At 30.5% G+C, this 72,089-nt stretch overlaps 4 protein-coding genes across 4 annotated transcripts; 2 read left to right on the forward strand and 2 right to left on the reverse strand.

Annotated features, from left to right (window-relative positions):
- Positions 1-1,306: 1,306 nt before the first annotated feature.
- LOC114402812 (CASP-like protein 6) lies at positions 1,307-3,424 on the reverse strand. The gene is made up of 4 exons (XM_028365494.1): positions 3,142-3,424; positions 2,699-2,822; positions 1,783-2,004; positions 1,307-1,683 (listed from the first exon to the last, which is right to left on the reverse strand). The coding sequence occupies exons 1-3, from the start codon at positions 3,360-3,362 to the stop codon at positions 1,789-1,791; spliced, it is 561 nt and encodes a 186-aa protein (XP_028221295.1). The 5' UTR covers positions 3,363-3,424; the 3' UTR covers positions 1,307-1,683; positions 1,783-1,788.
- A 6,208-nt stretch (positions 3,425-9,632) lies between these two features.
- LOC114402811 (CASP-like protein 6) lies at positions 9,633-11,817 on the reverse strand. The gene is made up of 4 exons (XM_028365493.1): positions 11,552-11,817; positions 11,083-11,206; positions 10,179-10,400; positions 9,633-10,079 (listed from the first exon to the last, which is right to left on the reverse strand). Exons 1-3 carry the CDS (start codon positions 11,770-11,772, stop codon positions 10,185-10,187), a joined length of 561 nt encoding a protein of 186 aa, XP_028221294.1. The 5' UTR covers positions 11,773-11,817; the 3' UTR covers positions 9,633-10,079; positions 10,179-10,184.
- A 3,583-nt stretch (positions 11,818-15,400) lies between these two features.
- Positions 15,401-16,245, forward strand: LOC114403065 (serine/threonine-protein phosphatase 7 long form homolog; the record flags this gene model as incomplete). The annotated part of the gene is made up of 1 exon (XM_028365783.1): positions 15,401-16,245. A coding segment is annotated over exon 1 (840 nt), but the record flags the coding sequence as incomplete, so codon positions are not given.
- Positions 16,246-16,720: 475 nt separating this feature from the next.
- LOC114403066 lies at positions 16,721-17,722 on the forward strand. The gene is made up of 2 exons (XM_028365784.1): positions 16,721-16,910; positions 16,992-17,722. Exons 1-2 carry the CDS (start codon positions 16,845-16,847, stop codon positions 17,673-17,675), a joined length of 750 nt encoding a protein of 249 aa, XP_028221585.1. The 5' UTR covers positions 16,721-16,844; the 3' UTR covers positions 17,676-17,722.
- The last annotated feature ends 54,367 nt before the right edge of the window (positions 17,723-72,089 follow it).

Below are 72,089 nucleotides of genomic sequence, written 5' to 3' on the forward strand. Positions count from 1 at the left end.
AGTGGTGAAGTGACGTAGATTATATTAAGTTGAACAATGTGATAAATATTTTCATAATGTATTTTGCTTATGTCTTTGTTTATCTCTAATTTATTTAAAAATGTGATAGCTCACTCCCGATTTGTGTTTGTGTTTAGGTTGAATGCTATTTTATTTCAGGTGAGTCAGTCTATAATGATGATCATGCTGGAGATGGAGAGACTTAGCCTTTCTTAGGAAAATTCTCTTATAGATGTGACATCGGGGAATGAGGCTTTGAATTCACATGTTATAATTTCATGAACAATATGGTTGTTTTATGATTTTCATTATTAGTTGAATTCATTTTCATAAACTTGGACGATCGTGTTTTGAGCAAAGACATTTTAATTTCCCTATTTGGACTAGTTCTATTTTGATACTTGAGAAGTGAATATGAACCTTGATGAACTTTTAATTAGTTCCACATTTATATTTCATTTATTACATATATGTGTGCATAATAAAGGGTGTCACAATAATCATGTGTAACTCATGATCAGTTGAAATAAATTAGTAAGTTCAAATAACAAGGTTAATATTATTAAGTCAATCCAAGTATAAGTTGGCCATGATGAAGTTTTGGAATGGGCTGAGGTTGGCAAGATAAATGGAAAGAGCGATATAAAATTAATAGTCTACCTTACAAAATTGACTTGTGTAATGATAGCAAGAGTGGAGATTGATCTATAATAATTTGGGTATTGAATAAAATTTGATTTATTAGACTTTTCAAATTTATAAATTCTTCTTATCGGTTGTTTTTATTTGAAGTCACCTAATAAATTAAGAATTTTAATCAGAGATGAATTATTATTTATCAAAAGATTAGGATTTGAATAAATTTATAAATTTAATATGTGAATTAAAAATCAAATTGAATTAATTTCAATTTAAAATTTACAGGTGAAGTAAAATGAAATTCAAGCCAATACTTTGATCAGCAGACTCACTAAGTTACTAAAGTTAGTTCCTTCATGCATGTTCTAAATTCTTAAATCTTGATCAACAAAGTTTTCATAAACAAATCTATTTTTGTTTTTGCCTTCTTCAATTTTAATTATTGTTTCTCTTAACGAGAAAATTCCTTACCCTCTGAAAGTTCTTATTATAAGTTATCTTTGTGAATTGAGAACTAACCTTCATTTTCTATGAACAATATTCAATTCTTACCATTTTATATAATTTATATCATATTATTACTTACAATAATACATACAAATCAGATACAGTTTATGTAAAAGTAAAAAAAAAATGCATAAAGAGGCCATGAGTCGTGAGTCTCGTGTCTATTGAACGTGAACATTGAACAAAGAAGAACAAAGAGCTACAGTACATGTAACAAAATATTCGCAACTCAAAGCTCGCAATTATTATAAGATACTACCTCAGATCCATTTTATAAAAAACAAGTTACAGGATAATTAGACACGGATTTTGCACTAAGAGAGTCTTTGGACTGCTTTATATTGAAAGGTTGAAGCTACTAGGATTGCAGGAAAGGCTAGACAAACACATTCAGATTCAGAGCTATTTACACCACAACTTTTCCATGGAAATCATCTTTTTTTATTTTAGTTTACCAAAACCAAACTGTACTAAACAAATTCAGAAATATTGTGATATCACAGTGTGTCTGCATAAGGCTGCGACGAGTCGAAACCACTGAAATTTATGAAAAATGTAGAAGGGTCAACACCAATTTTATTAAAAAGGAAAAATTAGGAAAAAATAATGTGTTCACATGAATATAACAATAGGTACCAATTATTAATGCTTGCTTATTGATATTGCTGACATGAGAATAAGTATGATGAAGAGAACTACTGCAATAAAAGAGCCAATGAGTGAACCAGAAATTTGTTTACAGAAGCGGTTGTATTGTCTGCAGAATGGAAACCAATTGGTATTTGAGTTGCCATAGTGTGCTTCATAGACTATTGCTGTTGCTGCTGAGGCTCCAGTTGTGAGAAGACCATACATAACCTTCAAAAGTTAGTTCAAACTGGACTTCATTAGAAACATTTGGCAGTAACATCTAACAAGTTAAAGAGTTCAATGTTTCTGAAGCTCTGTCTTTGCGGGTAATCTTGCTTCAGGAAAAAGAAAATAGTACTACTGACATGATAGTTTAAAGGCTTAGTTGCATTTTTGCACTCAAAATATACAATCTTGCAAATTTTTGCTCCCAAAATTTGTTTTGGCGAATTTGTCTCCTAATTTATAAAATGTGGTGGTTCGAAACTATTGTAGAGTAATGGTCATATCATCATATGGTTTAGGAGGGTTAGGTTCCGAATTCGGATCCTCCCGTTAATAAAAAAACTAATAAATTAATAATTAACATTTACTTATGAAAAGAAAAAAAATCATATCGTTTAGGACTTTATGAATACTTGATATCATGATATAATTTGTGACATCTTATAAATTGGAGGATAAAATTTTTAAATTAAAATAAAATTAGAGGATAAAATTTGCAAAATTATATAACTTGGAAGGCAAAAGGTGTAACTAAGCCTAATTTAAAAGAATAAATTTAACATAGCTAAATAGCCAACAAATAAAGAGGAAGAAAGGTTAACACATTCAATAAAACCTTCCCAAGTAACCAAATTGGTGCCTAAATTTGGAACAATATTCTATGGCTTGAAAATTCAAGAAGAATCAGTGTGTTTACCGTGTCAAGAAAGACCTGGAGAACCCTGCTTTTCACTGCAGCACTCCTTACTATGTGGAAGAATGACAGAACAAGTGAAAGAACTAGGTAGCCACATACAATGGAATTGGAGGTCACAAAAAACCTGCAATTACATATTTCACACTCTCATTGTACACTTTTTCTTCTTAATAAAAAGCATTATTTTAAGGCATATATACCAAAATCTCTAATAAAAAGGTGGTTAAATTAGATTTTTTTTCCTTAGATCAATTTAATCTTTTATTTATTTTTGTTTAATTTTATCTTCTAGATCTTTTTAGGTTTAATTTGTTCATTTAATTTTCAAGATCGATTTGAAAAATTAGTTGATTATATTGTACGTGAGAAAAACTAACCAAATTGAATCTAAAAATAAATTAGAGAGTTAAAAAATTAATTCAACCTAAAGAATGACCACTTACACAAATGTGGGAAGATCACTAAATACAGCTCTGAATTTTACAAACTGGGTGGAAAATGGAAGTGTTTGCCTAGTTGTTCCCATACCCAATGCACTTCCGAGTGTGGCAATGGCTGCAACAATTCTCAAAATAAAGTCCATTATTGAGAGCCCTCTAATCAACCCCTTTCTGGGTGGTGCTCCTTTTGAAATTTCACTAGACTCAACTGCACTAGCCTTCATTTTTGTTTCAAATTAGATTCTCTTCTCTAGGGTGAACAAGTATCAGAAACGGTACTCTCTTATATATACTTGAATGGCAGCATGTAACACTGATTTTACTATAAATATATTCGAATTAAAGAGAAAATGGTTCTACAGTGGATTAGGTTTGTAAGGATTAAAGTGGCTTGACCTAAGCATGAGGCATGCAACTTTATGATCGTAATGCAACTTATGCTTAGTCTTAATTCTCTAAAATGTTTAATTAGTGTCACATGACGACGAGGGTGGGGCAGAATATACAACAGAATATGCAAAAGTATCTGTGAGATTCTTAGTATTATTAATTTTATAATGCATGTAACAATATAAATTTTCTAGTTAGTGACCATTTTCTTTGATAAGATTTAATTGAATTTTTCTCAGTTTATCCCAAAACCTGCAGAGAGGTTATATAAATAACATATTTTTATTATTCGGTAATAGTATATATTTAATGATAAACATAATATGATAAGATATGATTGACAGATAATTTTAATCTTTAAATATGTGTTAGTTCTAGAGTTCAATCTCATGTGCTTGCATGTAGAAATATTTTTTTGAACTTGGGAAATGTCAACTCTTTATTTGATTCTCATTATTTGAAGAAATTAATTTTTGAGTCTTATGCGGAGTAATTTAACACAAGGGAAGCATAATGCGTACATAGAAAAGTACTTAGACATGGGTTATGAAAAGAGATTCTGTGACACGAAGTAGTACAGATACGAGTAGCAAAATAAGTTTTAGTGGTTTTGGTAAAGGCTTTACTATATTTTTTTATTATTATTCTGAGGCCTGTTACGTGGACTAGATAGCTCTTTGCCTGCTACAAGACAATTACATGATATCACACTTCAGGAGATTGGAATTCCAGTGTTGGCATTTGATTAAAGAAATGGAACACAGTACTATATGAAAATTTACTCGTTTAATTTAATCAATTAAAGAAATGGATTTTGTACAACAAAATTGTACAAAATGTATACAGTTATCATAGATATATGAAGAGAAAGAGAAAATTACTACAAAAGATTAACAGAGTGATGAACAGAATTTGAGGAAAAAATTAATGATAAAAAGTGTTATAAAATTAAAAATTACGCTGTATAAATAATATAACTCATACTAGTTCTATTTGAGTCAAACAGATTTGTCTCAAGTAGAGATACATATGATAGTCTAACCAAAAAAAAAAAATATTACTTGTTGAGTTAAATTAAAGGGATACACCATTCTGTTGACAGTTACTACAAGAAAATTACCATGTGCCTATGGACACTTAGTGTGAGTTTGTGACGCTCGTACAAACCGAAACATGATTCACGCATTAATGAAAAGTGCATATTGATAAGTAGTATATTTTAAATGATGTTTCTATTTATATTGTTTGTGAAAGATTTCTATTTTTATTGGTAGTGAAAGTTACGCTCTTAATGTTGTGCATATCAAGTAAATATATAACTAACAACAATTTGATATAAGTGATAATCACATATATTTTTTAACTAGGTAATTCAGTGTTTAAATTTTGATTGATTGAGATATGAAAAATTAAAAACTACTTTAAAAGTAAATCTCTGGCTTATAAGTTTTATTGATCGAAAGACAAAATATATAGAAATAAATACATTGTTAGTTATATAATATTAGGAGAGAAATAAGCTAAATCTCTAGAAACTAGACAACTATCTTTCTTATATTAAGTAGGTATTCTTATTTAAGTTAATTATAATATTTGACAATAATTACACTCATATCAGAGAGTTGACTGAATGATTAAAATATATGTCTTTGATTGTGTAACATATTTCATATCAATATCATGATTAAAAAAACAACACGTAAAAATAGACGCTTTCATTTAATTAGGACATAAATTAAGTTCTACGTGTATCTTTACTTTTGAATAAATTTTTTTTAGTTACTATTTTCAACCCACTTGTTACTATTTTTGCCCTATACTTTTTGAAATTCATGTGAAATCTCTCTTTTACTCACTCACTAAATCTCTTCACCACTCTCCTTCACATGTTGTTTTGTATTACTTGAAGCACACTTGCTTCAGATCTCTTGTTGCATCATGCAGTGCCACAAGTGTTACACAGACATCGAGTTCTTAATGTTCACTCCACCACCATTTGGCAATTTAACACCTGGATAACTATAGGTCCCATTAGAGGACATGTGGCTCCGAAATTGCGGGTAATGATTAGTTCCACATGTTCCTAGCAAATTCCAGAAGTTTTATTTTGTAGAGTAGATTCAAGTCCCATGGAAGTCAAACTAAAGCCATTGATTGACTCTACTTTGGAGGGTTGCTACCCATTTGAATCCACTATGTATCCTTCTATGCGAAATCATATTTCCCTTTTAATAAATAGGGTGAAAGAAATTAAACAACAAAAATATAATTTCATTATATAATAGTTCAACAAAATTATATTTTTGTTGTTAATTAAGGGGGTTAGAAAAATTAAACGGCGGAAACGTGATTTTGATATATAATAATTCAACAAAATCATTTTTTAGTTTTATAATTTTTTTATACCCTTTTAGTAAACAACAAAAATATGATTTCATATTTCTCTTGTATAATAGTTCAACAGAATTATATTTCTATCAAAATATTATTTGCAGAATTTTGAAAAACTGACATCACATGGGTGGTAAAACTTTCCAAATCTTTCACCCCTAACCTGCCTCTCTCCTTTTCTAGGCAAATGTTGTCCCATTTTACCAAACATATATTTTTCCCTCAAAGAAATCCCTTTTTTTTCTTTACAATCTTCTTGTGAATACCAATTGGCATTTTAAAGAACGATAAAAATAACAAAGGAATAGAAGTAAGGATTAAGTTGATGAGGCATACCCTACCCCCCAATGATATAATTTTGTTCTTCCATTTTGCTAGACATTAAAGTATTTTTAAGCCAACCATAGTAACTAAACGACAATATATTTGATTCACAATTGTCGAGTTCTAAAGAAAATTAACATGAGTATTAATATTATTGATATCTCACGTCTATTATAGATGTCAATGTAATTCTTGTAATGTTTATAGTTTTCACTTTAGAAGTTAGTTTTGTATTGTAGTATTAAGTTTGGAATGTTGACTCTATGGGCTATGGCCCATGAACCAAATTGTGATGCTACTGCACATGAGTTGCACGCCACGTGTCTTTATACAATACATTTTGTAAGTGTTGGACACCCATAACCTAGTGTTCAATGCCCTGATTGAGGGTAGGAAATTACTTTCTATGTTCCCTGTATTGCTTTCTGCACTTCTCATATTGCTTCCAGAATTATTATTCTGGAAGTAATATAGAAAGTGCATGAAATAATTCTAGAAGTGCAAAAAAAAATACTCTTAGAATAAAAACATGCACTATGTTTTTTTGGGATCTTTGGAGCATTTTCATTCATAACCAACCAGACTTTTCTCTTCAAAATCTCTAGAAGTTTTGTGGATAAATGATGGAAGTTCTCATCTTTTCAATGATTTAATGAATTTTTTCTTCTTTTTTCTATCCCTTTTGTTATTTTCTTTTATTATTTTCATGTTTAGTTAATTTTTTATTGTTGAAGTTGATAAATGCTATGCATACTTAATTTGTATATTTAAATTGCATAGCAATTATCTAGTTTCTTCTCTTTTAATGCTTCTTTTGATTTAAAAAGATAAGAATTTAGCTTCTTTTGAATTTTTACCCGAAGAATATTAAAGTTAGTGAATTCATAGTATTTTTTATCTATGTTTTGTAGAGTTTGACACAACAATAAAGGTCTCGAAGATGTTGATAAATTAGAGTAGTGCACTCAGCGTGTCAGTGCATTCTCAACGCGAGAAGTCAAGTCGAAAGTCAGTTGTATCGTGCATGTGTACTCAGTGTGCACATTCAGGCTTAGCACACAGTCATTTTCAAAAAACATAATTGTGTAGTGTTTTGAAGAATATAAAAAGCTGGCACTTTGATTTTGGAGGGAGTTAGTCAGCAAGGGCAGGAAAGAGAGTTAACTTCACTCACTTAGAGCTCTTCTTCTTTCATTTCCTTTGTTTCATCTTTTATTTTTTAGCCTCTCATGAGTATGTGAATCTAAATTACCCATTGTCAAGGCTTGGATACCAAACACTCTTCGATGTAATGATCTTTACTATCCATTTAATGTTATTGCTTCCTTTCTAAGTTTATTGTCTTGTTTATGGTTTGATCATTCATTCACATGTATGTTATAGGGTTTTAATCATTGGAAAATGTTTTTACCCTAAGAACTTGAAGGAGCTTCTAGGTAATCCATGTCTAGGAATAGAATGGTATTATTTAGCCTTATTTGTGCATCCTTATTCTTAAAGAAAATTATTTGATTTAGCTCTTAAGGGATTAGAAGTGAAATTAGGTGATTTAGGCTCTTTCAGATGGGGAATCATGGTTAGAGTAGTTTAGTTGATGAATTTAATAGTTGAAATAACTTTAAATGGTAAAGAAACTTTAACATTACATCAAGAGTAATTTTGGTAGGCCAAACACCCAACACATCTACAAAAATTTGCACCAAACATAAATTTTCACCTCCAAGTGTTTGTTTTCTTATCTCTTGCATCTTGCTATCCTCTTTTATCTTTCATTATGGTTGAAGTTTATATTTCTTCAATATCACTTTGAAAAAATATTTAGTTCATTCATTCATCCACTTAAGATTAGATATATACAAACTCTTAACACAATCAAAATCCTTATGAATTCGACACTCAGACTTACCGTTTTAATACTACTTTCACAAATTGGTATACTTACGAAGGACTTAACAAAATTAGTTGAGTGAAATTTTATAGATCTTATGAATATTTGATTTGTGTCTAATGAGAGAACTAAAGGTAGAGTTCAAATTGGTATGACAATGAGGGAAATTCGGTGTAACCACTTGTAAAGACTATAACGCTCAAGTCAATGAAAGTACGAGAAAAGTGTAATAGTGAGGTTAGATCATATATGATAAGAGATGCCCTTATGTAGTGATGAGAGTGTAAAAGTGAGGTTAGATCATATATGATTATAGATGTCCTTATGTAGTGATGTTCTTACAGTTAGATGTTAACAGCAACTCTAATGGAAGTCTCTCCTCCAACTACAACGGTAAATACAAACTCATGAGTTAGCTTTGTGTCATTGGAGAGAAATTGTGTGGGACCAACTTATTGTTTGGGTTACTATCCATAACAAATGATTCTCTCCCAAAAATGTGTCATCTTTTATTTATTAATAATATAGTATGCTTTCTCTCGTTAAAAATATAACACTATTTTTATTTACTTAGGGTTCATTTGAAAAGGTTTAATAAATTTTTTGGTTGGAGAAAAAATTTGGACAACTTAAAATAAAACATGTGATGTGACATTATAGGAAAATATAAAATATCATTAAAAATGTAATAGATAAACTTCAGGAGATTTTCACATTAGAGTTGTTCTTAAGGTGCCTATGGTCTACGTGTCAATTAGTTATAATCATGTGTGACTCATGACCAGTTGAAATAACTTAGTAAGTTCACATAACAAGGTCAACATTATTTAGTCAATCTAAGTATAGATTGACCATGATGAAGTTTTGGAATGGGCTCGGGTTGACAAGATAATTGGCAAGAGTCATATAAAATTATTATTCCACCTTACAAAATTGACTTGTTTAAAGGTGACAAGAGCATAGTTGGTCTATAATAATTTTGGTATTGAATAAAATTTGATTTATTGGACATTTCAAATTCATAGATTGTTCTTCTCAGTTGTTTTTATTTGAAGTCACGTGAGAAATTAAGAATTTTAATCAAAGATCAAATATTATTTATCAAAAGAATTAGGATCTAAATAAATTTATAAATTTAATATGTGAATTAAAAATCAATTTGATTTAATTTCAATTTAGAACGTAGGTGAAGTAGAATGAAATTCAACCCAATACTTTGATCAAACTCAATTAGTAAAGTTAGTTCCTTCAAGCATGTTCTTAATTCTTAAATCTTGATCTACAAAGTTTTCCTAAACAAATCTATTTTTCTTTTTGCCTTCTTCAATTTTAATTATTATTTCTCTTAACCAAACAAATCCTTACTCTCTGAAAATTCTTATTCAAGTGTATTAAGAACAAACCTTCAATTTCTATGAACAATATTCAATTCTTACCATTTTATATAATTTATATCATATTATTACTTACAATAATACATGCAAATCAGATACAGTTAATGTAAAAGTAAATAAAAAACATGTATAAAGTATTTCTTTTACACCTTCAGGAGCAAAAGAGGCCATGAGCCGTGAATATTGAACGAGAACATTGAACAAAGAAGAACAAAGAGCTACAATACATGTAACAAAATATTCGCCACTCAAAGCTCACAATTATTATAAGATACTACCTCTCGTCCTTTTTATAAAAAACAAGTTATAGGATAATTAGACACGGATTTTGTACTAAAGAGAGTCCTTGGACTGCTTTATATTGAAAGGTTGAAGCTACTAGGATTGCAGGAAAGGCTAGACAAACACATTCAGATTCAGAGCTATTTACACCACAACTTTTCCATGGCAATCATCTTCTTTTTTTTTTTTTTACCAAAACCAAACTGTACTAAAATTCAGAAATATTGTGATGTCACAGTGTGTCTGCATAAGGCCGCGACGAGTCAAGACCCCTGAAATTTATGAAAAATGTAGAAGGGTCATCACCAATTTTATTAAAAAGGAAAAATTAGGAAAAAATAATGTGTTCACATGAATATAACAATAGGTACCAATTATTAATGCTTGCTTATTGATATTGCTGACATGAGAATAAGTATGATGAAGAGAACTACTGCAATGAAAGAGCCAATGAGTGAACCAGAAATTTGTTTACAGAAATGGTTGTATTGTCTGCAGAATGGAAACCAATTGGTATTTGAGTTGCCATAGTGTGCTTCATAGACTATTGCTGTTGCTGCTGAGGCTCCAGTTGTGAGAAGACCATACATAACCTTCAAAAGTTAGTTCAAACTGGACTTCATTAGAAACATTTGGCAGTAACATCTAACAAGTTAAGGAGTTCAATGTTTCTGAAGCTCTGTCTTTGCGGGTAATCTTGCTTCAGGAAAAAGAAAATAGTACTACTGACATGATAGTTTAAAGGCTTAGTTGCATTTTTGCACTCAAAGTTATACAATCTTGTGCAAATTTTCGCTCCCAAAATTTGTTTTCTCGAATTTGTCTCCTAATTTATAAAATGTTGTGGTTCGAAACTATTGAAAAGTAATGGTCACATCATCGTATGGTTTAGGAGGGATAGGTTTCGGATTAGATCCTCCCGCTAAAAAAAACTAATAAAAATTAGCATTTGCTTATGAGAAGAAAAAAAATCATATCATTTAGGACTTGATGGATATTTTATATCATGGTACAATTTGTGACATCTTTGAGGATAAAATTTTAAAAATAAAATAAAATTAGAGGACAAAATTTGCAAAATTTTATAACTTGGAAGGCAAAAGGTGTAACTAAGCCTAATTTAAAAGAATAAATTTAACATAACTAAATAGCCAATAAATAAAGAGGAGGAAAGGTTAACACATTCAATAAAACCTTCACAAGTAACCAAATTGATGCCTAAATTTGAAACTACATTCTATGGCTTGAAAATTCAAGAAGAATCAGTGTGTTTACCGTGTCAAGAAAGACCTGGAGTACCCTGCTTTTGACTGCAGCACTCCTTACTATGTGGAAGAATGACAGAACAAGTGAAAGAACTAGGTAGCCACATACAATAGAATTGGAGGTCACAAAAAACCTGCAATTTCATATTTCACACCCGCATTGTAAACTTTTCTTCTTAGTAAAAAAAAATATTTTACGGCATATATACCAAAAATCTCTAACAAAAAGAAGGTTAAATTAATTTTTTGTCCTTAAATCTATTATTTAGGTTCAATTTAGTCTTTTATTTTATTTTATTTTTTGTTTAATTTGATCCTTTAGGCTTTTTTAGATTCATTGTGATCATCTAATTTTAGAATAGTCTAATTTTAAAAATTAAATAACCAAATTAAACCCAAAAAAAACTAGAGAACCAAATTTAATCTAAAAAAAACTAAACAACTAAAAAATTAATTTAACCTAAAGAATGACCACTTACACGAATGTGGGAACATCACTAAATACAGCTCTGAATTTTACAAACTGGGTGGAAAATGGAAGTGTTTGCCTAGTTGTTCCCATACCCAATGCACTTCCGAGTGTGGCAATGGCTGCAACAATTCTCAAAATAAAGTCCATTATTGAGAGCCCTCTAATCAACCCTTTTCTTGGGGGTGCTCCTTTTGAAATTTCACCAGACTCAACTGCACCGGCCTTCATTTTTGTTTCAAATTAGATTCTCTTCTCTAGGGTGAACAAGTATCAGAAACGGTACTCTCTTATATATACTTGAATGGCAGCATGTAACACTGATTTTAATATAAATATATTCGAAAGAGAAAAAGGTTCTATAGAGGATTAGGTTTGTAAAGATTAAAGTGGCTTGACCTAAGCATGAGGCATGCAACTTTGTGATCGTTATGCAACTTCTGCTTAGCCTTAAGTCTCTAAAATGTTTAATTAGTGTCACATGCCGGCGGTGGGGGAGAATATACAACAGAATACGCAAAAGTATATGTGAGATTCTTAGTATTATTAATTTTATAATGTATGTAACAATATAAATTTTCTAGTTAGTGACCATTTTCTTTGATAAGATTTAATTGAATTTTTTCAGTTTATCCCAAAACCTGCAGAGAGGTTATATAAATAACAAATATATTTTAATTATTCGATCCTCAATGTACATTTCATAGTAGTATATATTTAACAATAAACACAATATGATATGATTAAAAGATAATTTTATCCCTTCAATATGTGTTTAAGAGTTTAATCTCACGTCCGTGCATATAGAAATATTTGTTGGAACATGGGAGATGTCAATTCTTTATTTGGTTCTCATTATTTCAAGGAATTAATTTTTGACTCTTATGCTGAGTTATTTAACGCAAGGGAAGCATAATGCGTACACAGAAAAGTAGCAATGGGTTATGAAAAGAGATTCTGTGACACGAAGTAGTACAGATACGAGTAGCAAAATAAGTTTTAGTGGTTTTGGTAAAGGCTTTACTATAATTTTTATTCTTATTCTGAGGCCAGTTACCTGGACTAGATAGCTCTTTGCCTGATACAAGACAATTACATGATATCACACTTAAGAGATAGGAATTCCAGTGTTGGCATTTGAATAAAGAAATGGAACACGGTACTATATGATAATTTACTCGTTTAATCAATTAAAGAAATAGTTTTTGTACAACAAAATTGTACAAAATGTATACTGCTATCATAGATATATGAAGAGAAAGAATTACTACAAAAGATTAACAGAGTGATGAACAGAATTTGAGGAAAAAATTAATGATAAAAAGCGTTATAAAATTAAAAATTACGCTATATAAATAATATAACTCAATGGTTTTATTTGAGTCAAACAGATCTGTTTCAAGTAGATATACCTATGATAGTCTAACCAAAAAAAATATTACTCGTTGAGTTAAACTAAAGGAATATACGGTTCTATTGACAGTCACTACAAGAAAATTACCTTGTGTCTACGGACACTTATTGTGAGTTTGTGACGCTCAAAAAACTGAATCATGATTCACGCGTCAATGAAAAATGCATATCGCTGAGTAGTATATTTTAAATGAAGTTTCTATTTATATTATTTGTGAAATATTTCTATTTTTATTGGTAGTGAAAGTTACACTCTTAATGTTGTACATGACACACAAGCATAACAAATTATATTTTTTAACCAAATAATCCAGAATTTAAATTTTAGTTGACTCTCAGATATGAAATAAATCAGAAACTAATCATAGTCAGAAAAAACAACAAACAAAACAGAATTTTTTATTTAATTAGGACATAGATTAAGTTCTATGTGCAACTTTAGGCAAATTTCCTGCATGGGGTTACTTTTAGAAACATTTTCCCGAAATGGGTCTGTTTCTAAAGTAATCCCTGCATGGTGCTCTTTTTTACGTAGAGACCATGCAAATCGCAAGGAGGAATGGCGATTTCGTCGTCGACGCGACAGCTGGCACCGGTGTCGCCATCTTCAATGGCGTGTTGCACCAAGCTTGGACTCGCCAGTTTGACTGGCGAGTTGAGGGTAGGGGTTTGCAGTTCCTAGGTGCAGCTATTTCCGACGCTGCAGTCTGCAACCTGCAATGGGCAGTTCCTAGGTGCAGGGTGTCGCCAGCTCCAATGGCGTTTTGGTTGGCCAAAATCGCCAGCACGAGCAGCGATTTGCCTTGCTTGGGGTTTTTAAATCCCCCCTCCCCTGTAGACCATTGACGCCTGAAAAAGATAGAGAAGAGAGAAGCTTGGTGGTGGGATTTTTGCTGGTGCTGAAGAAGGATTTGCCTTTTGTGCTGTTTGTGTTTGAACAAATTTCTTTTTTCAGTGAGTTTATTTAATTATTTTTTAATTTTATTTGTATGCTGATGATAATTATAGTTTTATTAATATTTGTTATTAGTATTTTTATCTTAAGTTAGTTTTAGTTAGAATTTATAATTATAATTTTATTAATATGTGTTATTAGTTTTTTATGTTAAGTTAGTTTTAGTTAGAAAGGATAACTTTAATTTAATTTGATAATTTAATATGTGTTATTAGTTTTTTTTTATCTTAAGTTAGTTTTAGTTAGAATTGATAATTATAATTTTATGAATATGTGTTATTAGTTTTTTTTATGTTAAATTAGTTATAGTTAGATATGATAAATTTAATTTAATATGTGTTATTTGTTTTTTTTATCTTAAGTTAGTTTTAGTTAGAATTTATAATTAAAATTTTATGAATATGTGTTATTAGGTTTTTTATCTTAAGTTAGTTTTAGTTAGAAATGATAAATTTAATTTAATTTGATAATTTAATATATGTTATTAGCTTTTTTATCTTAAGTTAGTTTTAGTTAGAATTTATAATTATAATTTTATTAATATGTGTTATTAGTTTTTTTATGTTAAGTTAGTTTTAGTTAGAAATGATAACTTTAATTTAATTTGATAATTTAATATGTGTTATTAGTTTTTTTTATCTTAAGTTAGTTTTAGTTAGAATTTATAATTAGAATTTTATGAATATGTGTTATTAGCTTTTTTATGTTAAGTTAGTTTTAGTTAGAAATGATAAATTTAATTTAATTTGATAATTTAATATGTGTTATTAGTTTTTTTTTTATCTTAAGTTAGTTTTAGTTAGAATTGATAATTATAATTTTATGTGAATATGTGTTATTAGTTTTTTTTTATCTTAAGTTAGTTTTAGTTAGAATTGATAATTATAATTTTATGTGAATATGTGTTAATAGTTTTTTTTTATCTTAAGTTAGTTTTAGTTAGAATTGATAATTATAATTTTATGTGAATATGTGTTATTAGTTTTTTTTTTATCTTAAGTTAGTTTTAGTTAGAATTGATAATTATAATTTTATGTGAATATGTGTTAATAGTTTTTTTTTTTATCTTAAGTTAGTTTTAGTTAGAATTGATAATTATAATTTTATGTGAATATATGTTATTAGTTTTTTTTATCTTAAGTTAGTTTTAGTTAGAATTTATAATTATAATTTTATGAATATGTGTTATTAGCTTTTTTATCTTAAGTTAGTTTTAATTTGATAATTTATCTTAAGTTAGTTTTAGTTAGAAATGATAAATTTAATTTAATTTGATAATTTAATATGTGTTATTAGTTTTTTTTTTATCTTAGGTTAGTTTTAGTTAGAATTGATAATTATAATTTTATGTGAATATGTGTTATTAGTTTTTTTTATCTTAAGTTAGTTTTAGTTAGAATTGATAATTATAATATTTATTATTTATTTGAAATTTAGAGACTATGTGTAATTTTTATTATTAATTTTATTGTATTATATTTTATTGTGTAGGATCAATGGCATCTTCGTCATCATGCGCATCAAGTATACAAACGAGGTCTGGTCCAATTGAGGGTGACGTTTTGTGGATGCAACCCAAGCATGTTTCAGAACATGTTTGGAATGGAGAAGCCGACAGAAAACTACACATCAGACGAGCAGTGCCGACGTATCAAGGTGAAGAACAAATACCAGAGGAAATTATTCCTCTGCTTCGGCAATGTGGGTTTTATTGGATAATTAAGATGGGATACCTAAAGATAAATGCAGCCTTAATTAGTGCGTTCATTGAAAGATGGAGGCCTGAAACCCACACGTTTCACCTGAGATGCGGAGAGGCTACCATTACTCTCCAAGATGTGTCAGTCTTATTAGGCCTTCGTACTGACGGGACACCACTAATTGGTTCAACAAATCTTGATTGGGCCGACTTATGTGAAGAATTATTAGGAGTCCGACCACAGGAAGGCGAACTTGAAGGCAGTGTCGTCAAATTAAGTTGGCTGGCTCACCATTTTTCTCACATAAATATTGATGAGGGTAACGTTGAACAATTACAAAGGTTTACCCGTGCGTGGATCCTTCGATTCATAGGAGGTGTCCTCTTTGTTAACAAAAGTAGTAGCAAAGTTTCCTTAAGGTACCTACAATTTTTACGTGACTTCGAACAGTGCAGCACGTATGCGTGGGGACCTGCCGTGCTTGCGTATTTATATAGAGAGATGTGCAGCGCCACCGATTACAAAGTTAAATCAATCGGAGGTATGTGCATCTTAATCCAAATGTGGGCATGGGAACGATGTACAACTTTAGCTCCAAAGAGGACGCCTCCCGTCATAGAAAATAAACCACTCGGACACAGGTTTGTCATTTAAAAAATTAGATTTGAATTAAAAATATTTAATGATGGAACGTGTTGACAATGATGATTTCATTTTTATTGTAGGTGGCTGCGACGTGGAAATCAGCATATTGGCAATGATGATCTTAGAGTTTTCCGTCGCAAATTGGATCTGATGAAACGACATGAGGTAAGAACATCGTAATGTAATGGTTAAATGAAATTTTAATATGTAGCCACTTGACTGAAAAATGACAAGTGTGTTGTTATATGCAGTTTGTCTGGGAGCCATACACAGCAACTGTGATGGCAGCGTTGCCTCCAATTTGTGTGGTTGGAAGTGTAGCCTGGTTTGCGGTGGTGCCACTGATTTGTTTCCATGTTGTTGAGTGGCACCAACCCGATAGAGTTTTACGACAATTTGGATTGCAACAACCCATTCCCGGGTGTCCTTCGCAACCGCAGAATCTCCATGGCATATCGCTCAAAGGAAAACAAGATGAGAATTGGTTCCACCTGTTGGCCCCAATCATTGATCAGTGGAACAATCAAGCAGAGTTTAGGGTCGACGTTTATCCTCGACAGGAGGGCCTACTGGGTTATAACTCAGACTACATGGTGTGGTATAGGCGTAAAACAAAGATGTTTGTCGACCCAAACAATGCAAACACAGCTGCATTGGTATTTATCTGTTTTTCAATGTTTAACTCTTAATTAATTTCTTAAGCATGACCAATAATTTGTTGAGTCTACTAATTGCAGGGTGAAGTTGTGGAGACTTTACAATATATGGTGTCACCACAAGGGAGGAACACGTGGACGGTTGATGATCTCGTGCCTTACGTCGATAAGTTAGCGATTATATCTGAAGAGCAAGAGAGAATCACTGAGCCAGTGTCACATGGTCCAGCATCAGAGCGTGAATTCCCAGCCCCAGAGTTTCACATTCTTCAGTCAAGTGTTGAAACTCGGGGCATAGGCAGACGAAGGGAGCCTGTTGAAGCCGAACAATATTCCCAACAAATGATGGAGCGTGGTCATGGAATGTATTACACGCCAGCAACATTTTCCGAATATCCTTCACAGATGTATCAGTATCCTTTTGCAGGTCATCATACTGATACTTCTGAGACCTCACATTCGTTCGGTGGTGTTGCGGAAACACAACCTCATTTTTCATGGCCCACTATGACTCCTTCACAGCAGCACGATGCCCCCATGGCAACACCTAACGCCCCATTTGCTTCGCAATGGAATGTACCCGGAGCAATACCTGATATGGGCGACTTATTAGGTGTTGATTTGCGTCAGGAGTTTTCTGCAGAGGCTGAGCAAGTAGAAGCGGGGAGACAACGCGGCGGCAGAAGAAATCCTGATCGTCAAGCGCGAAGATGGGATCGACCATGTGGCACATCCTCACGACATCATGGACACCATAATGACTGATTTTGATGTATCTTTGTAATTTTGTTGTTGTTTGTAAGACATTTGATTTTGACAATTAATTTATCGCATTTGATTTATTATGCCTTACTAATGTATAGAGTTTATGTGGCGCATCAAACTACAATAATAAACTAAGTTTACAAATAAAACTAAAGTACACAAATGAAATAAGGTTAGAGGTTAGGGGTTTAAGGGATAGGGTTGGATTAGGGGTTATGGTTAGAGGTTAGGGGTTTAAGGGATAGGGTTGGGTGGCTTGGGTTTGGGTTATGGTTAGGGTTAGAGGTTATGGGTTTAAGGGATTAGGGGTTGGATTAGGGTTTAGGGGTTTAAGGATTAATGGTTGGATTGGGGTTTAGGGGTTTAAGGGTTAATAGGGGTTAGGGTTAGGGGGTTAAGGGATTAGGGGTTAGGGTTAGGGGTTAGAGTTAGGGGTTTAAGGGATTAGGTGTTGGATTAGGGGTTAGGGTTAGAGGTTAGGGGTTAGGGTTAGAGTTAGGGGTTTAAGAGTTAAGGGTTGGATTAGGGGTTATGGTTAGAGTTAGGAGTTTAAGGGTTAAGGGTTGGATTAGGGGTTATGGTTAGAGGTTAGGGGTTTAAGGGATAGGGTTGGGTGGCTTGGGTTTGGGTTATGGTTAGGGTTAGAGGTTAGGGGTTTAAGGGATTAGGGGTTAAGGGATTAGGGTTTAGGGTTTAAGGATTAATGGTTGGATTGGGGTTTAGGGGTTTAAGGGTTAATAGGGGTTAGGGTTAGGGGGTTAAGGGATTAGGGGTTAGGGTTAGGGGTTTAAGGGATTAGGTGTTGGATTAGGGGTTAGGGTTAGAGGTTAGGGGTTAGGGTTAGAGTTAGGGGTTTAAGAGTTAAGGGTTTAAGAGTTAAGGGTTGGATTAGGGGTTATGGTTAGAGTTAGGAGTTTAAGGGTTAAGGGTTGGATTAGGGGTTATGGTTAGAGGTTAGGGGTTTAAGGGATAGGGTTGGGTGGCTTGGGTTTGGGTTATGGTTAGGGTTAAAGGTTAGGGGTTTAAGGGATTAGGGGTTAAGGGATTAGGGGTTAGGGTTAGGGGTTAGAGTTATGGGTTTAAGGGATTAGGTGTTGGATTAGGGGTTAGGGTTAGAGGTTAGGGGGTTAAGGGATTAGGGGTTAGGGTTAGAGGTTATGGTGTTGATGCTTTAATGAATTTTTTTATTTCGAAAAGTTTTTAACTCTCAAACCTATGGTACATGTCGTTGTAATTAGCAACACAAACACCTTCCTTAATTCTCTCACTAGCTAAAAAGACTTATTTGAAGAAGAAAGAAAGACATGGCAGAGTCATCCCTAACCAACCAGCAGAAGAAGTTTTGGTGGGACCACCACCACTGCTATGCCACAGAGCTGAGACCACCATTCCATTATGGTGCACACTAGGCTCCTACACACGTTAGGCTCACCCTATGGTATTGCTATCTATGTTGCTGCTGAAGCAGTACGAAAATTATCACCTCCCATTATTCTGCAAGAAGCCTTAGTGTTCATTAGATTTGGTGCTTTGGTCCTGCTTTGCAAATAAAATCTGTTCAAATCAGACTTCCATTGGCTTACACCTTCCCCTCAGAAGCCTTATTCAATTATACAACAATTATTATGGACACATGACCTGTTATGTCTATTTCAAACTGGGCAGTGCATGCCAGTGGCATCTGTTCATTTGTAACAATCAGTACTGATATGTGTGTGATAGAAAGAACCTTTCATATATGCAAAACAACCAGGGAAAAAACCCAGATAGCAGCTGGATTTTCTTGTTGTTTTGATTTTTAATAGAGCGGAATATGCTAGGGCTGAACACAAAAGGCTGTGAAGTTAACATAATTTGTTAATCAAAGCAACGAAAACGGTTGAATTTTATCAATAACCCCATTGGAGCTTGAGTTTATTCCCTTGCTTTTGAGTTGGCACTGGCACAAGTCCACTTGCTATTGTACTTTTCATTGCATGAGAAAAAATATGAATCCAAGAAAGAAAGAAAGAAAAATTAAAGCAGGAAGAACACGGAGGTCGCCACTATCATCCACGTCTGTGGCAATTGGTGAAGTTACACTTGGGAAACAAAAGAATCCACAAATAATAATACTTCCTATTTCCTCTGGCTTTATTTTGTGCCCAAGACTTGCACGTACATATTTAGTTCAAATATTTATAATTTATATTTTAATAAAAAATTTAAACATGACCAATCCTGCACTAGAGAGAAATCATTCATATAAGGGATTAGGGGTTAGGGGTTAGGGGTTAGAGGTTAGGGTTAGAGTTAGTGGTTTAAGGGATTAGGGGTTGGATTAGGGGTTAGGGTTAGAGGTTAGTGGGTTAAGGGATTAGGGGTTATGGTTAGGGGTTAGGGTTAGAGTTATGGGTTTAAGGGTTAAGGGTTGGATTAGGGGTTTAAGGGTTAGGGTTTATGGATGTGTTTTTAAGTAACGAATTCATTGAAACCCACAAATAGGTAATGTACACAAACCAAAATAAGTAATGTTTTTAAGTAACAAATTTATTCAACCCCACAAATTCAATACATTGAAGAGAACTTAAACAAATACAACTCACTCGACTAACATACATAAATCAATGATTTGAACAACTCCCATGCTCAGATTGCATTGGACAGCGATGCCTGTTATGCCCTTCGGCTCCACATCTACTGCATTTTTGTCGGTGGTCAGATGGTTCGACCCAATCCATCTCATTCCATATCCTTGTTGATTTTGGCCGACCTTTCGCACGAATTGAAGTTGGGTCAGGGATTAGTGTCCATGCGTCATTAGAGGGAGGAATAGCCGCTTCATTCCCAAGAGGCCACCATTGTGGGGAGTAAGCTTTTAAGATGTGCTCATTTGTATAAACAACATCTATATATTGGTAGTAGTTCAGGCTGACGTAACCACAAGCTGCAATAATATGTGAACATGGATAGTGAAGCGCAGAATACCTTCCGCATTGACAATAATGACCATTCAAGTTAACTGCCCATTTTTGTCCGCCACGTTGCGTAATAGGATTGAAGGTCTCCTCTACTTCAAACCTTGTGGAGTGGATGTCATACACGCGAACGATGTGCGAACACGCTTGTTCTTGATTTTTTCTAAGTTCTTTAACAAGCTTTGAACAATAAACTTGGCCTTCATTTAACTGTCTCTGCGCTTGGCGGCCACGCTCAACAAAGTACTTTCGACACCTACTGTACGTTGATTTGACCAATGCTGTTATGGGAATGTTGCGACAATCCTTCAAAACCTTGTTGATACATTCTGAGAGGTTGGTTGTCATGTGGCCATATCGACGTCCTTCTCTATCATAAGCCATCGTCCATTTTTCCTTTGAAATGCGATCAATCCATGTTGCTACGGCTGGACTCAGTTCACGAAATTTTTCTAAATTTTGATCAAATATGTGCTTGCAAGGAGTGTAGGCTGCATAAAATTAGTTATGAATAACGTGGATAAGTATATATGAAAGGTAAATAAACGGGACCATCAAATATGAAATCTTACCCAATTTCTTCAACATTTCTTTTTGTTTTGCATTATTGAATTTTCGATTGAAGTTGCTTGCTATGTGTCGCACGCAGTAGACATGATAACCGTGGGGAGGTTGCCAACCAAGTGCTTCGTTAGCGACAGCGGACTTTATACTCGCGTGTCGATCAGATATCAGACAAATACCATTTTTATCTGTGACGTGTTCACGCAAGTGTGCCAAAAACCATGACCACGCTGTCAACGTCTCACCTTCAACCACCGCGAATGCTAGAGGAAGGACACCACCATTTCCATCTTGTGATGTGGCCATTAAGAGGGTCCCACGGTATTTGCCATACAAATGTGTGCCGTCAACTTGTATGATTGGCTTACAGTACTTGAAAGCCTCTTTACATTGGCCAAAAGTCCAAAAAACTCTATGAAACTGACGGTGTTCGCGACTAACCGTATTCCCAACAATAAAATCGTCATGTAGTACTTGAAAATATGATCCAGGAGAATGATTTTGCATGTGTGTTAGCCACGATGAAAGTTTCGCATATGACTCATCCCAATCGCCATATTCAATTGCAATGGCTTTCTGTTTCGCCAACCACGCTTTTTTGTACGACACCTTGTATGCAAATTCACTATTAATCCTCTCTTGAATCAAAGAAATTTTTATTGATGGATCTTCTATGACCATGCCTGTCAATAACATAACAAAATTTAAATGACAATTAACAAAAAATTAACATAATATGAACATAAAATACATACCTACTACACAAGTGGCAATTAAATCTGAATCAAGTTTTTCGTGATCTTGTGTCATGGTCATATTGAGACATGTATGTGGTCCACCCCATTGTGTGACTTTCCACGTATCTGTTTTTTTGGATAAAATTGCCCTCATATAGAAAGGGCAAGGAGACTCTGCATTTTTATTCAAGCAACAAACCACATACTTGTTCGATTTGCTTTCAACAACTTTGAAACTTTGATGCACCTTCATCACATATTGTTTGAGTGCATTTTTGACCGCATCTTTACTATCAAATTCCATGCCAACATATAATTCTTGGCCAACATTAAAGGTCGATGGCATCTCCAAACCGCAAATGTCCTCCTCATCAGGGTAACTCCAGTTGATATTGTTATAATGTAAAGCATCATTCCAAAATGGATTTTCAATTCGTTGTGCACCTAACAGTTCAAAAAAAAATTCAAATAATGCTTATTTAGCATTAAATTCAATTGACATCAAATAATAAATGTATTGTCTAATTTTTTAATTGAGCAAATTATACCTTCTGTTGGGTGAACAATTCTTACTGGTTGAGGAATGCCGGTGACTTCATCGTCTGTATCAGAGATACCGTCAACGCTGTCATCTTCGTCTAAAGACTCTTCAACGTATGAGTTAGACACAAGATAATCATCATCATCATCATCATCTTCGTCAAGATTTAAATTGCTCATATTTGTTGGCGGTTGTGTGTCATCGTTAGATACATAATTTCCACATGATGTAAGGGAATTTGCAGAATGAAACATTGAACCACCAGCCACATCCTTTTCTATGTACAATTCTAGAACTGACATTTCTTGTTGTTGTTTAAAACTTTCCAGCATCGTCTCAACGTCTTCGTCATCACAAATTTGCAAGGCAATATATTTTCCTGACACTAAAAATCTACAGCTGATAGCAGAAATAATTTCATTATTTTGTAACTTTACCTTATCTCCAATTTTTTTCTTCAAAGCATTGAAACTAATTTCACGTTTAATCTGAATTGCTTTTTTACTGCCTTCAAATATTACACCATCATTATCTTCATATACCCTTCCATTGAAATACAACACTGTTATAATCGAATTCATCGTGTACCTACAAAAACAATATTTTAACACGTCAAATAAATTATAAAATGAGACACACTTAAATCAAATGAATAATTTCAAACTAATAAAATCTAATCACAAAAGGTCCCTTTATTGGAATTTCACATTCAATTTGTCTTTTAAAATAATTTAATTAACTTGAAATAAATTTCATGGGACACACTTAAAAAAATGAATAATTTCAAACTAATAAAATCTAATCACAAAAGGTCCCTTTATTGGAATTTCACATTCAATTTGTCTTTTAAAATAATTTAATTAACTTGAAATAAATTTCATGGGACACACTTAAAAAAATGAATAATTTCAAACTAATAAAATCTAATCACAAAAGGTCCTTTTATTGGAATTTCACATTCAATTTGTCTTTTAAAATAATTTAATTAACTTGAAATAAATTTCATGGGACACACTTAAAAAAAATGAATAATTTCAAACTAATAAAATCTAATCACAAAAGGTCCCTTTATTGGAATTTCACATTCAATTTGTCTTTTAAAATAATTTAATTAACTTGAAATAAATTTCATGGGACACACTTAAAAAAATGAATAATTTCAAACTAATAAAATATAATCACAAAAGGTCCTTTTATTGGAATTTCACATTCAATTTGTCTTTTAAAATAATTTAATTAACTTGAAATAAATTTCATGGGACACACTTAAAAAAAATGAATAATTTCAAACTAATAAATTTTAAAGACAAAATAAAAAAATTCATGAACGAAATTAATAATATAAATAATTAATCTTAACAATAATAACTTCAAAATGAAATACGGTAATTACAAAATTACTACAAATATATTCAAATAAATATGCTACGAGAAACAACAAAGCATCGTCAAATAAATTTTTATGGTGTATTTCGTTAAATGATTTGACGGAAAAAAATATAACAAAAATTTAAACGTATTATTATGGTGTCTGTAATTTGTAAGTGTCTAAATATCAATAACATCAATCATTTGTACAATATCTCAATTAGGTGGGCATATAAATAGTTAATCTTCACAATAATAAAAATAGGTAATTACAAAATTATTACTACAAATATATTAAAATAAATAACACTTTCAACTTCAACGCATATAAATTTTTAACACACTAACAAATGAACTTAATCTAATTTAATTTAAAAAATATTATAACTTCATCTTAAAAAAACACCAACATAAACACATTTCAAAGAACACTCATAAATTTTTAAGACACTAATAAAACATAAACACCAACTTAATATAATTATAAAATAACTATAAACTTCATATTCAATACAATTTTTTTTACACCAACACCAACTTAATATAATTTAAAAATAACTATACACATTTGAACTTTTATACCTTAAAGCTGTACCTTGAACCTGCCTTCAACAATGTTTTTAGGATTCAACACAAAATAGGATAAACAATTTGAAACTCACTATTTTTTAGAAAAGGCACATAAAATATCAACTCTCAGATGATTTCAAGAAACGCACAAGAAACGCACATCAAATGGGCGGAGCTTTGGTTTATAAAGGAGTTGAAATCGCCATTGGGAATGGCTACTTCATGCTCAAATCGCCAGTGCTACTGGCTACTCCTACCTGCAGCACAAATCGCCAGTAGCACTGGCGTTTTCCACCAAAAAGTTGTCCCTCCTCCTGCAAAGCTGCTGCACGTAGCCTGAGAACTGCAAACCCCTACCCTCAACTCGCCAGTCAAACTGGCGAGTCCAAGCTTGGTGCAACACGCCATTGAAGATGGCGACACCGGTGCCAGCTGTTGCGTCGACGACGAAATCTCCATTCCTCCTTGCGATTTGCATGGTCTCTACGTAAAAAAGAGCACCATGCAGGGATTACTTTAGAAACAGACCCATTTCGGGAAAATGTTTCTAAAAGTAACCCCATGCAGGAAATTTGCCTGCAACTTTACTTTTGAATCAACTTTTTTTTAGTTGCTATTTTCAACCCACTTGTTACTATTTTCACCCTGTACTTTTTGAAATTCATGTGAAATCTCTCTTTTAATCACTCACTAAATTTCTAAACCACTCTCCTTCCCCTCATACTTCTCAACTTTTCACCCTGTACCAAGCAAAATCGTATTGCGTGTGTATATGTTGTTTTTTTATTACTTGAGGTACACTCGCTTCAGATCTCTCTTGCATCAAGCTTTGCCACAAGGGTTACACAAACAATGAGTTCTTAATGTTCAATCCACCAAAATTTCACAATTTAACACCTGAATAACTGTTAGTCCCATTAGAGGATATGTGACTCTGAAATTGCTTGTAATGATTAGTTCCACATGTTCCTGGCAAATTCCCACAGTTTTATTTAGTAGAGTAGATTCAAGTCCCATGGAAGCCAAACTAGAGCCATTGATTGACTCTGCCTTGGATTGTTGCTTCCCATTTGAATCCACTATGTATCCTTCTATACGAAATCATATTTCCCTTTTAGTAAATAGGGTGAAAGAAATTAAACAATAGAAATATGATTTCATTATATAATAGTTCAACAAAATTATATTTTTGCTGCTAATTAAAGGGGTTAAAAAAAATAAAACAGGAAAAACATGATTTTGAAGTATAATAATTCAACAGAATCATATTTTTGTTTTATAATTTTTTATTACCCCTAGTAAACAACAAAAATATGATTTCATATTTCTATTATGTAATAATTCAACGGCATTATATTTCCATCAAAATGTTATTTGTGGAATTTTGAAAAACTGACATCACATGGGTGGTAAAACTTTCCAAATCTTTCACCCCTAACCAACCTCTCTCATTTTCTAGGCAAATGTTGTCCAATTTTACCGAGCATATCTTTTTCCTCCCATCCTCTCCTCTCCCCCAAAGAAACCCCCTTTGTTTCTTTACAATCTTCTTGTGAATACCAATTGGCCTGTTAAAGAACGATAGAAAGAACAAAGGAATAGAAGGATTGAGTTGATGAGGCATACCCTACCCGCCAATGATATAATTTTGTTCTTCTATTTTGTTAGACATTAAAGTATTTTTAAGTTGTCACAACCTACCCTTCAGAGGGAGGGCGAGGCAAAATCGAAAGTGTGTCTTCTAAAAACAACGTGTGCGAGTTGCCACCAATGTTAATTCGAGAAAAACATTAGAAAAACCAAAAAAAAAGATCTACGAATATTGAAAATAAGGGTTCGGGAGTTGTTTACACGTGGGGAAGATATTAGCATCCCACACGCCCGTCACGAAGGACGACAGCCTCTAATCAAGTGTGCAACGTGACTTCAAAAGTTATTTATTTTCCCTTTTATATTTATATTTTTTTGGGACCGACAAGGTTGTTGTCCTTACTCCTACGTATCCTCAAGTGCGATGAGGAATTCAGACTTATGTAGTTCTTTAAAGCGAGAAAGCTATGTGTTGAATTGGTTTTAGGCTTTTGAAAGATTCATTTTCATTAACAAAAACAAAAAGAGATCGTTAAGGCGTTGGACCTTGAACGATCTCAAGTGGCTTTAATGGAGAGAAATTCAGTTATATGTTGATTTTATCTCGGTTTTGTTTATTAACTTTCAATCTGTTTAAAAGATGACTTACGACACTAATGATCGATTAAAATTTACTTTACAAAAGAAAAGAGATTATCAATGATAGAAGAAGGAGATGAAGATGCACAAAACAACAAAGGGGACCCCTAAGGGTGCATAGATCATGTTCAAATCCTTAAAAACAAACACTAACCAAATGACGAACGAAGAACATGGAGCGATAAACGGCGTAGGGATTGATCACGGTCGTGATTCGGCAATGCCTCGGCCTTGTTTTCCTCTTCTTTCTTCTTCTTCTCTCTTATTTCTCTCAATTTCTTCCTTACTCAATGTTGGAACCCCTTCCTCAGCCCCCCTTCATGCCTATTTATAGAAAAAAAAATGGCATTTGGGACCATGGCAACTCGCCCAGGCGAGCTCATGCTTACTCTTGCAGTAACTGGCTCGCCTCGGTGAGCTGGTTCCTTCAGCCTAAAGCAATTTGGGGGTCCAGGCTAGCCTCTGGCTCGCCTGGGCAAGCTAAGGTCCAGAAAACTCATTGAAAAGACCCTTTAGCCCCAACCTTTTGGTATCTTTTGCATCCTTGACAAAAACACCGAACGATCTTTCGTCTTGTGCGGTAACTGGTGTCGAACAACACAGTTCGGCTAGCGAGAATCAAAACATCAGTGAATGATAGTCCCCAGATGAAATTAGGGTCTGACATAAGCCAACCATAATGACTAAACAACAATATATCTGATTCACAATTGTCAAGTCCTAAAGAAAATTAACATGAGTATTAATATTATTGATATCTCACGTCTATTAAAGATGTCAATGTAATATTTGTAATGTTTATAGTTTTCACTTTAGAAGCTAGTTTTGTATTGTAGGATTAAGTTTGGAATGTTGACGTTATGGGCTATGGCCCATGAACCAAATTGTGATGCTAGTGCACAACATGTGTTGCGCACCATATTTCTTTATATAATACATTCTATAAGTGTTAGACACCCATAACCTAGTGTTCAACGCCCTAATTGAGAGTAGGCAATTGCTTTCTACATTCATGTATTGCTTTCTGCACTTTTCATATTTCTTCCAGAATTATTATTCTGGAAGTAATATAGAAAGTGCAGGAAATAATTCTCGAAATGCAAAAAAAAATGCCCTTGAGAGTAAAACATGCACAATGTTTTTTTTGGGACCTTTGGAGCATGTTCATTCATAACCAACCAGACTTTTCTCTTCAAAATCTCTTGGGAATTATGTGGATATAGGAGGGAATTTCTCCTTTTTTTAATAATTTAATGAATTTTTTTTCTTCTTTATGGTACCCCTTTTGTTGTCTTCTTTTATTATTTCCATGTTTAGCTAAATTTCTATTTGTGAAGTTGATAGATGTTATGCATACTTAATTTGTACATTTAAATTACATAGTAATTATCTAATTTCTTTTCTTTTAATGCTTCTTTTGATTTAAAAAGATTGGAATTTAGCTTCTTCTAAGTTTTTATTTGTAGAATGCTAAAGTTAGTGAATTCTAAGTGTTTTGGTTCTACTTTTTGTAAAGTTTGACACAACAACAAAGGTCTAGAAGATGTTGAAGAATTGGAGTAGCGCGCCAGTGCATGCTTAACACGCTTAACGTGAGGAGCCAAGCTGGAAGTTAGTTGTATCGTACATGTGTGTTAAGCATGCATTTGGAGACTTAGCGCGGAGTCACTAAAGCCAGCTATATTTTGCATGTGCGCTTAGCGTGCACATGTAGGCTTAGCGCATAGACATTTTCGAAAAGCATCATTGTGCAACATTTTGAAGAATATAAAAGGTTGGCATTGTGCTTTTGGAGGGAGTTAGTCAACAAGGGCATGAAAGAGAGCCAACTTCACTCGCTTAGAGCTCTTCTTCTTCCATTTCCTTTGTTTTATCTTTTATTTTTAAGTCTCTCATGACTATGAGAGGCTAAATTATCCATTTTTAGGACTTGGATGCCAAACACTCTTTGATGTAATGATCTTTACTATCCATTTAATGTTATTGCTTCCTTTCTAAGTTTATTGCCTTTTTTATGGTTTGATTATCCATTCACATGTATGCTATAGGGTTTTAATCATTAGGAAATATGTTTACCCTGAGAACTCGAATGAGCTTTTAGGTAATCCATGTCTAGAAATAGAATGGTATTATTTAGCCTTATTTATACATCTTTATTCTTAAAGCAAATTATTTGGTTTAGTTCTTAAGGGATTAGGAGTGAAATTAGGTGATTTAGGCTCTTTCACATGAGGAATCATGATTAGCGTAGCTTAGTTGATGAAGGTAATAGTTGGAATAAGCATAAATGGTGAAGAATCTTTAACATTGTATCAAGTGTAATTTTGGTAGGCCAAACACCCAACACATCTACAAAAATTTGCATCAAACATCAATTTTCATCTCAAAGTGTTCGTTTTCTTATTTCTTGCATCTTGCTCTGCTCTTTTATCCTTTATTATGGTAGAAGTTTATGTTTTTGCACTATCTCTTTTAAAAAATATTTACTTCAGTCATTTGTCCGCTTAGGATTAGATATATACGAACTCTGAGCACAATCCTAGTCCCTATGGATTCGACACTCGGCCTTACCATTTTAATATTACTTTGATAAATTGATACACTTGCCAAGGAGTTAAAAGAATTAGTTGAGTGAAATCTTATAGATCTTATGAATATTTGATTTGTGTTCAATGAGAGAACTAAAGGTAGAGCTCAAATTGGTATGACAATGAGGGAAATTCAGTGCAACCACTTGTAAGGACATTGAAGCTCAAGTTAATGAATGTACAAGAAGAGTGTAATAGTGAGGTTAGATCGTATATGATAAAAGATATCCTTATGTAGTGATGAGAGTATAAAAGTAAGGTTAGATCACATATAATGAGAGATGTCCTTATATAGTGATGTTCTTGTAGTTAGATGTTAAGAGCAACTCTAATGGAAGTTTCTCCTCCAACCACAACGGAAAATAGAAACTCATGAGTCAGCTTTATGCCATTGGATATAGTATGCTTTCTCTCCTTAAAAATATAATAATAATATTCAGTTGGGGTTTAGTTGAAAAGGTTCAATAAAATTTTTGGTTGGCGAAAAAAATTGAACAGCTTACTTAAAATAAAACATTTGATAAGACATTATAGGAAAATATAAAATATCATTAAAAACGTAGTAGATAAACTTTAGTAGATTTTCACATTAGAGTTATTCTTAAAGTGCATGTGGTCTACGTGTCACTTAGTTATAATCATGAATGACTCTTGACCAGTTGAAATAAAGTAGTAAGTTCGCATAACAAGGTCAACATTATTAAGTCAATCCAAGTATAGGTTGGTCATGATGGAGTTTTGGAATGGGCTCAAGTTAACAAGATAATTGGAAAAAGACATATAAAATTAATACTCGACCTTACAAAATTGACTTGTGTAAAGTTGGCAAGAGCGGAGATTGATCTATAATAATTCAGGTATTGAATAAAATTTGATTTATTCTATTCAAATTTATAGATTGTTCGTCTTGGTTGTTTCTATTTGAATTCACCTAATAAATTAAGAATTTTAATCAGAGATAAAATATTATTTATCAAAAGAATTAGGATCTGAATAAATTTATAAATTTAAAATATGAATTAAAAATCAAATTGAATTAATTTCAATTTAAAACTTAGGTGAAGTATAATGAAATTCAACCCAATACTTTGATCAAACTCAGTAAGTTAATAAAGTTAGTTCCTTCATGCATGTTCTTAATTCTTAAATCTTGATCTACAAAGTTTTCGTAAACAAATCTATTTTTCTTTTTGCCTTCTTCAATTTTAATTATTGTTTCATAAACAATTCTTAAATTTTGGGGGCTCTCATGTATGAAATAAATCATAGATTACTTCATGCCAATATCATAGTAAAAAAAACATGTAAACATAGAAAATTTGATTTAATTAGGACATAGACTCAGTTCTATGTGCATGTTTACTTTTGAATCAACTTTTTTAGTTGCTATTTTCAACCCACTTTTTACTATTTTCATCCCAAACATTTTGAAATTCATGTGAAATCTCTATTTTACTCACCCACTAAATCTCTACACCACTATCCTTGCCCTCATACTTCTCTCCCGTTTTTTTTATTACTTGAAGCACACTCACTACAGATCTCTCATTGTATCACGCAGTGCCATAAGTGTTACACAGACACCAAATTCTTAATGTTCAACCCATCACCATTTGGCAATTTAACTCATGGATAAGGCAAATTGACCTAATGGGGTTAGTTTTACAAACTAATTCCCAAAGTAGGTCTGTTTTGAAACAAATGACCAAGGGGGTCTATTTTTACGTAGCCCCCGGCCATGCATGCACGTATATCGCCATGCATGCTTGCGATATACGCCTGGGACCGGACACGTGGTTGTTCCGCCAGTGCCACTGGCGAAATAGTTGGCATAGTGGTTTTCGCCACTTTGACTAGCGATTTAGGTGCAGAGGGCGCGTAGGTGTTCAAAGTAGGCTATGTTGGTTTCGCAACCAGTACTGGTGAAACAGGGGGCCATGTGGCATGCATATTTCGCCATTACCATTGGCGAAATAGGTGTGGAGTGCCTTTAAATAGCAGCTTCGTGTTGATGCTTTGTTCTTTTGCCTTTAAAATTTCTAAGCCTTCAAGTGTTTCTAAAGTTTCTCAATCAATAATTTATCTCGCATCATTTTTAGTTGAAGTAATTATTTTGAGTCTGGAATAAAGTTTTAATCTAAAGTTTCTAGTATTTTTTTTAATTAGATTTGTTTATTTTGAAGTTATTACTCTTAAGATTAATTATTTATAATAGCAACTTCATTGATGCTTTGTTCTGCCTTTAAAATTTCTACTTTCAAAGCGTTCAAGTTTTTGAAGTTTCTGACATCATATTTATTTGATGTAATTAATTTTTTGTTAGAATAAAGTTTTAATCTGAAGTTTCAGTGTAATATTTTTTTAATTAGATTTGTTTATTTTAAAGTTATTATTGTTAAGATTAATTATTTATAATAGCAACTTCGTTGATGCTTTGTTCTGCCTTTAAAATTTCTACCTTGAAAGCGTTCAAGTTTTTTAAGTTTCTGGCATCATATTTATTTGAAGTAATTAATTTTTTGTTAGAATAAAGTTTTAATCGAAGTTTCAGTAAAGAGACTTTTTGTTATTAGATTTTTTTATTTTGAATTTATTATTGTTATGATTAATTATTTATAATATTTTTTTGTAGGTATATGATGAATTCAGTTATAACAGTGTTGTATTTCAATGGAAGGGTATATGAAGAGAATGATGGCGTAATCTTTGAAGGCAGTAAAAAAGCAATTCAGATTAAATGTGGAATTAGTTTCAATACTTTGAAAAAAAATTGGAGATAAGGTAAAGTTAGAAAATAATGAAATTATTTTTGCTATAAGTTGTAGATTTTTAGTTTCAGGAAAATATGTTGCTCTGCAAATTTGTGATGACGAAGATGTTGAAACTATGATTGAAAGTTTTCAACAATAAGAACAAATGTCAGTTCTGGAATTGTACATAGAAAAGGATGTTGTTGGTGATTATATGTTTCATTCAACAAATTTTGTTACATCATGTGAAAATAATTTATCTAATAATGAATCGAAACCGCCAAGAAATGTAAGCAATTTACATGATGATGAAGATAATGATTATCTTGTGTCTAACTCATACGTTGAAGAGTCTTTAGACGAAGATGATAGTGTTGACGATATATCTGATACAGACGATGAAGTCATCGACATGATTCAACCAGTAAGAATTGTTCACCCAACAGAATGTATATTTTATTAAATAAAAAATAGGTGAATGCATTTATCATTTTATGACAATTGTATTTAATGGTAAATAAGTATGATTGTGATATTGGCCTGAATTTTATTTTTTTGACTATTAGGTGTAGAAGGAATTCAAAATCCATTTTGGAATGATGTTTTGCATTATAACAATATCAATTGGAGTCATCCTGATAAGGAGGACATTTGCGGTTTGGAGATGCCATCGAGTTTTAATGTTGGGCAAGAATTATATGTTGGCATGGATTTTCTATCAAGGCACTAATTAATGTCACATTTATTTTTAAATATCTCATCTTCATAATTCACTAAAAAAATCAAATTGCCGAAGTAGAGGAATAATTTCTTCTGGTATTTCTTCTAGACCTTGATACATGGGGACAACTCGTCTAATGTGTAATTTTCTATCTTCTTCCTCATTCCAAATATGTTGTGAAACATGCTTATCTTGCATCCATAGCACGTCACCATCAACTGGACCAGATTTAATTTGCATATTTGACGAAGATGATGAACAAAATGTCATTTATACTGCAAAATTAAGTACACTTATAAAATTTTATTTTATAAATTAAGTACACTTACAAAAATTAAATTAAATATATCTAAAAATTATTAATTACACCATAAATATATTATATAAAATAAAATAAAATAAAACATGCAAACAACCAAACAAAATAAATTATCTAATAAAAATAACAACAATTTGTACAAAAAAATATATATTTCAATTTATATATTTGAATAACAAAATATAAATATATTTTACAAATAAATTAAAATACATGCAAAGACAAATTTAAATAAATAACACAATCAAAAAAAAAAAAATATATATATATATATATATATATATATATATTTCAATAACACAAATTAATATGCAAAGACAAACTTAAACAATATATGTACAAAATTAACACAATATATATATTTGAATAATAACTTAGAAGCTATTTGACACAAATAATTAACCTAAGGTGTTTAATATTAACACAAATAATTAACCTAAGGTACGAGAATATTAACACAAATAATTAACCTAAGCCATGTGACACAAATAATTAACACAATATTAACCTAAAACAAACAATTTAAATATCAAGAACACAACAAATAGAACACAAAAAATATTAACTAACGTACTAGAATTTGACACAACCAAATCACTGAACTGGAACCCCTACCCTAGAAGTGTTTACCCACCACCACTTGAATGAGTATGCGTTCCGGCAGCCTCAAGGATTTCGTTATCACCTTTAACGAAACAAGCAATAGAAAATATTTTGAGCACGCAGCACCACCAACAACACGCATTAAATAGCAAAATCCAGCACAACATGGGTTGTTTCGCCAGTGGGAATGGCCCACATGGCCTGTTTCGCCAGCTTTCCTTGCGAAACCTGCTGCACCCTGCCACCCTGCAGCTGCACTGCATGCCTACCACATGAGCCCTAACGCCTAGCCCTGCTGCCCCTAACCTGGCCTTTGTCGCCAGTTTGACTGGTAAAATACCTCATGCCATTTCGCAAATGGCAATGGCGAAATGGCCGCCACGTGTTGCTCCCATGCATGTTTCGCCAGCATGCAAGGCGGAATGCATTTAAAACAGACCCCCTTGGTCATTTGTTTGAAAACAAACCTACTTTGAAAATTAGTTTGTAAAACTAACCTCATTAGGTCAATTTGTCTAACTATTAGTCCCATTAGAGGACATGTGGCTCTGAAATTGTTGGTAATGATTAGTTCCACATGTTCCTAGCAAATTGCTGCAGTTTTATTTATTAGAGCAGATTCAAGTCCCATGGAAGCCAAACTAGAGCCATTGATTGACTCTGCTTTGGAGTGTTGCTCCCGATTTGAATTCGCTATGTATCCCTTTATACGAAATCATATTTCCATTTTTGCAAATAGGGTGAAAGAAATTAAACAATAAAAATATGATTCCATTATATTGTAATTCAACAAAATTATATTTTTGTTGTTTATTAAAGGTGTTAAAAAAATTAAAGAAAACAAACATGATTTTGATGTATAATAATTTAACAAAATCAAATTTTAGTTTTTTAGTTTTTTATTACCCCTTTAGTAAAAAAACAAAAATATGATTTCATATTTCTGTTGTATAATAGTACAATGGAATTATATTTCCATCAAAATGGTATTTGTGGAATTTTAAAAAACTGACATCACAAATAGTAAGCTGAGGGTGAGAATAGTAACACCAGACTTCCGTGGATAAGATCCATCAAAATACGGCCCAAATTGGACATAGCAACACCAAACTTCCATCCGTTAGTTTATTTTGTAAAAAAAAGTGTTTATTTTATTTTAATTTAATTTTATCTTTTAAGTGTTATAAATGATACTTTTTATTGTTCAAAACATTTTTTTATTGTTTAATATATTATGTAAAACACTTTAAGGATGAAAAATAAAATAAACATATTTTGTAAGGATTAAAACAAAAAAAATTATAACGAAAAAAATATTATATTATAAGGACAAAGTTATATTTAATTTTTAAATAATAATACAAATAATTCAAAAATTTAATATAATTAACTAAATTAATTGTTTTTTTAAAACACACGAATTAATTAAAAATTTCTTATAATCAGATATCACTTTTGACACAAGTGTAGTATAGGTCCAAACTCCTATCATTAGGTATATTATATTTTAGCAAAATTGATAACAATATCATGTAGCTATCAAACCCACATTACATTTATGAACCAATTTCCGCGTTATGGTATTCACCATCACATCCTCCATAGGACCCCGTAGCCTAATTTATCATACCATTAATAGAAGGGTTTATTTTTTTTGTTTTTATGTTTTTACAGTGTTATGGAGCATTCAATTTTCAAGGCCCACTATAGGAGGGACCATTCTCCTAGCTTTTTCACGTGCTCTGCTCAAATTTCTAGACATGCACTTGCACATTGTACACAAATTTGATGCACAAAAGGAACCACACATTGCTATTAATAGTTGTGAAGGGTTCCATACACAATAGACATGTTCAAGCCAATGTCATTTTCCTTCTATTTGCCCAAACTTGAGACTAAAACCCTACCCAGAAGATGAAAAAATTGAGAGACCCCCCCCCCCCCCTAAAATAAATAAATAAATGAGGCACTAGCAAAGATTGTGAGGTAGAGAAGGGCCACATATGGAATGAAGGTGTCCCCTATATCAGATTGCCTTACATTTTCTTCATCCCCAATTAATTTATTTATTTATCTATAAAACGTGGCTGATGGAAGCATCCAATTAATTAATTAAAATCACGCTTTACCATATTGCACGTAATGGTGTTTTGTTTAATTTGGTTGACTTGATAATTCCAATAGCATTGCTAAGTTTACGTTTAATTAACCCTGCCCAAAATTAAACGTCACGAGAGTCCTGAAAATAAAAAGACAGTGATAAATACTAATATTAATACGTGACACACTCCTTTTCCGTCCTATAATAATTTTTGTATAAGGAAAAAAAGTAAGTCTTAAAATAATTACAGGATTATTTTAATTTTTTAATGTATTATTATTTTTTCACTTATATTCCTTATAATATAAATGATAGATAACAAAGTCTATTAATACATTAATAATGATATAAGATTGATTTTATAAAATTCTTACTTTTTATCTATTTATTATTTTTTTCAGTCTATACTATAAATATTATGTGACGAAGAGAGTAGAAATTTGCATATGAAATCCATTGTTTCATTATCCAACAAAAAATTGAAAACTCACTACTAGTTCTGAGTCGTCTCCTTTAGTATGATTATTATATTTAATTAATGAAGGGCATGTGAGAGGCATGTGATGGGAAGGGTCCTTGGTCATAAGTTTGCCTTGATGTCTACGTTGAAAGCAACTTTGGCTTAAACATGTTTGCGCCTACATGTGGCACTTGTTCAAGGGCAATTATTAAGTCGTTTCTCTAGCAAGCAACGTAACTTTCTTCTATGATCATGTGTTTTAGTCTCAAAAGTTTAGACTTCAAAACTTAAATAGTGTTTGTGTTTCATCAACTTGTCAAAGGAGGTAGAGTTATGCTTTTAATATTAGTGCTTAATAATTCCATTCTTCCATGTAGTTCTTTTTTTAATCGTGGTATTGATGAGAAGTTGTTAACATCAAAATATGTAATAGATATTTATTGAAGACTTGAGAGAACATAAGATGAGTATTTTTTTTTTAACATGATTTATTTCATATTCAATAATCAACTAGAATTTGAATTTTGAAAGACACAAATAATGACCACTTATATCATTCGGTAGGTTGTTTTTTTTCATGTAGTTTCTCATCTCTCTTCTTCCCTCGTTTGGTCCAAGTTGTTATTTATTGTGAGTGTGGTAGTTGTTGCTTTGTTGGTGAGTGATCTTGAATTGTGGTTCAAAGTTGTATCCAGTTAGCCATGAAAAGGGTGTTTTCCTATCTCAATTTTTGCTTACCTTATCCATTCTCTCTCTTTGTGATTGTGTGGGGCACTTCCTCATGTTGACGTATGATTCCATATTTAAGATTGATTAAGAAGCCATATGCCAATTTGATTATCATCTTCTGGATATATAGACATGGAATATCTCAATGCTATACGTAACAAACATTTGAATCTTGATTAGCAGAAGATAGCATGCACTTATAAATAGAAGAATTTTTTTAGATAACTTATTAATAGAAGAATAGTTAACTATACTTAACGTAATCTCACTTGAACTTTCAAATAGTGCCCAATTCTAAAGAGGTAACACACTCTTTAATTTTCTAGGTTTAATGTATTTTTTTATTATAAAACTTTTTTAAACTACAAAATTATGAGTAAGATTCATTTGATAAAAAAATGAAATCTATAAAATTTATAGTTTCTTTGCCCGACCAGTGATAAGTCAAATGAACTCTAGTCAAACGGTCCTGATTAGTAATATATAATAAATATTAAATAAAATATAATAAATTATTAGCATAATTTATAATTTTATACTCCATTTTGTATTTTTTTTAAAGGTAAAACATATTTATATTAAACATAAAATAAGTGTTCATAAAAAGTGATAAGCCTAAACCAATATTATTAATTTGAGTATTCATGAAACATATTCATTAAACATAATTTAAATAATTTTGTTAATAAATATTAAACAGCATAAATACATAATAAATCATTTTTATCTTTAGAATTTTTTATATCTTATTTAAATAGAATGAATTTTTAACTTTATCTTATTAATTAATTTCTAAATTGGTTTGAACAAGTCTGATGAACTCTAGTCAAACGGTCCTAAATTTCAACCCAAAGAAATATAAAATAAGCCTGAATCGACTCCTTTTTACTTTTTGATGAACTGACCCTAAGGACTATTTTGACAATCCTATATGCAATAAAGGTACAACAAAATGGTTGTTATTTAAATATTAAATAATTGATATTGTATTAATATACAATATATAATTATTTTATCATTTTATATTTGGTTGGAATAGATAGATATTCTTCTCTAAAGACATGATTTTTTTTAGACAAATAAATCTACTATATGGAATAAAGTTCTTACTTGGACTACTAAGACCGGAACTAGACATCTCTAATTGAGTTACAACAATAATGTATTTATCGATTCATATGTTCAATGATTTTAATTATATATATATATATATATATATATATATATATATATATATATATATATATATATATATAATATGGATGTTGAAAAACAATTAAAAGAAACTCTACTATTTTTTTTCCTGAAATGATGTGCCACTTAAAATCATCACCGTCGAGCCAGCAGCTTATGGGCAGACAGTACATGTGAATGTGAATGTGAATGTGATTGTGATCCAACACTACCCAACCCAGTGAGAAGAAAAATGTTCAAACCTTTTCTTAACTTAAGGCAAAAACTTAAGGACTGAAAATCCAAAGTGGAAAACTACAATTAAATTCGAGATTTTTTTTTTAAGCTTTGGCCCACATATTAGATGCATTTTTTTACTGCATTTGACACATCAGCAAACACTTCTATATGCCATTACGTACTGGTCAATTTGGTTTCGGCCTTAAATGATGAGTCTTGTTTTTCTTTACACCACATACTAAGTAGATCAATTAGTAATTAGAGTAAGGTTATTTCAATTTAATTAAAATCACAAGTTTTAATTTTTAGTATATAATTCTAGACCTTTTTTATTTGTACAAGCATCCTCGGACTATCTATCATCCCGGGTTGTTTGGATAAATTTTTTAATAAAAAATAAAGTAAATTAACTTTTTCATGTAAGTTGAAATTAGCTATGTAACTTAAAATTAACTTTTGAAAAAGTTAAGCGAAAGAACCTTTATAAAAATTACTACATAGAATTATTTCGAGTAAAATGTATAAGTTAATTTTAATTTATAAAAAAGACTTAATTCATTATACTTTATTTCTTTTTATGAATATTAAGAAATTTATCAGTTAGAACATAGAATTCAATCATGGCAAATGTTATTAGAACCTAGGAGGATCAGCAGGATCAGCGCATGTGAGCAAGTTGTATTTCTTTGCCAAATGTTAATTAAGATTCTCATAGCATTAGTTAAGAAATTATTTAAAAGTGAAAATAATTTATTAAAAAACAAAAAATTATGATGTTTATGATTTATTTTTTATTTCCTGTATTTTTTATAATAAATTTTTCATTTTTAGTTTTTAAACCAATATAGTATTTTGATTAGTCAAACTAATTTCTTACTTGACATTTACCATATATACATTAAAATAAATGAGTTAATTAAGGAGTATGCTCTAACTCAACTAAGCGCACATATTAACGCAAACCCCAAAATGCTAAAGTACAGTGTCTCATGACTCTCTTGTTCTACAAGCTGCAAAAATCAAGATACGTACATTTGGTTAACTAAAGGTAGGTGGGTAGTCTTTGCTAGTTGGCATAGTTATTACTTATTGTACTGAGAAGCACGTATGTGCCCTGTAATCAGTTTTAAGAATAATCAAAACTTCAAAAAAAGAAAAAAAATCAAAGTATTTATTTTTAAAAACCGAAAATTATTTCGCTTAGAAGCTAACAAAGAATTATCATCCTCTAAAAAAACAAAGAATTATCATTGGTTAATCATGGTAAGCAAGATTTTGGAAACGTAACTATATGCTAATATTGAGTATTCATGTCATGCGAACGGTTAGATAGGTAAAAATGTTGATGTATTTTTTTTTTTTTTTTTTTGCAAAAATGTTGATGTATTTCACTACATAAAAAAATAAATATTTTCGACGAAATATTTCTCACGAAATTTATTTTGTCAAAAATATTGTATTTTCCTACGAATATTTTTGAAGGATTATATTCCGCCGGGAAGTTTTGAATTTTCGACGAATTTTACCGAAGGAATCAAATTCGTCGAAATTAAAAATTATTCCCAAATAAAATGCTCTCAACCCTAGCCCTCTGTTACTCCCCTTTGCGACTTGATAAGGAAACCTGTTGTGCCTCTGCGACCATTGTGCCTCCATGACTATCGTGCCTCTATTGCACTTTCGTTGTCAGCCCATGTCGCTGACAGGTAAGTCATTGTAGCCCAACCCTCTCTCTCACTGCTTCTCACTTCACCATTGGCTTGTCTAGGTCTTCAATTGAACTTGCGAGAAATGGGAACTTTCTCAAATTGACATACACTGTCATCAAGGAGTTACTTAGCCAAGGACTTCGAGTTCGAGCTCAGGGTTTTCTTTTCCAGCATCGTATTACGGGCCTTCTTCGTTCGGTGGGGTTTATGTGGGGCCCGCCGTGGGGTTGGAGTGGGTGCTAGCTCGAGTTTCTTTCTCATCTTAGTGAGATTCCTCACTTTTGTTTTGATTTCGGGCTTTTTTTTTAATCGTTCTAAGGGTAGTGTGCTCACTGTTGCTGATAAAACCAGCGTGCTCAAGCTTCATGTCTGCTTAACATAACACTTTTTAGTTTACTATTTTCTTAATTGCTTCCTACTATTAGTGCAAACCGTTTTGCTATGTTTCGTGTTTTTCTGTTAGTGTTGTGGTTTTGAGTTTGAAAGTTGAACGGTTGTGCTTAGCTTTCTGAACCAAAGGTTATGGGGGCCTTGGTATGTTGTTGTTGTTGTTTTGGTTGGATTTAGAATAAAAAGGCTTCTTATGTTGGTCTCTTGTTAGCTATCCATACCATTTTGCGGTGTCAGTTTAATCTGCGTAACTAACAAATTTTTTTTTTAAAAAAATGTATTATCTTATAAGACAGAGGAAAGATTTTAAAAAGAGTACATTGTTGTTGATAATGTAAATAAAATGTCTCATTATGAAAGTAAATGTCCTTGTCATCAGTTGAATAAACTCATGTTGAATGTTTTAAATTAGTATGCACTCTATTTAGCTAATGTCAATTTCTTTTCTTGTTAACAAATTAATGAGGGTATGAAATGATGATTTCATTTGAAGTATATGATTCCACGTGATGAGGGTATGAAGGATCACATGATGGAAATGTCAATAATTAAGAGAGAAAGCCAAGAGGAATATTTAATGGTCTTAGTAGCAAAATTTGTTCCCATTTTTCCTCTTGTTTCTTTCTACAATCACTGCACATTGGATTTTTTTAGTTACATTTTCTCTCATCTGAATAGGGTATACTTGGTTTTAGTGAGAGTTGGTGGGGGAAAATAGGCTAGTCATGTCAGGTTGTAATAGTTGTCAGCTCTGAAGGGTCTTTCTCCATTTTCTTTCTAACATGATAGGGTTTGGTGGACTCTGAGTTGAATTCCATATTTTCTCATTTCTAGCAATTCATACAATGCAGTTTCCTTCTTGCATATACCAGTTATTTGTAATATATCAAACACAAGGCAATATGTGTTGTCTTCCCCTCTATTTTATTCTAGCTGCAAGGATATAGATGTTTGTGAATTGTGAGTACATAGATGAACACATCGTGTTTTGTTGTTGCTAAATTACTTTTATAATTGTCTTCTATATTAATAATTAGAAAATGAATCATTTACTAATGGAAAATATGTGGTTAGTGATTTCAATGTTTTGTTCAACAAAACAGTGTAAGTTCTAAACTTCATGCCAGTTTGGTGTATTGATGGATTGTGTATATTGCTTAACGTCATGTGACTGAAGTTTTCTGAGAGTCTAGCCAACTATTCTAAGGACAATGCTTAAGAATCATGTAGTAGATTTTATTAGCTCTCAATTACTTAAAAAAAGTAAGTATTAAATTATTTGTGCTTTAAGTATAATAAATTTTTTCCATTAAATGTTTCTATTTTTGTTTCCTTAATCAATGTCATAAAAGCATTTGTTAACATTCTCCTTTCTTTGATATTTCTGCTCTGTTGTCTCCCGTTTTGATGTTGGTAATGTGTTAATTGTTACCTACCTATGTCCTCAAGTATGATAAAGATCTTAACTCGATAAAACAGTTTTATACCTCGAGAGTGAATTTAGCTTTGTGGCACCTCAAATATGGACTGGGGTGAAAACCTTGTACCTGGGTCGTGTTCTCCATTTATTTATATGCAAGATTAATTCTCTCTAACCATTAGGACTGCATTCTATTTGCTTTCTTATATAGAAGTGTCTGCTCCTTTAGTATCTACTTGTTCTAAACTGCTACCTTTAACTATTGACATTTTGTAAAATAGGATATTTGATAAAGATGTTTAAGACAACATCATGTGATCCTTTATGCCAATGTCTCCCACTTGACCCCATTTGCATATCCCTCCATGAATCATTTAATTACCATATCTTAATCTATATATATAGAGAGAGAGAATCATGGTTAAAGCCCCCAAGCAATTCAAGTCCAAGAATTCTCTCAAATACTTGCCATTCAATTTCTTTGAAATTCACACCAAGATAGAATTAATTAAGCGTAATGGGTTTCAGTTTGCGTTGTGTTCAAAGACATGTGGATGTCTCGAAGGGCTGTGTAGCAGTGTATGTAGGAGAAAATCAAATAAACATATGATATGTGATTATTAGGAGTATAACCCCATGGCACTTTTCAATTTTTTTTATAATTTCATAACACACAATACATTATTTCTATATATATATGTGAAATGAGGTGTAGATAACCATGCAATAGAGCTTGGTAAACTAAATTATATGTGATTTTTTTTACTTATCATGTATGATTTTAAATTCTAGAAAGACACATTATAATTAAGACAATTTATTTCAAATAAAAAAATGTTATATTTGGAAGATTTAAGTATAAACTGTACATCATATAAAAAAATCTTAAATCCCCATAGAAATTTTTAAACTAATCTATTTACGAATTAGATAAATAAAACATTATATTTTATTCATTAGATAACTATACTTTCAGGATTGTGCAGCTGCAAGATCAAAGCGTAAGGGGCGCCTTTATAGTATTGGAGACCTTGCTCATACATGCAAATGCAGAAATGACAATTTCATGCAACATATGCAAGGATCTTTTAGTCGCGTTGAAGATGTTGCAAAGATTAACCGACTAAGGAAGGAGTTGCGTCAATCAAAAGAGGAGATGCGCATTTTTTAGTTAGTAATCCTTCAGTTCCTACCTCTAGAGGCATGAAACATTATTCATCAACAATAACAACCTCACCAGCAGCAGACAGATGACAAGCAAGTAGATGGCCAACAGAGGCATTCTCCTTATGACTATTTTGACTACTGACTTAGCAACACAAAATTATTATTGACAATCAGCATTGACATTTTACATTATGATTTTTTTTACATTTGTTTTCAACTTAACAATGATTTATTTTACTCTATGTTTTGGATTTATCAATTTCACTATTTCCTCAATTAGAAGTATGTATTAATTCAAATATTCATGGTAAATAATATAAATGCATAAAATAATTGTTAAATTATTAATGAAAAAACAAAAACAATAGAAACAATAAACTATTTAAAAAAAGAAATATTTTCTGCCGCAAATTTGCGACGAAAAAATCCTGAAATGATCCATGAGAAATTTGCGACCAACAAATCCATCTGAAATGATCCAAGGGAGATATTCAACGTAAATCCTTGGGAAATTTCGGACGGAAAATATCAGTCTAAAATTTTCGACAGAAGCCGTCCGTTGGAAATTTCCCACGGATTCTTTTCGACAGAATTTCTGTAAAAAATCTCACATGAATCATTTCCGATGGATTTGTTGGTCGCAATTTTCCTACGACCATTGTTGGACAGAAAAAATCGGTCGATTTAAATTTCTTACGACCATTTTTTTGATGAATTTTTGTCCATCAAAAATATGTCAGAAATTTCCAATTAGTGACAGATTATTATTGTTACCAACGTTTTTTTACGGTCGAAAAAATGCTATTTTTTGTAGTGTTTTAATGTTAGTATTAACAAAAAAAAAGTTAAGTATAGCTAATTTACTTTTGATTCTAACAACAAATATATTTCTATATGGGACTTAAAGAATTAAAAAAAATTGTGGGTTCCTTGATAAATCAGTAGTGTTTTACTTTTGACTTTCATTTTTTAGAAAGCTTTACTTTTGACTTAAAGACACGAGTTTTTTTTTTTTCTTACCTCACTTAAAGACACAAGTTTAATATCTTCAATCAATTTTAAAATAATTTTCATTCAAATTTATTTTACACAAATCAAGAAAAAATAATAAATAAATGAAAGAGAATAATTTGTAGCAAAAAAAATTAAAAAAATTACAAAATTAGTTTTATATTATCATTAATTCAATTTTAAATTTTGTAGTCTGGCATTATTATATAAGGAATATAAGTGGGAAAACATAATTAATATTACATTGAAAAATTAAAATGATAATTATTTTGGAAGTAATTTTTTTCTTACACAACAATTATAATGGGACGAAGGGGATATTAGATTAATGTGTTTGAACACTTAAAAAATGTAAGAATCTTAAAGTGCCTTGACATGCAAAAAAAATGTATAAAAAAATTATAAATAACTTGAATTTAAATATAAAAAAATGTAACTTCCAATTAAATAAATGACTAATTCTTTAATTTGCTCTTTATGTTGGAATGTCTCATCATCCCTCAGTCCAACAACCCATTTTTAATCATAGCTTTATCACTACTACAAATTGATCATTCAACATCGTCAAATCTACATCGATTATTGGAAAATCGATGTAGTAAAACATGCGGTGACATTTTTGCAATTTAAACCAACTTTTTGAAGGCGTTAACCGCGGTTTTTATAAAACCGCCTTTGATGTGAATGTTACGAAGGCAGTTTCATAAAAACCGTCTTTGTTTGTAACTTGACTACTACAATTTTAGCTAGCATCATCTTTGAATTCATATTTTAATTCCATTATTTTTCATTTTCTAAGCTGACAACTACGACTTCTCTTGAACATATATGCATTTTCTGGTGACCTTTGAACTCTGCCGCAAGCTCCGTCATCAGCTCCTTCACTCTGTCGTGACCATCGAAGTGTGTCGCGCGCAAGCTTTGTAGCTATTCATCATTGTCATTCTCTATCTTACTCGGTCTCGACAACTAGCACATTCCCTCTATTGATTCTAGTTGCTTCCAGCCTTCGTGCAGTAAGTACCAATATTGTCTTCATGGTCCTAAATTTAATTTGTGTGTTGTACGTGCTCCCTCATTTGTTCTAGCTAGCTTTCATTCATGGTGTTTATCATATTATCAATTTGTTGACATTGTGAATTTGTGTTTGTTTAAACCCTAAATATACTTAGTTTTAAGTAGGAATTCCTTTCTCATCCCTGAACACTGCCACCTTGAGACATAGATTGTATCCAAGCGCTTGGATAAAAATTAAAGTTATAAAATTAGTGATCACTCCTTTATTATGTGTTCCTCTTTACCCTCTTGTGAAACAAGAATTTATTTATTGTTGCTTCTTGTTTTCAATCAATTCTACTCTCATTTCTATTAAGCACATACTAATACTAGTGCACAGTATATGATCTATATTGAATGGGTTACTTCTTGATTTACAAAGAGTTTCATGAGTTTCTTTGGCTATCTTGTTGGATTTTTGTTGTAGATTGATGCTAACTAGTTTCCTTGCAGGGGTTGACAATTGTTACTCATGTACTTAAGGAAGGAGGGAAGTTTATTGCAAAGATATTCAGAGGAAAGGACACAAGCCTTCTATATTGTCAAGTATTTGAAGTTTTAGAAAGTGAAGACTTGCTCATGTGCATAGTTTAACATTAGTGTAAGTATGTTTTGCATTCACGTCTTGACCACTTTTCAGTTAGCTTTTGTAGAATGGTGCCAATAAATGATTGTCTCTGCCTCTATGGAAATGGTTAAGAATGAATGAATGTTGCAAACCTTAGAAAGCAATGAAAGTAATCCAAATACCACAAAGATTTCTGACTTTGGCAGTTAGATCATCATAAAATGTGTAATTTTTTTGTGGAAAAGTTATGAAAAAACATACCACAATGAGTTACACCAACATTCTAAAGGGAAATGATGAACCATTTGGATTTTAAACTGCTACAAAATAATTGTACTTTGAAAGAAAAGAAACATCATTAAGTTACTTGCTTGATAAATAAAAGTACACTCACATAAGTAAAGATAATTTTTGTGAACCAATTACATCACTGTGTGTATGCCTTTTGTCTGGTTGTTATTTTGAACCTACTCATGATTGAATCTAAAATTTTAGTTGTACTTGTGAAATTGTTAAGTAGTTATCCTTTCTGCTAAATGCTCAACGTAATAATTGGAAATCGATATGGAGAGATGCAAATCAATATGCTTATGTGGTGTCTACTCCTAAGGGGGTGTCCAAGAATCATTTTTCATTCTGTTTATATTACCCTATTTAGTTTTCTACATAATTTGAAATATAAAAGTTCATCTATAGTAGTCACCACTAAAGCATCTAAATAGGGTGAATGCAGTGTTGACACTTGAATTTACATGAAATTTGTAGGCTGTCATGTATTGCATTTCCATTTGATTATTTTATTTTATTTTTAATGAAAGTTATGGAGTACAAGAGGGTAGCACTCCGTTGGATTTCAATAATGAAATTGTAAATTTTCCTTGCTTACATTTCCACGATATGTACCTAATAATTTTTATCAAATTTAGCAAAAAATGTTATGGACCAAATGTGGTGCTATCCGGATTCACCAATGCTAATAAAGGTTTACTTACAACATTGATGAAGCAACAATTAATGCACATAATTGAATTCTATTATTTTTAAAGATTATTTTAATAATTAATCATAGATAAAATTGGTTATGCAATTTTTTTTATATATTTTAAGATGTAAGATAAAAAGTAATTTTAAAATTTGGTAAAAAAAAAAGTAGTTTTAAAACAATTTGTTTCATTTAGGTTCTTATTATATTTTTGACTTAATTCTACATTTGCTTCCTTAATTATTTACAACGTCGTTCCTTAAATTTCACGAGCTCATCACGAAAAATTAAACTAAATATTTTATTTGAAATATAAATATATTATATAAAAAAATAAACACGTAATTTCATTAAAAATTATACATTTTCTTACGTTTAACAAATTAATAATTTTAATAAATCTCAAAATGATATATTAAATTTTGTATTCAATTTACTCTTATGTTATTATTTATTATTAAATTTATTCTTAAAACAATTACATACATAAATATCTATGCATAAGGTAGACATGATAACGAGACAAGTTGATGATAGGTTTATAATTATTCTTTACTCTTATGTTATTATCTATTATTTAATTTACTCTTATGTCACACATTGAAATTGTTCTTTACTTGTCATGTATTGTGGTCGATGCTCTGTATTGGTTTGCAAATTAAATTGTTTTATTTATCAGTGACTAAATTAGTGACATCATTATCATTTAACTAATTCTGAATCTGAGTATTAGCACTTCATAAGCTGAAGGTATGATGTAGTATGTTTGTATATACCAATGCATTATACTTAATGAAACACACTCTAAGACGGTTGTTATGTAAGAACCGTTTTAGAAGAGTCATCTTTTTTAAGACGGTTTATTTCATAACCGTCATGATAAGTCAATGACTTTTAACATCATTTGCTTCAAAGACAGTTCCACAACTGTCGTTAAATGTGCATTAGAACCGTCGTTAAAAATTAATTTTTTAGTAATATATGAACTTATTATAGCATATGGGAGAAGGTCCGAGAAGGGCTTGGCCCTTTTTCATTTTGAATGTTATGAGGTAAGCTCACCTTATATACATAACTTAAAGAGGTGATATCAACCATGATTGTATGTCACCTAGTGTTAACCACAATATGAGAAATTAGATTGACATATTTCCACAAACAACTCCAATGATATATCCAAGATGGACCTAGTTAATGTGTCCAAGTTGGATTGTTAAGTTATATTTTTTGAGACAAAGTCCCCTCATAAGTGATTGAACTTAGCTATAAATGGTTGCTTTGAGTGTTCTTTATTAAGACATCATATTCAGAAGCAAAACATAGGTGTGAAGCATAGATCTACAATGAAAACTTTCCATGATATAGATTTCACAATCAAAATGGGGACTACCAAAAGAAGAGCTATTCAGAAGCTCGAAAGGCAATCATGTTTTCCATGTCAACGTTCAGCTAACAAAAGTTGTGTATGGTTAAAAGCATCATATTAGGGATAACTTAAGTCAATGGGTAGATATCAGAAGCTACACATGACTCAAAGATCATCAGAAGTTGCATCACAAGGTAGTTGTAGAAGCAAGCTTCAAGATGATGATTCAAGTATGAATCAAGAAGTTTTGATGATGACAAAAAGCCCAAAAGAATGATTTCAAGATTGAGTCAACAAGTTCAAGATCAAGATTAATTTCAAGATTCATTAGAAGAAATCAAGAAGATTCAAGATTCAAGAGAAGTTGATTTGAAGATTCAAGAAAAGAAATCAAGAAGACTTCACAACGGAAGTATTGAAAAGGTTTTTTCAAAAACCAAACATAGCACAGTTTTGTTTTACAAAAGATTTTTCTCAAATTTTTCTAAGTTACCAGAGTATTTACTCTCTGGTAATCGATTACCAGTGATAAAATTTGATTTCAAAAAACTTTTAACTGAATTTGTAACGTTCCAAATGATTTTTAAATGGTGTAATCGATTACAATATATTGGTAATCGATTACCAGTGACAAGTTTTGAATAAAAGGTCAAGAGATGTAACTCTTGACATGATTTTCTCAAGGTTATAACTCTTCCAATGGTTTTTTTTACCATACATGAAGAGTCTATAAAAGCAAGACCTTGACTTGCATTCAAAACATCTTCTTGAACAACTTTTGAAAAACCTTTGAACCTTTACTACCTTTACAATTCTTTCCTACTCATCTTTCTTCTTCTTCTTCTTCCTTTGTCAAAAAGCTTTCGAAGTTTCTTTTTTAAACCTTGTTCTTATGCAAGTGAAAATTCTGCAGAAAACAAAAGTGTGTTATATCTTTTCATTCTCTTCTCCCTTTGCCAAAAAGAATTCAACAAGGACTAATCGTTTGAATTCTTTTTGTGTCTCTCTTCTCCCTTTTCCAAAAGAACGAATGACTAACTGTCTGAATTCTTTTGTGTCTCCCTTCTCTCTTTCCAAGAGAATTCAAAGGACTAACTGCCTGAGAATTCTTTTGATTCTTCCCTTTCCCTTAAACAAAATATTTCAAAGGACTAACCGCTTGAGATATCTTTTGTTTCCCCTTACAAAGATTTAAAGGACTAACCGCCTGAGAATTCTTTGTCTTAACACATTGGAGGGTACATCCTTTGTGGTACAAGTAGAGGGTACATCTATTAGGATTGTTGTAACTGAGAACAAGAGAGGGTACATCTCTTGTGGATCAGTTCAAGTAGAGGGTATATCCACTTGGTTGTTCAAAGAGAATAAGGGAGGGTACATCCCTTGTGTATCTTTGCTTGTAAAGGATTTTACAAGGTTGAAAGAAATCTCAAGAACCAATGGTTGCTTGGGAACTGGATGTAGGCACGGGTTGTTGTCGAACCAGTATAAAATTCTTGTGTTTGTCTTGTTCTTTCCTACACTTTTTAATTTTCGTTGTGCACTTTACTTTTACGCTTTACTTTTGTTTAAGTTACATAACTTAGTAGTAAAGCCTAATTGAATCTAGTAACATTAAAAATGATAAGTTTTAATTAGTCAAGGTACATTAATAATTAATTCAACCCCCCCCCCCCCACCCCTTCTTAATTATTCTGAGGTCACTTGATCCAACAGTAGTTAGTGATGATAGACATGCCTCACCAATCTAGAAGCACACACATGTCAAGACATACATCAATGCTTGGACAACACTAATTCTGAAATTGTATTTCCTTGTGATCATAATAAAGTCTGAGTCATGGGAACTTAAAGAAGAAAAATGTCCTATTCAAAGAACCAACAACCAATTAGAAAATGATATTGTAGCACATTGCACTACAATACCATTGCTTCTCAATAAGACATGCTTCATAAACAATCTCTAGAAAAAATCATGTGATTCAAAATTCAAAATCATGTGGAAGCCATTAAGATACCATCTACCAGTAACAGATTTATCTCAACAAATCCTTCAACGGATACACTATGCAAGCTGACTGACCGCAAGGCAAAGATGAAGAAGATAACTCAAGAGAGTTATATGACAGAGGTTGAATTGGAGCATAACATATAGCTGGGAGAACATGGACAACTCATGCAACATTTGGAAAATGAATTCAACCTCTAACGATCACAACAACAACTAGCTCATAATCAGGTATATAAATTAATAGTATTTAATTAGTTTTTGTGTCACTATTCAACCCTTTTTTCTAGTGACTAATGGATTCACATTTCGACATGACTAAAATACCTTAAAAACAAGTTAATACAAGCAAAAGGTACTATGATACTTAAGTCAATAAAAACTCTCCTAGAGAGTGATATATTAAATGTTTACTAGCTACAATAATGTTAGTAGTATTTATAGAGATCTTAGATTAGCAAGATTCTCAAGATCTTTCATTGTATAGTCTATGTTGGTGAAATGCTATGATAACTTTATTCTTGTTTGAAGTGTTATCAACTATTTACAAGTGTCTGATAAGTCTTATTTTTTATGTTGATCTCAATTAACACCTTGTGATTTTGAGTTGATCTAGCATTGCACCAAGATGAGCATTATACGAATTCGGCCTAATAATATTGTATAAATATTTATATTGAATGTGAATAATTTCACTTAAAACTCATAAAACAAAGTATAAAGATTGAGTTATATAAACATTCTGTAAATTTATATGGTAAATAATTATATTTTACATTTTTAAAATATCCCAAATAATTATTATTTAAAAAAAACATGTAATTATTAAGTTCTGAATGCTAGTTTCTCAGTTATATTTCTCAATTCCGAATATATGTTTGGATTGATTTATTTTACATTAAAAACAATTTGGCTTTATAATCAAATTTTTAAGTAAATAAAAGTTGAATTTAAGATCTTTCATGAAGAAGAGGTTTAATCTATTGCCATATAATCAATGTCCACACAAATTGAAAATTCGGATCATCAAGTTAAAAATTGATTAATTAAGTTACTTATCAACTAGTATTTCATAACATATCATAACTAATGAAATTAAAGATGGTATAATAGCACTCACTTGTATTTTTTTCAAGGACCGCAAAGAATCTTTAATTGATAGCACTTATAGCAAAACATGAACCAATAGTAAGAATGAAACTTGCTTTCATACAAAGAAAATCAATATTAAAAAATTATGATTTGTAATAAAATACCCAATGGGCAGAAAAACTTAACATTCCCTTTAAAAAATATTGTTCTTTGCAGTAAAATATTATCTATTGAAATTAAAGTTAAAAAAATCTTATGTTAATATTATTAGTATAAGTAAATAATTTTTGCTGTCAATAAAATATATATAAATAAAATACAACCGCTAACATTATTAGTATAAATATAAAATTCGCCAAAAAAAAAGTATTTTTTAGGGATCGAATTAGATTGAGTGGTTTCTCTAAGAATTAAACTAGGTGGTTTCTAAGCATAAAAAAGAACTAGGTTGTTTCTAATAGGAAAACGGGATTTTAAAAATATTGTACTCAGCATAAATTATAGAATGCCACTTAGTTGCTTAAAATGTCATGTGGACAACTCGGTTAAGTTAAATGGAACCCTTATAGATTGTCTTACAAAAATAATCTTAAAGGACTATATGATAATTATAACTCTGTTTTCAACGACCAAACTTAGTTAAGCAATTAATTTTTTAAAGACCAAGTTAAGTCGTTACTTTTAAAAAATTCTACTATTTGAATCATTATTGTTTACGCATTACGAATAAAGTATTCAAAAACACGTGTTTTAGATGGAGTATGTGAGATTTGTAAGCCATTTTGGCTGATCCCATTCTTTTAGCTAAACCAATGAATATTTAAAAGCAAGATCCAATGCTAAATTTACGTGATTTCGCAGCTTCATTTTTTTGGATATGAAATTGGAAAGATCCGTAAGTAAAGGAAACCAAAGGGATCCATAGATACATTTTAACACTAGTGAAGTATCGGCAACATTGCTTCTCTATTGGCCTCATCTAGGGTGGTTAAATAGACCCAGATCTATGGACTAATTCTTGGGACACGTAGTTTGTGTGGGTAATGAATCAATTTTTTAAAACGATTTATGATTATGTTATATTTTTTAGTCTGTCCTACTTAACCAGCGGATTATGCGGGTTTGGCCCGCGGGTTGCCCGCATTAGGATTTTATTGTTTCAAATATGGAATTATTTGTTATTGAAGATGTTTAAGTTTCATATTTTAAATTTATTGTTTGAATTTTCTTTTGTTAAAACATTATTTATTTTATTGATGTAATTGACTAATTGTTAAGATTTTATTTACATTTGTATTAAACTTAATTTGATTGTGTTGTATTTTTATTGAAATTGAAATTCTTTTAAAACTAGGTCTGCGGACTGGTCCGTTGGACCCGCAGGATCTGTGGGGCGGGGGCGAACCAATTTATTTGATCTGTGTAAGAATGCGAGGCAGACTAGTCCGGTCTGCTGCCAATGTGAACTTATACGAGCGGATATTACGTAAGACGGGGTAACCCACTTACCTATTCCTAGCCTCATCAAAAAAGAAAAAAGGAAAGAAAAAGAAAAACACCATTGCTTCTTGATTACTTTTATGTTCTTCAAAATCTTAAGTTTATAAACACTCGCAAGCCGCAATATAAGTCTTGGTCATGGATGAGAACAATAATTAATCCCAATAATGTCCAACTGCACTTTAATTTATTCTTTACCCGTTGTTGAATTAAGGACTTTCTATTTTTGTTTTTTAACATGGGATCACGAAATCAAGTGCTTAATAAAAAGAAAAATGGTGTAGTGTGCCATCTCCATCCGTATGGTGAAAAATGAAAATGGATCTCTATATTAATAATGCTTTATGATGATTGTTTTCCACACTACCACCATACGTAAAAGTTTTCTACATAAGTACTTGTTCTTAACACACCAAACATAAGCCCCGGGAAACACAATAATAAGATAATGACCGAATTTAACAGAGTTGTCCATGAATAATATAAATACTACGATTTAAACATTGGTCTTGCTTAAAGACACTGACTTATTGTATTTATTATGTTCCGTTAAATATTTTTAATTATTTTTTAAAAAAAAAAGTATATTAAATATTCTTCCTTTTGCTTTCTGAATCAAAGATCACTTTGCCAACAGTCAATTTTGGCAATTGTGGAATTAAGAAAAGGGAAGAGGAATATTCATTTGTTCGGAGTGCAAAAGGTGAAGAAGGAAAGAAACTTATACATGAGATCTGCCCAAAATATTTTCACTGCAATGTAGCGAAGAAAATGTAGAAAGAGTAAAGTAATTCAATGGGGAGAAAAAGCAAAGAGTCTAATAAGAATAAAATGAATCTTAATGTGGATCGATATGCAGGGTACAAAAATACACCATCTTCTAATTTCATTATATATATATATATATATATATATATATATATATATATATATATATATATATATATGTCTATCCAAATAATTTAGAAATTTACCCATTTGTTACTTATTTTATATTCTCCCATACTTCATTTCTTCCCTCATGTTTCTTCTCACGTTTAATCATAATGTTATGGCAACTTCCAAAACAGTTATGACCAACCAAATCACAAAGTTTTAAGAGTTTTCAACCAAATCCCGCATGGTTGTTGGAGCTTGGGCCAGTGCGTTTATAGCAGTGCATAGTGCTAAGAATAGCATCAGGGAGATGTAATTAGTTAGGTACGGAGAAATAATTAGTTAGGTTAACTAAGTGAAAAGGAAGTTAATGGCAGAGATTCTATGCCGAAGATACACCTTACCCTCCTTTTCTAAGCAAATCCTCTTTCTAAGCAATTCTCTTTTGACCATGGCCTTATGACATCATATTTTAACTCTTTCACTTGCTTTAGAGGAGAGTGGATCCAAGAATATAGAAAAAATAAGGGTAAATATTTATTTTTTTCATGAAAGTATGAGATATTGATAAATTAATTTTTGAAAAATAAAAATTTTAAATTTTTAATATGATAAATTAATTTTAAAACTTAATAATTTAATATAAAATTTATCATTTAAAAATATAATTTATTATCAAATTTATTTTTAAATATTACAACTTAATGATAAAACAATATTACAAAAATCATACAATATTACAAATTTAAGAACAGTAAGAATCTATTACACTTTTTTGTATATTAGAAAAGCCATGAGACTAATTTATCGTTATCTCAATGGACTAAAATGAGTATTTTTAAAAAAAGTAATTAATACAGTATAAATTTGTGATTGTCTCTGGGTACTATTTGTTGCTCACGCGCACTGACATGTTAGGGTTTAAAATGTTGGGAGTGTGTTTTGACATTGCACGCTAATGTCTTTTTGTGAATTGCGTGGAGGGGTTAAACTTTACTTTCATAAAGAAATGTTCCCAAACTTTTTATTGTATTTGTCCTTATGTGTGAAACTGAAATCTCTTTATAGAGTCCCACTTAGTGGGATGTTCCACGGTAGTAATTCTTTAATTTGAATGCTATAAGCGCAAGAGCAAGGTCAATTTTGGGTTAATCAAAATTGGGAGAAAGACTTTTGGTTCCTTCTAGTGCACTTTAGTCATTCCAAGATATGATCATGTTACAATCACTTTTAGACTCTAGCAACATCATCATGAGTAGCCGTAGGGATTTGTTTTCTTTGATCAAAGTGATTCGAATCTTAAATTTTGATTGATTTTTAGATATAAAATAAATTGTGATAGAAGTATAATATTCATTTTATATATACTTAAGATTTCAAATAAAAATTAGTCATTTATGAGAAATATTTCATATAAATATTATAATAAAAAAAATTCCCACATGGGGTTGGAAAAACAGGGGGCTGCTGGGATATTTCCATAGTATTTAGCTTGTGACTTGTGACCCATTATTATTAATGTCAAATTGTTTCTACTATTGGTGTGTTTAATCACCTCGTTATATTCAACACCAATATACTAACGTGAGAGAAAGATTGAGGTTTCATGTGCATTGGAGAGTGAGATTTGACTATAGTTTTATTTCTTCAGGTTTCGGTCATGCAAGGACAATCTAAATATTAAACAACCATATACACTTAGAAGTTAAGTTAGAATAGTGAAATTTAATCATAATTGTTTTTTATCTTATTTTCCGATATTTTATTCTTTAATTTTTATGTAATAATTAGGATTTAGGAAGCTACCATAGGACCCCATTAGAAGGGCCCTTTTGTTAGCCACGGGAAAATGTTTGGGGTACAATATTAATATTCTTTGCTCTAAAGAAAAAAAGGAAAGAAAAAAAAAATCTTGAGAGAGAAATGAAAATAGTCATTATTATATTTTATAAATATTAATAAAAAATAATATAAATAAAATTTCAAAATAATTTATTTCATATGATTAAAAATTATAAACCAAGTTTCCTCCTTTTCAAATCCCCTTAATATTTACGAGGAAATAAAAATGAAACGAAAGCGATTTTAACCGTCTTGTTTTTGTCTCACCCTATCTGATTACTACATAAAATAAAGAATTTTTTTTCTTCATAAAAACACTCTCTCCCCTCTTCTGCTTCCCTCCATTTGTAGATATCCTCATCGATATCATATGAGATTTACAGCACACTTTCAATGGGTACATAGAAAAATCAAAGTGTAGTGTTTGAAAAAGTTAAGATAAATGAATTGTAATTAAACAATAAAATTTGTGCAAATATAGTGTGTTTGTAAAATTATCATGATTGTTGTCCAAGTGACCTTCAAAAAGATTTTAAAATAGGATAATTGATTTCACACAACCAATATTGAGTTGGAAGGCACACAAAGATATAAATATTTGCACATTGCATTCGTCTCAATGCTGGGCTAGTTTTCAATTTAAAGTCAATGAGAATATAATTAACCAGGAGCAGAATATTTTTTTAACAGATGTACATGTTGAAAGTTGACTAATTAACAACTTTAGGATCATTTTAAAAATTGACTATCTTGATAAAGTTACTTTTAAATTTGATATAGTTTCGTTGCAATAGCGAAAGTTTCTATAGTTTTTATTTTTAAAAAAAATTAAGTAGACTTAAGATATATAAGTAGCACCACATATAAAATAAAGTGGACTTCTGATTGAAGTTGTAAGAGTTGTGTGGTTGCACGAAATGTGTAGTTATGAACCTCTTAATCTTTATTTTTTATATTATTTCACGACTAATTTAAGGGAAGTTTGTACTCCCAAGCCAACTTTCTCTATTGACACTCCAAAATTCATTTAGTATGAAGGTCTTCAAAACATTAAGATATCTCAAGAATAATAAGTCAGCTGACCAATTGTACAAATTTAAATCTTCCTCTTACTTAGAAGAAACAAAGATTCATCAATTTTTGTGACTTAAAGTTACTTTTAATCTTTGTTGTAACAGATTTAGCTAATAACGTAACAATAATATTAACATTTTATTGACTTTATTATGTCATTAAGGAGTCTAATAAAATTGTCATATATAATATTATTTTTTTATATAAATTGTGATTTTTAATCACTCATCAATTCATCTGAATATATAACGGATTAAAAACACAATTTGTCCAAAAAACAAATTGCATGTGATTACCTATCAAATTCCTTAATGATGTGAAGAGTATCAACATCACAGTTATGGTATTGATTAAGGTTGTTACTCAATAACAAAAACTAAAAATGATAATAAAAAAAGATCAAAAAATTTGATTGGTCAAAATTTAAATTAGGGATTGAATGTATAAAACAATAAAAAGGATAATATATCCTAAAACATATTAAATCACTTAATCTACTCGCCAATTTTGTTAGCGTATAAAAATAAATTCTTCCATGTCACTTATTATGCGCAAGCCAGGTCATAAGTCAATGTTTAAGTAAAGGACGATCAATTAAAAACAACATTGAAATTGCTTAATTTTAAAAATTGGGAGGGGAAGTGGGTAAATGTGTAGAATAAAAAAAAGATGAAAATTATAAATTTAAAATTATAAGGACTAGAGTGTAATTAAAATTAAATAAAAAACTATTAATAATGGAAAAAATATAAATAAATGTTTAACAAAAATAGGATTGCAAATAATAAATTTTGAAAAAATAATAAAAACTAATACTTAATAAGTATTATATGAAAGGAATATTTTTAAATTTTATTTAAGATTTATATATAAAAATCAGAATGTTTTAATTTATAAAAAATATACGTAATTTTGATTGCTTTATAATACATATAAATGGATAATATTTTTTAATGAATATAACTTTAAATATATAAATATAATTTTGTTCTTAAAATTTATCAATTAGTTATTTAGTATTATTTAAATTTATTAACATTTAGAAAATATTAAATTTAACTAGTGAGTTCCAACTCTCAACCAATCCTTCAAACTTTGGGAATTGTGCCAACTATATATACTACCTCTCTCCTTAAATATAAGAATCTTTTAACTAGTTCACACCCTTTAAAAAATTAATTAATTTAGTTAATAATATTAAATTTGTTAATAATTTGTATTATTTTTTTAAAATTATCCTTAAAATTTGTAGGACTCATCAACTCTCTATTTCTACCTAATATTACTTTCTATCTAATTAATTAATGTGTGTCAATCTTCTTCTTCCATTCTTATAAAAGAGATAATGCATTTATCTTTTAATTTATAATTTATCGTAGAATAATTAAAGGTATATTGGTCAAAAAATAATTAATGAAAAAGATAACATGAAAAGAGTCTTGTATAAAAAAAAACAAACAAATGTGAAAAAAAAAGTCTAATATTTAAAGACAAAGGTAATATTATTTTTTTATTCAAGAATAATTATGCAATCTATTTGTTATAATTTGGAATGAAGTTACCTTAGAACTACTTATATGACCATAATTATTATTTTTTACAGCAGAGAATCAATTTATTTTTGTGGATATAGAATTTTGAAAACATGTTGGAACATAATGAAAAGAAAAATTACTAGAATTTTCTAGAGAGTAATGGGCTAAGAAATGAGCCACAGAATTTGTTCTTCGACCAACAAACTGGCAACTATAAGCAAGACAAGAGTCAAGTCAAGCAACTGTCTAGTGTGGTTCAACAACACACATTTTGTAAAATTATTCCTACCACCCAAAAGTTGGTCCATTAGCCCTTTACAATCAATTTTAAAAAAATGCATAAAAACGCAATTGATGCACCCATTTCATAGCACTTAGCAGAGCATAAGCCTCTCCCTATTGCACCTACATCACTGAATTAAGCCATCCAATATAGGTCTGGAAAAAATTGCCTCGATCATCCCTCAAGTAGCAACCAAACCTCATTTTCCTTTTGTCATTAAAAAATGCAGCATTAATATTAACACTTCACAATTGCCATTGCTAGTTTAATCCACTACGAGTAAATTAAAATGGTTGGTACCTGAGCCATAAATCTTTGTGGAGTTCTTTGAGCAAAGTTCTAATCTTGTAACATTGAATTAGCTCGAACAAAGACCACATCAGGTGTCACCTTATTTGCATTATCAGAGTTTAGTATTGCAAACTTTGAGAATTAATTCTGCAAAAGATTCAACCAACATCTAAATAAGGACCAATCCAAGATCACAAACCAGCCTTCTTCCCATACCATCATACTTCAATGACACAAAAAAAAAATAAGGATAAATAATCATTTTTGTCCCTAAATATGTAATTTGCTGACAAATGCATCCCTAAAAGATGAAAATACAAAATTTAGGAGGTGTCTGGTTTGATTATTTTATGTTTTCATTTTCACTGGAAATAGAAAATGGTGATGAAAATATGTTTGGTTGGATTTCTATTTTCATTTTCAATGAAAATATTTTCCCAAACGAACCAAAAAAACTCGAAACAATAAAATCTCATTTTCAGTTGAAATCAAAAACCTCATTTTGGGTAAAATGAAAACACGGTGACAAGGAATATAGTTTTAAGCAAATCTAAAAATACATTTTCTTTTAAAAACGTATTTTCAGTGTTTTTATTTCTTGAAAACAGAAAACAAAAAGTCAAACCAAACATGTTTTTAGAATTCTATTCTTTTGAAAATGAAAACAGTTTTCAGAAAATGAAAATAGGAAATGAAAATAAAAAATAAAAATGCAAATCAAACACACCCTTAGTTTCCAAAATTATAAAAAGTGAGATAAATATATCTGGTCATTAACTTTCATCCGTCACCGTTAATAAAATAACATATGTGGTATAGATAAACGAATTTGTCACTGAAATGATTGTCAACGTGGTCATCTCTAATTGTCAGCATATGAACATATTTGTCCTATAATATTTTTTTTATTTTTCGTCTTCCCACTCCGCTGACAAATACATCCTTGAAAGATTAAAATATAAAATTTAGTCCTCTAAAGTGTAAAAAGTGTGACAAATATATCCGGACGTTAATAGTAGATTGTGACTAATTATTATAATTTGGAAAAATTTATAATGATTGCGACAAAAAGTTTGGGAGAGCTATATCATACTGGTAAGTGTCTATTTTCATTATATAATTTTTAAGCTATCAACACAGAAGAAAAAGAAAAAGAAATTTTTACTGTAAAACAATAAGAAAATCATTGTTTCTGTTTAATCAAACATTATTTATTTAATTGTTTTTTTACAAATTTTTCATAATAAAATATGAATGTCTATTAGTATATACAATGACATCAAATTAAAATTATAATAAAAGTTTGTTGATTTTTAAATTAATTTTTTTAAATCATACACAATTATTTTTTATTGACTGATCATTTATAAAATCATTTCAGTTAACAACCAAATCATTTAAAAAATCATACACAATTATCTAAATTTCAATTAACAACCAAATCAATTTTTTAAATGATCAGTCAATAAAAAATAGTTGTGCATGATTTAAAAAATAATAATTTAAAAATCAACAAACTTTTATTATAATTTGTAATTTGATGTCATTGTATATACTAATAGACATTCATATTTTATTATGAAAAATTAATAATAAAAAATTAAATAAATAGTGTTTGATTAAATAGAAACAATGATTTTCTTATCGTTTTATAGTAAAAAAAAATATTTTTTTTCTCTATTGATAACTTAAAAATTATATAACAGAAACAGACACTTATCAGTGTGATATAGTTCTTCCAAAATTTTGTCACAATTATTATAAATTTTTACAAATTATAATAATTAGTCACAATCTACTATTAACATCTTGATATATTTGTTGCACTTTTTACACTTTCGGAGACTAAATTTTGTATTTTCATCTTTCAGAAACGCATTTATATGTGGAGTGGGAATACGAAAAGTCAAAAATATTATATAACAAATATGTCCCTATACTAACAATTAGAGATGACTACATTAGTAATCATTATTGTAACAAATTCGTCCATCTGTGTCACGTAAGCTATTTTATTAACGGTGACAGACGAAAGTTAACGGCTGAATATATTTGTCGTACTTTTTACACTTTTAGGGACTAAATTATGTATTTTAATCTTTCAAGAACACATTTGTCAGCAAATTATATATTCAGGAACAAAAGTGGCTATTTACTCAAAAAATAATGAAAGGAATTCTCCAAGTCTTGATCGTAGAATAAGCAAATTGAGGGATAATGAATACCTCATTATTGTAACTGAATCCTGGTAGGTAAGTAGCCCCTGCAAGCCCGCTCAAGAAAAAAGCTTTATCTTACAGGGGACAACTTAATTCCATATTAGATTCCAATCACCAACTACATAGAATTGATTAATGTAAAATCTTGGGAACAGATGAAGGTGGGGAGTGATCATCAGTGCAAAAAGAGTAGAGGCATAGACAAAAAGCGACTCCTGGAAGGCTTCTAGTGGAAGGGATACATGAGTGAATCAAATACACACTTGAATGAGAGGGATCCAAAGGTTGTACATGTAACATCCTTGATTTTTGACTTTTCGTCGGCTCTCACACTATAACACTTCACGTGGTGACACTTCACTCAACATCCTTGTTAGTCAAAATCCTCCAACGGTCAAAATCCTCCATAGATAGCCATTTCCAAGACCTCGAAAATCAACTTTGTCTACTTCCAAGATCAATGACCAATCCCACAAACCAACACAAGACTTTTCAGCATGTTTTGTCTTCACTCACACGTTTTTTGAGAAACTTTCTAGAATGTCACCCATCTCATAACCACTCCAAGTCAAACATGCTTAACCGTGGATTTCTTAAGTGATGGGCTACTGAAAAGTAGATTTCTCTCTTTTTGGCGTGATTCATCTGGATATTACAGTACAAGTATGAGACGTCGACAATCAGAAACATTATAATTAATGCCCCTAAAATAATTCACAAAGAGTCTATATCCACTCCTGACATTGTAGCAACCATCCTTAGTATATCTCTAGATCCTTCTATCCTCAAACTCATTTGTCAATGGTATTTGAAGGATTTGATCAACAACCTGTTGCGGTGCCAAAGCTGAGATGAAATTGTAGTCTCATTATCTGGTCATAGGGATCAATAAATCCTTCACTGTCAGATGTGAAATTGCATAATGTGGAGCATGATTGATTGAGCATTTATCCAACTTTATGAGTCATGGTTGTTGCCACATATTCATCTAAGACCCTTCATCAACATGCCACCTCAAGCCATATTTTATCAGCTCCCTTGAGCTCTGAATGCTATGCTAAATAAAGCTTGGACTATGACCAAGATTTGAGTCCAAGAAATCCCCAAGTGGGAAATATTTAGCTTTGAAGAACCTTGACACCATAGCATTAGGGTGAGAGATAAACTTTCGCCTTGGTCATGAATTTGACAACTCTTCATTCTCCCCTTGGCTTTTTAACCTTCTTATTTTTCTTCAAAGTGATATGAACATTCATGTGAACCTTGATCTGCATATACTTACACCATGCCCCTGAGTTATTATTCTCATCGTACTCTACAAAGGAACCAATATAGTTCACTAAATGTTGCCTCATTGTCAGATTCATGAACCTGACAAACAAATAATGTACTTGTACCTAGAAACTTGCATGGTACAAGGGTATCTAATCAAGAACGTTGCCCAACTTGATCACCTCTAAGATTTGAATATGGTTATTGGAACTCCAGGACCCTCCATTGAAACCTGCATCAAGTCCAGTTAGTGAAAAAATTAAAATAGGAATGTCCATGTAGCATTTTCCTTGATACACCTCTTTTCGATCTCCATATACTAAACATTCTCTCTTTCATTATCGAAACCCTAAGGACTTCTTTTGTCAAAAAATTTCCCACCAAATAGAGTTCAAGGTTAACATTGTTGTCATTATTTTTCTCTACATCAAAAACTAGCCAATCCTCCTCCTTGTTCATCAACAATAAACCCTTCATATGTGTTTCCACAGTACTTGTACACAAACCCTAGCAACAATATGTCACTTAAAATCCTAAAAATGATACCCTCACATAGGAGAAAGAAACAAGATTCTCACGAAGGATAAAAAAATTAAAATTAAACTGATATTGAGCACCACTAATTATATTACCATGATTGTTAAGAGCCATTAATGTTAATAAATAATGTTGATTTTATATTGAAGCACAAAGTAAATAGAAGAGTTGTATAATAAAGTTACCTTACCATTTAAAAAAAACTGCACACATGATGCTTATTGAGTAAAATTAAAATACATTACCAATTGTAACAAAAAATACAATATAAAAAAATTTAGAAATGCAAAAAAATATTATTAAAAATAATAAAAATTTAAAATGAATAAAAATAATAGATAATAAGTACTATTATATTAACATATTTTTATTATTATTTTAGTTAAGATTTATAGATAAAAATTCAGAAATTTTAGTTTTTTCTAAGTTATATGTGCTTTTGATTGCTTTATGGAGTAATACATATAAAAAGAAAATAAAATTATAAGATTGATTTCTCGGTTAAAAGAGAAGAGGGAATGAAAAATCTTGGATTAGAATCTTTTACTAACAAAAATTAGGTGCATATTTGAAAATTAGGTGTAAAATGACTTTTGAGACAAATGTCATCATTTTATTTTTATCTATTACATCTATATTGTAACATATATGGTGACAATTTGAATTTCAAACCAAGCATATACTTATCAATAAAAGTAATATAGATAGAAAATATTTAAAATGAGTACTATAACTTATGTGGTAATTTATTAATTTAAATTTATTGTTAAAACTTGTTAGTCAGTTATATGTTATTCAAATTTATCAGTATTTAAAAATATTGAGTTGAACTAAAATTATGGAGTAACTAACTAGTTCCAAATTCCCAAGGACCCAAACCATTCCATCAAAACTCTGTTGCGCCATTGCATAAGGGGCAAACAAGAGAGAAAGAATTTGAGTAATATTACTCCAAAAAGAGAATGTGAGTGCGACATTTGAATTTATTTATCTTTTTTTTTATTATCAGGATCAACCATCATGAATATTTTTTAACTCATTAGTTTAAAGATTATTTTTATTTATGGTGCATAACAGTAATTAGTTAAAAAAAAATTACACAGACTAAGAATTAAAAACAATTCTTTCATCAAATAAATTATTTATACTAATACAGATATAATGAGACTTTATATCATTTCGTCAATTTGGATTTGTGGCATTTGAATTTGACCAAGAGGCAATGATTCATACGAGGGAAGAGCATCGAAAATCATCAACATGCAGCAGGACCATAAAAATGAATATTTGTGCCTTGGCAACGGTGAAAAAGTAACATAAAAAGATGGAAAGGTCTGGTCAAACATCTGCCATGTGATGTCAGATATCAGAGCGATGGACGGTTCAGATTAGTTCTATTCTATGTCCCAAAAATTGGTGAGTTCCGGGGAGAGAGAAACAGCAGATGAGACAGGTTGAAGAGGAGGAAGTTATGGACCATACCTGTGTGCCTGTGTCTCGTAGCAGTGAATAGTGATGGCACGTGTAGTCCGTTAATTTGTTTTAAAATTATTTTATTTTGAGAAAAAAAAATATTGACTAATTTTAATAGTGATTTTTTATTTAATGATATTATACTTGAATATTAAAATTCCTTTATAATTATAGTACTTTAATTAATTTTAGTTTTGACAAAAATTATTTTTGTAAAAATAATTATTTTATTGATATAATTTATACAATTAGTAAAAGCTTTTAAAATATATATTATCTTAAAAAATTAATTTAAATATATTGATAATATATTTAGACAAATGCTATGAAATTTTCGTTATGTTCTTCTGTAATCTTTACATGATTTTTTTCATTTTAATTTATTAATTAATGATCTTAGGACACTGGTTAGTAAGATTCATTTTTTTATTATATAATAATATTGCTTAATTTTATAATAATTTATTACTTTAATTAAAATTATATAAATGATACTACTTTTTTATTTTTGCCCCAATATCTCGATTCATTTTCTCCCTAGTTTTATGCTTTCTTTTCAACAATATTTGCAATTCAATGTCTTTTGTTTTTCGTTGAATGTTAATAAGCCAATTAGAGAAGAACCCAGAGTTTGATTGAGGTTTGATGCAATCTTGCCTAGGTATAATTTGGAAATCATGCTATTGAACATAAATTCAAATTCAAATGTTAAAAATTATACTTTTTCCCCCTTCAATTTTAGAGCTATTATCCAAAAAATACTAGAGGATGAAAAATGCCCTTTTCTATCTGTGAAAAAAATGTTTGTTTTTAATTATTTTGGCCATTAGTGGGAAAGGCTCAACTACACTACACACTGCAGAGAGGAATGGACAAAAAAAATATTTACCCATTACGCATAACAAAGTTTCTGCAATTCTCCCTTTAATTTGACAGCATATGATTTGGTTTTTCCAATCCTCTCCTCCGTTTTTTTTAACATGGTATTCGTAAAAAATAATGATAAATTTTTATTAAAAATTTTAAATATATATAAAATAAATATTTTCATCTCAATACTATTTATTTTATATTCAAAAGATAACCAAAATTCAAATTTAAATCTTAAATTGCTTCATTAAAAAATACAAATCAATATCACTTAGTTTTGTTGATTCTCCTCCCTTTGTTGTGAAACTTTCCTCTGGTACCCCACAATAAATAAAATTTCAAAAAGAAAAATCATATTGTTGCAATCCAACATAATTAGAACAAGCAAAGAAAAAGCCAAACCATAAGCACATGCACATGCTACCTTAGCGCCGCTAAAGGATTCACATTTCACTATCAAACTGACAAATGGCACATACCTTGATTCGCGTATGTATTGTTTGGTACAACAAACAACCACTGCTATTATTATATTTTTATTTTTATTTTTTACCACTAAAAGATTAGCATGGCTTTGAATTTCTTTCTGAAATGCTGATTTTTCTTTCCTATCCTTTAACTAGTCATTCTTGATTATATGTCGGGGCTCTATTTAATGTAACATTCCATCCTAAAAAAAATGTCAAACTTTTTGTTTTTTATATTTTTTTCTGTTAGTATCAGTTTGCTTTTATTATGATCAGACTTTCTTTGTTACGGACACAAATAAGCTATAAAATAAATGTTTAATTAGTACAAGTTTTTTTTAAGTTGTTTAATTAGTACAAATTAATATTAACCATAGAGAAAAAATGCTTCCTCTAAAAAAAGAAAAAAAATGCTGTGGCGGAGTCAGAAAAGAGAAATGGTTTAGAAATAATTATAACTTCTTATTGCTATAGGTATACGTGGGTACAAATATATGTTGTACAATAAAAAAAATACGAGAGATAATTTTTATATCTTTTAATTAATAAATATTACTAATTAATTGTTAGTTTTTTTATTATTGGAGAATTGGATTTCATGACTTTTCATTTTTTTCCTTCTTTTTTTACCATTAAATCAACCTTATATTTCTTAAATAATTTTTATATTGATGGAATAATTTCATCATGATAACTAATTGAATAATTTTTCATAATAAAATTAAGTTAGGTTTAATTATTCATTTAATCTTTATAGTTTTATCATTTGTGTTGTTTAGTCCTTATAGTTTTAAAGTGATTTTTTTAGTCCCTATAGTTTACATTTTAATTTTTTTTTAGTTCTTGTAGTTTGAAAATAATTTTTTAGTTCTTATAATTTACATTTTAATTTCCTTTTAGTCTCTATAATTTGAAAGTAATCTTTTTAGTTCATGTATTTTATATTTTAATTCCCTTTTTGTTCTTACCATTAAAATATGAGTAATATGATCAATTACAATTAACTACAAAAATATTAACAAGTAATTCAAAACTAATTTATCACAAGATAATTTGTAATAAAAAAATAGTTGATAATTTATAACTAATTTGTAGCTAGTTATTTTTATATGTTTTTTGTAATAAGTACTAAAAGGTAATTAAAATATAAATTATAATGACTAAAAAGATCACTTTCAAACTATAAGGACTAAAAGAGAATTAAAATATAAATTATAAGAACTAAAAAAATTACTTTCAAGCTACATGGATTAAAATGTACGAATCGTGAAACTATAAGAACCGAATGAGTAATTTAACCATTAAGTTAAATGAAGCTAATTAATTGGAAAACTCTTTCTCAAGATGGGTGGTATACATCTATATCTAGGGTGTTTATTTTACATAGTGACAATTGATCTCAATGTGTTTAGAGTGTCACTAAAAGGAGGGATTGGATGTTATGTAAACAGTCACTTGGTTATTACATAAAAATATTGTTGTGATAAATGAAACCCCAAAGTCTTGCAACGATATAGTAAACCAAGTTAAGTCTCTATTGGTATTGTCAAGATTTGACCTAGAAACTACAAAGGGCAAAACATAGGGTAATTTTGCTTTTGAGTATTTTGTAAACAAAAAAACTCAAGGAAAAGATGAAGTTGAAAATGATTGCTTACATATGATTATGACCAACAAGAAAATTGAGTAAAGTGTTACCATATAAAATGTTGTAGAGTGTGAGCCATAGAGACGTTGATAATCAGGGGTATTACAAATAGTATCAGAGCATATCTTTCTCCCAATATGTAACGACCCATTGCCGCTACATGATAACTCACCAACTACCAAAGAGGAAGACTTATTTTAATTCAATTAAAACTATATAATTAATTTATTTAGGAAATTTTTTGTAAACTTTTCACAATTAAAAAAAAAACCAACAACTTATAACGAAAACCATGCACATACTAAACATAACCAAATCACCACCGGTGGCTCATGACACTTCAACCATACTTTGATTACATAAAACTCCTAAAAATTATACATAAGACAAATCTAAGTTGATCATTTCTATACAAAAACTAAACCAAGGAAAAGGAAGAGAATGACACAACTTCATGTCTCATGCTCGCTCTATCTACCACACTTCCACGAGAAAGATCCACCTTAGAAGTCGTCAGCTCCCCATGTACGTCAGATATGAGATCATCACAGTTACAACCACATGTGCCACATGCAAGAGTAAGCTCACCATAAACAACATACTTAAAAGCATTGGAAATTTAACAAATAATCATAATCTAAACTATCAAATAATAGTGACATGACATATTGAATTCATGCAATAATGACATCTAAATCATATAAGAGAACATCAAGTACACAATCATTTCAATTCAACTATCAAGTATCATCATTGAAATTCCATAATGACGTACTAACATTCAATAACCATAATAATGGTCACACAACATCATGCTGACTCAAATCCATGGAGACTTTCACTTTGAGCGATTATCTTAGGCTTATTCCTTAACATAGATTTCACTCCCATCCATTCGAGGAGTCCTAAGACTAATCCTATGGGAAACAAGTGGTTTTACCAAAAAATATAAGAGTGTGGATAGAGTGACTTACCATGACATAAGGTCTGCAAAAAACCTTGGCCTATGTGTGAGATTCACCCACTCATAGACTTATTTGGTTACCACGAAGGCAACTCGACACTAGGTTCGAATCCCCATTGAGTAGTTACAACTTACATGTCTACTCACATGCACGTGCACCAATTGCGCACCCACTGTATACAAACACTAAAACATAATTGGAAACATTCACAGTCTTAAATACAAAACTTCTATACTCGTCATCTCATATGGTCTGACTTGGGGTCCAAACACATCTCAACGATCATTCATCCACACAACAATAACAACTCGTCCACTATATGCTAAAAGAGTCACTAAACCTCTTGGGAAGTAGTTTCTCAACACTTTGACACACGATTCAAAGTCAAATATATAAGGATGGTACTTGAAAAGATACCTCACTAGACGAGACCCTTGGTTGCTTTAGTGAGACAAAATTTCTAGCGTGAAACTCACCCTCATAAGTATATCATTTTCAATAACAAAAATCTTCTCAAAGGATATAACTAACCCCTTCAACACATTGGGTGATTCTAATACCAAATTCATATTCACATCATTATCTAGATTAACAAATCATCATGCATCAATCATACAATCATACCCCAATTTCAATAGTTAGAATTATTATCATCACCTCACAAAATATAACCTTCTCAACAAGTAATGAAGTAATCATAGACAAATCAATGTATTATGATCATGTACCCTTTAGACATATAACAATTAATACAAATAATTTATCGATTCTCCGTCTTTCATAAATAAGTCCTTTAATTTTAAAAACACTTTATTAAAGAAGGATTTCAACTCCTAAGCCTTAAACACTTGTTTTGAAAAAGAGGAGAAAATTTATTTCGGGAGTCTCTTGCTCGGCGAGACAAGCTCACTTAGTGAGATCCCTCCTCAATGTCATTTTTGCTTATCGAGCCATGCTCGTAGAGTGGATTCAAAATAATTTCAAAGTTTTCCACTAGGCATATTAAAGATTGAATTGTGAACATGCATTGTCTAAATTTTGGGTTAAATTTGAAAGCTTTCCTTTTAAATATTCTTACTCGGAGATGCTAATCCGTCAACGTGTATTCTTGATTGCCAGTAGATTTTGGTTATGTATACCTTTTCGTAATTTTATTATGCAAAACTAAATAAAACATGTAAGTAATGAAAACACATAATTTTATTATACCTCATTTGTTCGGTGAGTTTTCTTTCTACCCATTCATATTCATTTTCAAATGACTTTGTAAGATTCAGAAGAACTTAAATAGTGTCTAACTCAGAATTTAGCTCTTCAGGGTTGTGTCATACCAAATATTTCAAGTCTTAGTCGGGTCATGTTGAATCAAAATAAAAGTTAATTAAAATGATAATTCATATTTTGAGTATTGGATGCGGTATTATCCATATTTTGGAAATCACAGAATTGCAAAGTCCTTTTGAGCATTTTAATATAATTATTAGATAATGTAACAAATGGTTTGGTTTGAATTTATCTTAATTTATTGAATTTTAGTATTTTTAAAGCTTTGAATTTGAATTCTTGTATCTGAGCGAAATTAATTTTGTTTTAAAATTATATGCGTCTTTTTGAGTTTTTTTAATTTGTAACTCATTTCAATTTAATTTTGCACTTCGATTCTCACACTTTATGTATATATAGTAGTTATATCCGCCATATATGAATGTTATTTAATTAATAGAAATATTTTTTTTACAAGAATAGTAATAATCTATTTAAATGAGTTTTATTTAATAAATTGTCAGTATGTTATTAGTAAGGAGTATAAATAGACAAATAAGAATGTTATAAACCCATCAATCAATATGTTCATTTAATTTTTTTTAAAAATATTTCTAAATGAGGATAATAATAAAAATAAAAATTATAATTACAAATTATTTGTAAAGAATATAAATTGTCAGTGTCAATTGTGTTATCCTTAGAGTGTGTTTCGTAATAAATTAAAAAAAACTTTCTTATAAGTTTTTTTGGACCAGTTTATAAGAATATATAATTAAAAAATAAGAAAGTAATTTAAATGTGTATCTGTAAATATAAATTTTAAACTTTATTATTATTATTTAGAATATTACACTAGTCGTGCAACTCGTGCCATTTTGCACACACAATAATTCTAGTTTCTTATAAGTTGTAATAACGATTAAATTAAATAACACTACTGCCCGAGAATCGCGGTTTACATATGTCATCACTTCACCTAAAATTTCCTAATCAAACTTATCGTTTTCCATGCAGATCTTATCTACGAAGATTCATGATTTGCTTCACACATAATCAAAATCCAGCTGGCCAAAAGATTACACCAAGTTATTAAAACACACACTCATGCACAAAGACAAAGATAAACATAATATAAAGGATTTAATTAGTGTTCATAGAGTATTAATTAAAAAATTAAAAAAAAAATTCTTGTAAAGATCATATATAACATATAAAAATCATAAATTAAGTAATTTTACATATCTTAATCAGAATTTTTATTTTTTAATTTCTTAATCTATATCCCAAAGCCACTAATTATCATTTTGCCTAATATAAATATAGATGAACATTTTAGCTTGCTTATTTCAACTTACAGAGACTTAGAAATTAATGAGAGAATATTTAGTAATAAACTAAAAAGCAAGAAATTTCAACGAAGTTACGAGCTTTTGCTCCAACTGGCTCAAATTGTCATAAACCATGTGCTGGAGGGTAGCTTCGTTGCATTAATTTCTCTGGTGTGAACTGTACTTTGGTATTAGAGTCCTCAACAGTAACAAGACATGTTCAGACTCAGCGAATTAGAGATTGTAGGGGCTGTGCTCTGTGTTGTTTGTTACGTAGCTCCGAACCTATGATATTTATTATGTGTGGTTAAAATTGGGTACTGCTATTAGCCTATTATTACTTTGCAAAACAATAGTGATGACCAATTTTTTACTCATTATTCAAACCCAAACTAATTGAATTTTTTTACTCATGGTAGCTTAAAATGAACATTTTCCTCAGCAGGTTTACATTTGTCTGTTGTTATCAATGAAGTATCGATAATCCAATTTGCCTCACTTATCTGTGTATTTGATAGCGATACCTATTCGTGAACTGTCTAACCATATCAAACATTAATAATTTAATTTGTTTCACATATTAAATATTCATATTCTTTAGATATTTTGTCAATACATATTGATAAAATATTTAAACTTTTAAAGTATTTTATGAAAGTCTAATATAATTACTGAATTATATGAAACATATAAATATAGAATCTTTGAGTAATTTATGATGACAATGAGTTATAATTTATTTGGTTTCACTAATGTTCAAGAAATATATACGTTTTTAATTAAGATTTACATAATTTTAATAATATATTTAATATGTTCTTTTTATTATTTTTTTGTATATTTCTAAATACGTATATATATATATATATATTGTATCTTATATATTTTTTAAATAATCATTCACGGTATCATATACGTGTCGTATTCGATACATGTATTGTATCTATGCATCACATATTATTATATATTAATTGAATATTTCTTTCTCCAAAAAAAGTATTGATTTTAAAGAATTAAATTTCTAATCTTTTAGAAGATTACTCAATTATATACTTTATTATACTAAAAAAGAGTCAGAAATTTTAAACTGATTTTATCGAGAGAATGGACAACAATTTGGTATTTGTGACAGTTAAAAGAAAAATGAAAAGTACTATTGGCTTAGAGAAAAAATCAAAAAATAATTCTTACATTAGATCAGAGTTCTGACCCTTTACTTACGAACTGAATTGTGCTTCTGTCTGTGTCTGTTGTAAAAAGCTAGAGAGAGAAAATCATAAAAAGCAGTGAATATTGAATGAGATTTTTTTTGTTCAAAGCACTGAGGATTCTGTAAAGGGTAAACAATAACAGTAGTATAACCCTATACTCTCTCTCTGTATCTCATTTTAAAATAAAGGTTTCAAACTCTCAATATAAATTTTGGCAGGGATTGGATGAAAATCATATCATAGAACTATACATTGTTACATTTTTAATGAAAAATATTTTTATTTTCTTAACCATTATTTTAGAGTATTTGATAACATTTTCCTTAAAATAATTGTCA

The sequence above is a fragment of the Glycine soja genome, chromosome 20, assembly GCF_004193775.1.
Source record: "Glycine soja cultivar W05 chromosome 20, ASM419377v2, whole genome shotgun sequence".
Taxonomy (NCBI): domain Eukaryota; kingdom Viridiplantae; phylum Streptophyta; class Magnoliopsida; order Fabales; family Fabaceae; genus Glycine; species Glycine soja.

Excerpts from the sequence above, each read along its gene's own strand:
- LOC114402812 (XM_028365494.1), bottom strand. The coding sequence starts at position 3,362 with ATGAAGGCTAGTGCAGTTGAGTCTAGTGAAATTTCAAAAGGAGCACCA. Across the intron at positions 2,823-3,141 it reads AGTGATCTTCCCACATTTGT|GTTTTTTGTGACCTCCAATT; the intron begins GTAAGTGGTCAT and ends ATGTAATTGCAG. Across the intron at positions 2,005-2,698 it reads TCCAGGTCTTTCTTGACACG|GTTATGTATGGTCTTCTCAC; the intron begins GTAAACACACTG and ends TAACTTTTGAAG.
- LOC114402811 (XM_028365493.1), bottom strand. The coding sequence starts at position 11,772 with ATGAAGGCCGGTGCAGTTGAGTCTGGTGAAATTTCAAAAGGAGCACCC. Across the intron at positions 11,207-11,551 it reads AGTGATGTTCCCACATTCGT|GTTTTTTGTGACCTCCAATT; the intron begins GTAAGTGGTCAT and ends ATGAAATTGCAG. Across the intron at positions 10,401-11,082 it reads TCCAGGTCTTTCTTGACACG|GTTATGTATGGTCTTCTCAC; the intron begins GTAAACACACTG and ends TAACTTTTGAAG.
- LOC114403066 (XM_028365784.1), top strand. The coding sequence starts at position 16,845 with ATGGTGTGGTATAGGCGTAAAACAAAGATGTTTGTCGACCCAAACAAT. Across the intron at positions 16,911-16,991 it reads ATGCAAACACAGCTGCATTG|GGTGAAGTTGTGGAGACTTT; the intron begins GTATTTATCTGT and ends TACTAATTGCAG.